The sequence below is a fragment of the Neovison vison genome, chromosome 6, assembly GCF_020171115.1.
Source record: "Neovison vison isolate M4711 chromosome 6, ASM_NN_V1, whole genome shotgun sequence".
NCBI classification, from domain to species: domain Eukaryota; kingdom Metazoa; phylum Chordata; class Mammalia; order Carnivora; family Mustelidae; genus Neogale; species Neogale vison.
In genome coordinates this window covers 72494699-72566787 of record NC_058096.1, presented here as the reverse complement: position 1 = coordinate 72566787, position 72089 = coordinate 72494699, and the positions used below count along the sequence as shown (strand labels likewise).

At 37.7% G+C, this 72089-nt stretch overlaps 1 protein-coding gene and 2 pseudogenes across 1 annotated transcript; 2 read left to right on the top strand and 1 right to left on the bottom strand.

The window, feature by feature from the left end:
* Nucleotides 1-23184: 23184 nt before the first annotated feature.
* On the top strand, nt 23185-69620 carry PLSCR4 (phospholipid scramblase 4). Its single transcript, XM_044251559.1, is given in 12 exon segments — nt 23185-23212; nt 23673-23721; nt 46879-47115; nt 47693-47720; nt 49014-49124; nt 58131-58366; nt 61630-61672; nt 62655-62881; nt 65297-65458; nt 66763-66921; nt 67779-67805; nt 67807-69620. Coding segments are annotated over 9 exon segments (1026 nt in total). The 5' UTR covers nt 23185-23212; nt 23673-23721; nt 46879-47115; nt 47693-47713; the 3' UTR covers nt 67861-69620.
* LOC122908580 lies at nt 54650-55136 on the top strand (annotated as a pseudogene).
* On the bottom strand, nt 59287-59871 carry LOC122908581 (annotated as a pseudogene).
* Nucleotides 69621-72089: the final 2469 nt, after the last annotated feature.

Sequence of the window (72089 nt, the reverse complement as noted above, 5' to 3'; positions counted from 1 at the left end):
TAGACCAATGATTTTAATGTACATAGTGTTTAGCAATTCTAAACATCCTCTTGCTTACCTTCTATCTGTCACTCCCGTATACAATAACAGTACTGGTTTCTGCCCGTGGACCTCTCTCTCTGGGTAGGATGGCAACTTCCTAGCACTGTCTCCAGGTACTAGAAAGCTAGATTTTCTGGTACATCATTAAAAAACTGGCTCTGAGGGGCGCCTGGTTGGCTCAGTGGGTTGGGCCGCTGCCTTCGGCTCGGGTCATGATCTCGGGGTCCTGGGATTGAGTCCCGCGTCGGGCTCTCTGCTCAGTGGGGAGCCTGCTTCCTCCTCTCTCTCTCTCTCTCTGCCTGCCTCTCTGCCTACTTGTGATCTCTCTCTGTCAAATGGATAAATAAAAAATCTTAAAAAAAAAAAAACTGGCTCTGAGGCTCAAAGTATCTACTTCCTGAGCAAGATCACTGTTATGTTATCTCCGTTAAATAGAGAGCCACAGAGGGCAGAGTACCTCTGCCTGTACCCAGGCTCACTGTTCAACCCACCTCTAGGAAATTGCAAAAACGAACACTCGTGCTGCTGCTGACACTGTGAATTCCCACATGCATTCTGTGATGCTTGCTACTGTGTGCCCCCAGTCTTTACAAGATAACCCTTAAGTCATTGTTGGATAAGAGGGGCAAGAATTATTCACCTCATTTTACCAATGAAAAACACAAAGCAATTGTTTCTATCAAGGTGACAATCATGAACTCTCCCTAAACACCCCCACCTATTTCCAATATGAACACTGAGATGTGGTTCATTCTGTATGTATCTATGCAAAGTCTTGAAGGATAATCTAGAATTAGGACCCACAGACAATTCATCTGTGCCTCACTTGGGTGTACCTCATATCTTTATGTGCTTGGTTTTGAAGCAATTCCCAGTTTCCAAAGTCATGCTCTAGATTTCTCCTAATCAAGATCCTTATTTTTTTCCCTCACCTCTTGATTCACAAGTCATGTAAGAGAGATCTGAGCTTATTCATGTTGCTATAGCTTCATCAAGGACTAAAGTCCACAAAAACAAAACTTGGAAGCAAAATGTTTCAGTGACCCTCTAATGGGAAACAGTTAACTGTCTGGAGTGGTTCGGGTGCGTTGTCTGCATGGATAGATTTTTAAGGAACAGCAAAGGCCGCAGAACTCCCAGGAGTAGGGCGCCTGGGTGGCTCAGTGGGTTAAGCCGCTGCCTTCGGCTCAGGTCATGATCTCAGGGTCCTGGGATCGAGGCCCACATCGGGCTCTCTGCTCAGCCGGGAGCCTGCTTCCTCCTCTCTCTCTGCCTGCCTCTCTGCCTGCTTGTGATCTCGCTCTGTCAAATAAATAAATAAAATCTTTAAAAAAAAAAAAAGAACTCCCAGTTGTAACTGGTGAGAGAGAGCTGGTAAGCAATTCTAAGTTGAAATCTTTAATGACTATCAGAAATCAGAGAGGAAATACAAATGCCAAGTCCCCAAGGCAGAAGCAAGTGTTAAATGAGAGAAAGGATCAAAGGTCAGGAAACAGATGGAGATGGAATTTAAGAGTTAGCAAACCAGGAACATAAGAATAGGGATGGTCTGAGATGACAACCAAAGTGTGTGTTTGGGGCTTCTTATTACCTCTCGGTGGTGATGGTTGCACAACTCTCTGAATATACCAAAAACTATTGAACAGGACGCTTTGGAAGAGTGATTTTTAAGGTATGTAGAATCTACCTAGATAAGTCTGTTTTTTAAAAGTGTATGTTGGGATACATTTAAAAAATCAAGGAGAAAGTATGTGACAGGAACCGGTATTCTTAGTAATCATAAGTTCCTTAGATGTTAACACAAAATTTTTGTGGATATAGAGAACTGAAAATGAAATTGCATATCCCAGCCATGGCTTCCAGCACAATCACAAATGATGATATTATTAAGACACTGTAGATCCAAGGGAGCACAAGGGAGCAGCGGAGGGATTATGTAGTTTTCTCCATCTGAAAAGCATGATGTTAGCACCAACTGGTATGAGAAAGTGAGTTTATTTTCTAGTTTGAGGAATTCAGAGTTATCGGGAATATCAAAGGCATATTCCAAAAAATTATATTTTTCTGAATTTAATGATAAGATTTACATGAAGTACTTTCTTTAAATCATCTAAAATGGTTTTGTTCTACAGCTATTTTTAAAGACATATGAGATATAGTTGACAATACATTCTGATTTTTTTTTCCTTACCAGTGTGAAGCTCAGTCATGAATCAATTTAAGCAAATCATTTAAGCAAATTATTAAGGACTTGGCTCAGGTCTAGCAGAGCACAGATATATATTAAAATGTAAAATAAACATATAATGGATATTACTAGACCATGTCCAGCTCATAGCTAATTTTGTGGTAGATTGTATCATAGTGTTATGACCAAGAACATTCTAAGTTTGTTGAAAATCTCTGCAAGGTAAGGGAACAGGAATGTGTAAACACGGTTAAATAAAACAATAGTTTTAACCTCTTTTTTGGATTTGTACCAAAGTAATGGAGGAAAAAATTACCACCAGCTGACATAAAAACATTTAACTTAACAAATATGTCTTCAGTGTATTGTTCATTTGTTTTCAATGTATTGTTTATCTGTTCTCAGAACATTTTCAAATGTTCTTGGATCTTAATATAATTGAAAGAGGTGAAAATCAGAAAAATGGAACAGTATGTCCTTGACCACAATGCCTATGCTACTTTCCATTCAAGAAATCTAGTAAAAGATACCAACATTTGTCCATTCAAGACATGCATTGAATCCAACCATGTGCCAGCCACTGTGCCGAGAACGAGGATTCTACGGGTGCCAACTTGGACACAGTCTGCCTGTGAGCCTACAAACCTAATTGTACATACTGTGTGGAGAATGATGATAAGGAGAGGCACTGGAGAATCCATAAAAAGTATTTAAACCAATGAGATGAAGGAAGACTAGCAAAGAGAAGGATTAGAAAGGCTTTTGGAATAAGGCCTGAACCAAGTCTTATATAGGAGTTGCCCAGGTAAACAAAAGAAATCGAAGATGGATGAGTAGAAGAAGATCCAGAAAAAGGAGATGATGTGAAAGGAGGAAGAGGAATGACAAGTAGCACAGTATATGAGGAGTTTGTTAGCAATGGGTTCTGATGAACATAGCAGTGAAAGTGATGGGAGAAGGGATGACAGAAAGTCCTTCTAAGAGGAGGTTGGCCATTATTCTGCATGTGTGAGTGAGGCACTGAAGGATTTAAACAGGGACTAATGTGGTTTGAAATGTATTTTGGTTACATAATTAGGACTATGTATACAGTGGAGATAGTTCGAATAGCTTTGTGGTATTAAAGAGGAAAAAGAAAAAAGTCACTTGAAAGGCAAGATCTACACACATAGAGCAACTGCATAGAAGTGAGTTAGTGGGGGTGCCCGGTGGCTCAGTCAGTTGAGTATTCAGCTCTGGATTTTGGCTCAGGTCATGATCTCAGGGTCGTGGGATTGAGCTCCACATCAGGCTCCATGCTGAGCATGGAGTCTGCTGGACATTCTCTATCCCTCTGCCCCTCCCCTCACTTGCTCTCTCGAAATAAATTTAAATAAATAAATAAAATCTAAAAAAAAAAATGAGTTCATGGGAGATAAAGATGTTTCAAGGAAAACTGGTTTCTTGCTAAGTGCATTATAGTACCACCAGTCAAGAAAGGGAATGTACAAAAAATGTGCCTGGAGTAATATCGATTTTATTTTGAATCTGTTGAGTTTGAGATACCATTTTTAGGCCCAGATGGATATGTTGAGGAAGCGACAGGATACGTAAATCTATAGCTGAGGACAGAATTCTCTGTGGGATCAAGAGGTTTGGGAATTTCAATATATGGGTAATCATCGAAAACTATTAAAAGGTGAGATTATCTAATAAGGATTTGTCCAGTAACATATCCTAGTAACATACCCAGTAACATGGACATTTAGGGGTTATGTGGGAAAAAAAGTTGTGAAAGAGGTAAAGAACTGCAGAAGTATGAGAACCAGGACGGTGTGATGTCAGGGAGCAGAGAGCCATGAAAGGTCAGTAAATAAAGACTTAATTGTTTCCATTGGATTTGGAAATACAGAGGTCATTGGTGAACTGTGCCAGAATCATTTCCATGGAGAATTAAGAAAGTAAGCCAGATTGCAAGCAGTTGAGAAATAAATGGAAAATAAGATAGAAATGCTTTTCCGTTGAGGAGAGAAGAGAAGAATCTCTGTGGTGTATGGGAGAAATGGAAAAAAGAGATTACCTTTTTTGGATCAGGGGGATAAGCCCAAACTGTGGCTAAGCAGAAGAAAAAATAAAGAAGTTAAAGATACCAGCATGGTCATTTCAAAAGAATGGGAGCAGACAGAAAAGAAAGGAGGTAAAAGGAAGATAGATGGCGTCTGGTGCATGTTCTCAATCCAAAAAGGAAATACATATAGGCCTGGGGTCCAGACGTTGACACAGTATATTGGCACAGGTTGGTTAATTTAAATGCAGTCAACCAGACCAGGCTGCCACATCTGAATTTCACATATTTCCAGCCTGGATTTGTTTGTTTTGTGTGTAGTAAATACACACTTGAAATTAAGAATGACTTGAATTGCTGAATTGAATTGAGGACTGAACAGCAGCAGAATAGAAAATAGATTAACAAACTTTTTTTTTTAAAAGATTTTATTTATTTATTTGACAGAGAGAGATCACAAGTAGGCAGAGAGGCAGGCAGAGAGAGAGAGGAGGAAGCAGGCTCCCTGCTGAGCAGAGAGCCCGATGCGGGACTCGATCCCAGGACCCTGAGATCATGACCTGAGCCGAAGGCAGCGGCTTAACCCACTGAGCCACCCAGGCACCCAGATTAACAAACTTTTAATAGTTGTCTTATCTTTATGAGTACATACAAGTGAGTTGCACAAAGAACTTTGATTCTGAAAGCTAAGAGATGTGGTCTACAAAATAATTTTTTATTGAGTCATGTAAGAAGATATTCAATAGCTTATAACTATAAACTATTAAATTACATATCCAACATGTTCCCTGGCTATTCTTGAGCAGTTAGTTTTTTCCTCATATAACTGAAGATCATTTTAGCCAGTTTTTTTTTTTAATTTAGGACTCTTGTATTTAATTAATGTCTGAATCTTGAATGTATTGATTTTTTAAATCTTGAGTGTTTCCACTCAAAAGCATTGTTTATTCATTTCCTTCATTTTATAACAACCACTGAAATTACAACTTCAGTGGCAAGTCACTGAAAAAGGTTCAGTCTTCTTCATGAAAGCTCCATCCATTTCTTTTTAAATTTATCCTTAAATTCCAAAGTTGTCTCTATTGTGCACAGAATTTCATTTTTTTAATTCTGTCCTTCCCTAGGACTTATAAAGATAATATGGCTTGGGAGAGGCAGAAAATAAATGTAATAAATGCGTTCATAAATACAATAATTTAAAATAAGTATATTGCGTAGTATTGGAGAAAGAGGGTATAATAATTGCAAAGATCCTGGAGCAGGAGTGTGACTCTGACATTTAAGGGTCAGAAAGAGGCTAGTGTGACTGGAGTGAAAGCAAGTGAGAGGAATGGGAGATGAGAACAGAGTCGCTGGATCATACGGGTCACGTGAGGTCTATGGCTTCTACTCTGAGAAAACTGCAGAATAAAAATAAGCAGGTTAACCTCTCTTTACTGAAGCACCTCAAGTAAACCTCTTGATGACCCATTCACTTCCTATTTTCCTCCGCACAAAGCAGGAGGGATCTGTGCATGATTCAGTTTCTTCTTGGCTTTACTAAATGAACCCCGGCTTCGGGGACTCATGCAGTGCAAGAGTTATGATTGTGCGTTGGCTGTCCACACCGTGGCCACCATGGAACACAGTGCCTCACTGGCACACAGACTCCCGCAGACATTAGCATCCGCTGGACTCAGGAGGAATAGACCCAGAGGATTTGGTGGTAGAGGGAAGAGAGCTCTTTGCCAGTCATCACCCTCCCAGAATCTCCTGCTTCAGAATCCAAAACTAGATTCATCTTGGTCCAATTCCACATTGCCTCTTCATTCTCATCTTCCCATATTTCACGGAAAATAATAAAATTTAAAAAGTCACAAGTTAACATGAAGTTATATCTATGTCCCAATACATACCATTTATTATAAGTATTTATTTGACTTCTTTGATTTCTTTCAATGACTTTTGTGTAACAGATGATATTGTTCACTAAACCATACTTTATTGTAAGCAACAGACAGAAAGTCTGAGCGGTACAACAGGACTGTAGTTGGACTCTTCACAGAACTATCTACGACTGTGGAATCATTCTTGCTTGAAACGAGTATGAATATAATTAAAACAACTAATATCTTTTCAGCTCTTATTATTTGTTATAGATTATGCTAAATCCTTTATGCATATGATTCCTCCAAACAAACCAGTGTGGGAAGCATTACTGATATGTCCCTATTTACGAAGCTAATCTAACTTAAAGGACACCCAGCATTTGCAAAGACCTAAAGCTATATTACAAAATCCTCAGTTCCACTTAACCTGTTGAGACAGGGAAGCAGAGCAGTTCAAGACTTGTTTCGGCGAGCATCACACAGCTTTCGACAGAGAGCAGTGTGCAGGCACAGCTGTCTGCTCTAATCTCTGCCAAGATGCTGCAGGCCAAGAATTACATGTTTAGCTCAAGGGCACTCTGTCTTGGAGATACAGTTCTAAATTGAGTGCAGTAGCTGAGCCTCTGCTTTTCAGTCTGTCTCCTGAACCTAGAAGGGTATTACTTTGGGGGAAAAAAAAGATAAAGAGCAAGAGAGTAAACGTGCTGTACTCAGCTTCTCAAATGTGAAAAAACATGATTGGTGTAATATACTACCATCTTTACCAACAGCAACAACATTATTATAATCATCATTATAAGTATTTGTAGACAAACACTTTCCATGGTCAAAGTGTTGGATATGCTCTCTTGCACTAAAAAGTGAACCTCTCTAGTCTTTCCTTCTTGGGTTAAACTGCTTGGGGCTGGGTAGGAGCCATGCAGTCTGGAATCTTCTGTACAATGTGCTGGCCAGGTTCCCTCTGTAAAGTGTTCAATCTTCTGGAGAGCTGTAATGACTAGAAAGTGATACATTAAATGAAAATCGTTTGTCCCCCTCTGAAAATTCTATTCCTTGTTTTTAGCTCTAACACATTGAGATGCAAAATTACTTCTACATCGTTCAAATACTTCAAAACAACCAGCCCACGCTTCCCTCTTCCTAAATCCTTATTTTTCTGGACTAAATATTTCCAGTTTTAGTTGCGTTTCAAATAAAGCTATAACCAGCTGATCTCTTGCTCTTCTTTAAGACACCTTCAGTTCTGCAACTCTATTTGACACGAGGCCCCAGGCACTGAATGATATTTCAGATGTATTCCTCGCATTGCAGAGGACGGTAAAACTGTGTGACCTTCCTTGCTTGGACACTGGACATCTGCTAATGTAGACTAAATTCCCATCCACCCACTTGAGATGACTGAATCATACTGAGCACAGAGTCTACCGAATCATTTAGATTTTTGCTTATTTTGCATAAATGTTGGTGGCTTACTAATTGGGTTTTGTTTGTTGGTTTCTAAATGGATGTCACATGATCTAGGAAAAAGGGCACTGGACTTGAAGTCAGAGTATTTGGACTGAATCCCTACAACAACATTCGTGAACTCATTCAATGACATACAATAAACTCATAAATTTACTTTTTTCCTCTCAATTTGTTTTCTCATATCTATATCGAGCTTGATAAATATTAAAAATCAAGTATACAAAAGGAGTTTGTAAAGACTGTGTGGGGGCACCTGGGTGGCTCAGTTGCTAAAGCATCTGCCTTTGGCTCAGGCTCTGATCCTGGAATCCTGGGATCGAGTCCTGCAAGGTTGGGCCCCCTGATCAGTGGGGAGCCTCCTTCTCTCTCTCCTTCTGCCACTCCCTCTGCTTGTGCGCTCTCTCTCTCTCTCCAGTAAATAAATAAAACCTTTTTTTAAAAAAAGGCCTTGTGATTATTATTGCTTCTTAAAAACTTAATATGAGAGGCTTTTCATTTACTTCTTTTCATTCCTTCATGTGATTTTTGCCCAATTGTTTTATTGCTGAAAGACTTTTGACAAGAGATGGGGTCAGCAATTATATTACAGATATATAAGACAAAATAGTAGTAACTGGTATTTTGCTTATAAAGAAGTAAAATTGTCTTCTTGTAAACTGTAATGATATTTATTTCAACCTCAGTTGAGGAAGAGAACAATTTTTCTGATTTGCGGGTAGGATGAGTGGCTGACTCTTTAAACAGAAATGCTTCAAAGTCAGTTGATGCTTCTTAAGCAAAGATGGGGAGAAGGAAGAAGGGGTGATGCTCTTAGTTTGTTACAGTTGCTTCAAGTCAGGATAATTAGACTCCCTTAAGGTCTCAGCACACTGTAGTTGTCTCCGAAGGGCTGCCGTTCTTCTTACCAGTGCATTTCGTTTATCACAGCAAAACCAAGTTGTTCCGGGAACAACTCCCAGCTAGGGACTTGTTGGGGGTGCTCACTCCCTGTGACATGAGGGCTACCACTATGATTGGCACGGGCCAAAATGAGTGCTTTTCTAATGTTCATGGAAGGCCGTGATTGTGTCAAGGACACTGCCGACCCCCCTCCCTGCATTGCCATAAGCCCATCAGCAGAGTAATGAAAGCAGATGTGTAGGCTAAAGTGCCCAAGGTAGTAAAGAAAGCCAGATTATGTTTTTATCTAACTGGACAAGTTGTAGTTTCAGGAATTTGAAAAACCAAACTTGAATGCTCTTCTGATGATGGATTATAAAGTAAGGAAGGACTAGTTTCAAGAACATAATGTGGGAAGAGATTGTATTGTAGTCAGAAAAGTATCAAATAATAAGATGAATTAACTCTTAAAGATTAGCAGATCTCCCCTTAGACTTTAGAAAAGCTTTGTGTTTACATCTACTAGGTAGTCAAAAAAAGAAAAATCATGTCCCTTCATTATCACCTAACATTTTCACATTCCTAATTCCCCATTCCTCCACCCTCTCACCACTCCCTGGGTAAAGCTAACAAGCAAACTGAAATCCAGGAACAGGATGGCTGCCACTGAGCGTAGTTTGTATCTGCACAGCATAAGAAACAAGTCTATTCATGAAGATTCATAAAGAGAATTTCACTGGGTCTCCTAGGTGGCTCTGTCAGTGAAGTCTTTGACTTTGGCTCAGGTCATGATCTCAGAGTCCTACAACTGAGCCCAGGCCTGGGGCTCTCTGCTCAAGGGGGAGTCTGCTTGTCCCTCTTCCTTTGCCCCTCCCCCCTGCTCATGTGCACAAGTGTACTCGCTCTCTCTCTCTCACACACACACAAATTAATAAATAAATCTTTTGAAAAAAAGAATTTCACTTAAAGGAAACATAATTACTTTATTAGTAAAAATTCAGCTTAGGCTTTTTTAAATAAAGTTGGTCATCCTACCATACTCTGCATCTTTATACTTAATGGAAAAGCACCCATACTTTCATAAAATGACCCCCTTTCGACCATTTTCTGTCATGTAAACTCAGAATCAGAGAAGGCCAGCCCTCAATTAAAAAAACAAACAAACAAAAACAATAAAAAATGTAACATAGAGAGGCAAGAGATGGAGAGTTTACTCGTTTCCCCCAAAATATTACAGCTAGAACTTGTTCTTAGTTTCTGTGCTGTACACCGTAACAATTCAATCAAAGTTTTTATGGGAAGAGAGCCCAAACACTGACTGGTATTTTTACTAATCTTGTCAGGTTAGTCTAAGGGGCAGCCAGGCTTGAGCACTATGGTTCTAGATGGTTTGGCTGAGACTGAAATGCATGTACGGTGTGGGGAGTGAAAGATACCCCAGTATCTGTTCAATAAATATTTCTTAGTTAAAATACTTTGCCAGAATTTTAAAATACATAACTGGTGTCATATTTCATTAAAATATATTCTAATGTTATGTTACATTTTGATCAGTTGGCTTACAGAGAAATTTACAGCATGTTTCTGAATTGTCATTCTTTTGACCAGCGGGTTAAAAAAAAAAAAAAAAAGGTAAAGGTCTGCAGTTTCAGTGTTAAAAACAAAATTATGTAATTGCATTGGTTTAGTAGGAGTCTCACCTTCATGCTTTTCAACACCAAGTGTAAGAACTGCAATATTTCCCAGATTCCTTCATCCAGAGATAAATGCCTACAATTTACTCCCTAAGTGTTAACAGCTTTTGCAGATGTTCATGAAAATGTTTCATCATCTCTACCTACCTTTTCAATAGGAAACATGTAAGTTTTTCTGTAGACCCAAAATTAATGAAATTTTTATCTTTTTTACATAAAAAGCAAAATCTTCAAAGTGTTGATTTGGTGAGATTTTCTTAAAAACTTCTTTTGGTCCCTTATTTTCCCCCTTTCAGAACTGAGGCCAAATTTTTATTGCTTTTTGATTCGTTTTTCACATATTTTTTCTGGTTTTTGTTCTAGATTTTTGATATGCACTTCATGTACCAGAAGATTCAATCTGATTGGGACATATTTTCTTTTTTAATTTCTATAAACCCTTCTCTTTAACTTGGTACCTAATTCTCTACATCCAAATTAAGAAGAAGAAGCAGTGTTTGCATCACTCAGTTTTTGTTTTTTTTTTAAAGATTTTATTTATTTATTTGTCAGGGATAGAGGGAGAGAGAGCGAGTGAGCACAGGCAGACAGAGAGGCAGGCAGAGGCAGAGGGAGAAGCAGGCTCCCTGCCGAGCAAGGAGCCCGATGTGGGACTCGATCCCAGAACGCTGGGATCATGACCTGAGTGGAAGGCAGCCGCTTAACCAACTGAGCCACCCAGGCGTCCCTGCATCACTCAGTTTTGTTACCTTAATGTGTCCTGATCTAGCCCTGAGGGAGATGAAGATTTATATTCATAAAGGATATCTTCACATAATTTAGATTCTGCCTATTAATGTCAAGCAATTTGTTCGTCATAAAGTAAACATAAGTATTGTGAATCCAAATATTTCCCTTAATGAAAACAATTTAAAAACCACCATGTACTCATTCTAGGATGATGGTGTTCATTTTTCTTGTGTTCACACGCAGGGGCCACTCACCTTACTTCCTTCAAGGCCCGCTGTGACTGTGTATCTGACCATCTTCGTGACTTACCAACATTTCCCTAGACATCAGAGTGGTTTAGTGGTTCTGTGTCCCTAGACATCAGAGTGGTTTAGATCACGGTTAGTGGTTCCCTGCCTGAAGCATTGCTTTTGTATGTCATATTTGTTTGGTTAGTTGTTTTTGTACAGGATATTCCAGTTCTCTGAATCTGTCCTAAAATAAAGCAATCAAAATTTGTTCACTAAGTTCTTAAGATTTTTTTTTAGAATTCAACAAGTGGGGTCATAACAAATTTTACTTCTTTTATCAAAATGTTCTTTTAGCATAACTGCCTTTTAGTTGTTCTATCATTGTGTTTAATTGACACATCCTAATTATTCATACCTCAGAATTAATCTCATTTTCTCTTACCTCTCTCTTCACTGTGTCCTACTGTTCCACTGGCTGAAATTTCTCTTGGTACTATTCAATGAGTCAAAAATTTATGGTTATTTGCAAACCTTTCATTTTTGTTTTTGTTTCCTAGGAGATAGAGAACTCTTTGATAAAAAGGTAGAGAATTCTTTCATTTTCTTATAGATGGACAGATACACTGTGTCCAAACAGCCTAAGAGAGGAACATATCCAAAGTATATAGCAAGGAATGTTTTAATGTACTGTCCCAATGGGAGGAAATATTGTTTTGCAAATTTGGCAAAATTTATCCTATCAGCTCAGAAATGATGGCCAGGTAATCTGAAAAAGTAAAACAAAGAATTAATCAAACCAGCAAGCTAGGAAGATCTAAAAGAGAAGTGTTCTCAGTGTTGCTAGAAATTTGTTGTAATTTTTAAAAATGTATTGTCAAGATAGTAAATGAAATTTAAAGCAGGAAAAAAACATTTTTAACTGATGCAATTCAGATTCTGTTCTTTTTAGCTTGAATAATTCACAGTTTGAATTAATATAACTTGGTTGCTTATTTCATAAACTCTTCTCCAAGCAAGAAACTCAGACATTTTAGCAATGGGTGACTCTCCGTACTTCCTTATTTGGATTCCTTCCTTTGTTCTGCAAATAATTTAGTGCTATTTATGTGTCAAGCACTACACTTGGCTCTGCTCAAACTTCTTCCAAATTAATGAAAGAATCAGCACAGATGTTCTGCAGCCCAGCTGCATATTCTTTCCACTAAAACTTCTGCACTTGTTTTCATCTTCTGGTACATCTGACAGGTACACTCTGTACGAATTAAACTGAAAGTCACGAAGTCTTTTGGCTCTACATTTATGAAGCTATAGTGTTCCTCCTTGTGTGGTGGTGTTCAACCTACTTCTCATGCATTAAAAAATCTTCATTCTTTGGCCTAACATGGATGTTTTATCTCCACTCCACTGTAATATAATAGACTACTCTTTCCAAAGTTTTTCATATGCAATCCAGTGAACACATCAATGTACTAACTTAATGAGACTTGCTTCTTCAAATTGTATTGTAGACTTTTATTTATATTGGAACATGGGCCGTATAGACACTATGCAACTATATACTCCTGGACAAATACTATTTAGGCTACCTTGAGTCACATTGCTTCTCAGTTCCTTGTCCTTCTTCTGCCCTTCTCTACCAGAAAGTGTAGTAGGATTGAGGTATTGTTAGAAAATGAAAGATAACAGTAATCTCAATTCTTTAATTTATTTTCTTTTACAGGTCAAGGATTTCTCTTTTATTTTTTTTATTTGTAGATATGGTATATTTACCTAATCCCTGAAGCTTTGTAGAGAGGTGGAAAAGTATTAATATGGAAGAGATGTGAAACTAGGAACTGATAAACTGATAAACTAGGAACTGATAAGGAACTGAGTGAATAGCATCCCATAATACAGAAGTGTGGGGGGAGCAAGTAGTGGCTAGCTAGGAAGCAGGCAGTAATGATTGCATTATTGGGATCACAAGGCAAATTTCTATCACCTGTACCCAAACCAGAATCTCTTTTGCCTGTGCTTTCCTAAGTGTAAGACAGAGATCACATTTCTGAATCGGTTTTGTTATTACTTTTTTTTTTAAACATTCAAAAAATGGGGGTGCCTGGGTGGTTCACAGGGTTAAGCCTCTGCCTTCAGCTCAGGTAATGATCTCGGGGCCCTGGGATCAAGCCTTGCATCAGGCTCTCTGCTCAGTGGGTAGCCTGCTTCCCCCTCTCTCTCTGCCTGCCTCTCTGCCTACTTATGATCTCTCTCTCTGCCAAATAAATATAAATAAAGTCCTTTAAACAATCAAAAAATGTTTCTTTTTTAAATTTAAGTATGATGCTTTCAAATGGAAGCATTATTCCACTATTTGTCCCTTACCTTGATTCCCAAGGAACCCATACAGATTGTTCAGGATAGATATCTGTTGAATGAAATGATAACACAGTAACAATTTGATGTCTGCTTCTTTTGTTTCATTAGAGTGCTAAAGGCTGAATTTATGAGCTTTCCAAATTATGTACAAATATGGGCTTATTTTCTTCACTGTATTATTCAACTTCAAAACTTATGCAACGTTTTTAGTTTTCTGGTTCTAGATTCTACCTTCTTGCAAAACACCCTGCAGAGTCAGTTGAAATTATGGCATCTTTTATAATTGCATCATGTGCATCGCTATGTATAACCATGATAACATTTCAGAATACAGCTGGTTGAAATATATATCAAATTTAAAACATCACATATTCACACCATAGACCATAATCACAAAAGAAATCTTCAGGATATAATATTACTGTGAGAATTTCAATGCTGATAATTTGTTTTCTCTTAAGCAGGAATCACAGACCTAAATGTAAATGGAAAAGAACATAAAACTCCTTGAATAAAACCTAGGGAGAAACCTAGATGACTTAGGGTATGGTGATGTCCTTCTAGATGCAAGATCGAAAACATTCCATGAAGAAATCATCGATAAGCCAAGTTTCCTTAAATTAAAAACTTCTGCTCTATTAAAGACATTGTTAAGAGAATGAGAAGGCAAGCAAAAGATGGGGAGAAAATACTTGAAAAAGACTTTTGATAAAAAATTGTTATGTAAAGTATACAAAGAACTCTTAAAACTCAACAATACAAAAAATAACCAAATTTTAAAATGGGCCAAAGACCTTAACAGATGCCTCCCCTAAAAAAGACAGATGGCAAATAAGCACATGAAAAGATGTTCCACATCATATGCCATCAGAGAAACGTAAATAAAACAATAAGATACCACCACATTCTGGAATGGCCAAAACCCAGGACACAAACAACAAATTTTTTTTTTAAAGATTTTATCTATTTATTTGATGGACAGAGATCACAAGTAGGCAGAACTACAAGCAGAGAGAGGGGGGGAAGCAGGCTCCCTGATGAGCAGAAAGCCTGATGCGGGGCTCAATCCCAGGACCCTGAGATCATGACCTGAGCTGAAGGCAGAGGCTTTAACCCACTGAGCCACCCAGGTGCCCCCCCCCTTTTTAAACAAACAAGAAATTCTTGGCAAAGATGAAGAGCAACAGGAACGGTCATACATTGTTGATGGGAATGGAAACAAGTACAGACACTTCGGAAGACAGTTTGTTGGTTTCTTATGAAACTAGACATAGTCTTAGAACCCAGTACATGGGCTCCTTGGTATTTGCACAAATGAGTCAAAAAATTATGTCCTTACAACAACCTGCACCTGGATGTTAATAGCAGTTTTATTCAGAATTGCCAAAACCTGGAAGCAACCAAGATGCCCTTCAGTAGGTAAATAAACAAACTGTGATGCATCGAGACAATGAAATTATTCGATGATGAAAAGAGTTGTCAAGCCATAAAAAGACATGGAGGAATCCTAAATGCCTACTAGTAAGTGAAAGAAGCCAATCTGAAAAAGCGACACACTGCTTGATTTTAACTCTTAACATTCTAGAAAAGGCAAAACTATGGGGGACAGTAAAAACAAGAGTAGTTGCCTGGGACAAGGTAGGGGGCAAAGGGGGATAAAAATAAGCATAGTAGAGAGGATTTTTAGGGCAGTAAAAATATATCATAATGATAGACACATGTCAATATACATTTATCCAAACTCAATAGTGTACACCAACAGTGACCCTAAAGTAAACCATGAATTTGGGATATTATAATGTGCAAGTGTAGGTTCATCCTTGGTTTAAAAAAAAAAAAAAAAAAAAAAAAAGTACCATTCCGGTGAATAATACTGAATGTGGGAAACCTAAGCATGTGTGGCCTCAGAGAAAATACAAGGAATATCTGTACCTCCCTCTCAATTTTGTTATAAACCTAAAACTGCTCTTAAAAAAAAAAGTCTTATTTTTCAAAAGAGGTATGAAGCTTACCCTAAGAATTCACATTTCTGAATATATTTATAAAATACCAGTAGCTCTGATTCAGCCAAAAACTTTTAAATCAGTAAGTAATTCATCTTGCATATAAATACTATACAAAAAGATGCTTTCTTAATAAGTTAATGAATTATCTGTCTACATTTAAGGACAAAGGCCAATTCTTCGGTCTTTAGTCACAACATAAACACTCATTTCATTGAGTCTGAAACCTTATGTCATAATAATTGTGAAATTGTGGCATTTGGGACTGCCATGTGTAAAAAACTGAATTTGAAATACCCTTGTCATCCACATATAGTTAAATATTTTTCTGAGTTTAAGAAGTATTTCCTTTTCTCCTTTTTGCTTTTGGGAGTGCTGATCTCTAAAGTTTCCTAGTTCTTTAAATTTTTATTGAAATGCTTTGGGCATTTTGGAATTTTGCAAACATGGATAAATACATGATGATCACATGATGTAGTTGATAGTGTCTAAGAAATATACTTTCATTAAAAAATATCTTTATACCTTTAGTAGACACACATATACATAAGAATCAGTCTGAAGTGGACCTAACATTTTAAAAAAGTGTTAGATTAAAAAAAAGAGCAAGTTTTAAATATACCTATATGAATGGACAGAAAAATTATTTAATATGTTCTATGAAAGGTAAAATAACAAAATACAATAAAATTAGATTTAAAGAACAGAACACACTTTTTTAAAAAAAGATTATTCCAATGTCCCTTTCTACATTGAAGTGACTGTCATAGCATTTAAAACAAAGCTTATGACAATAGTCTTAAGATTCAAGGTAGATTTTTTTAAAGATTTTATTTATTTACTTGAGAGAGAGCATGAGAGGAGAAAGGTCAGCAGAAGAAGCAGACTCCCTGCCAAGCAGGGAGCCCAATATGGGACTTGATCCTGGGACCCCAGGATCGTGACCTGAGCCAAAGGCAGTTGTTTAACCAACTGAGCCACCCAGGCTCCCTCAAGATAGGTTTTGATTCAGGTCTCAATCCCATTACCTGCTGGGCCGGTTACTATATCGTCTCTAAGCCACAGTTTTCTCATTCCTTCCATCTTTCCACCACTCCACATTCCCAGAGAGCCCAAGTTTATAACAGTGTGTTGTTCTTCTATTTTTTTCTCCATGCTCATAAATCATACATGAGCATATCTAGTATATGCATACATCTATGCATGGTGTATATACATATGTCCATATATACACATCTTTTTAGCAAAGATATCTTTTTAGCAAAGATATCTTTTTTAGCAAAGATATCTTTTTAGCAAAGAATCACCCCATGTTTTTTAGTATAATTTTACTTCAGAAAGAATTATGTTCTCTTTTTCTTCTTGATCAACCATACCTATTTGTGCCTCCTTGAGATGATATTGAAATCATTTTGATTAGGGTTCTATGTGTTCCCCAAACACTCAGTTACTCTTTTTTAATTTTTTATTGCTATATTCTTGAAGATACAACTCACTTTCTACTTCGTGTATCAAAGGCAATTTGATCCAAATGGTATAAATGAATTTAAGCTTTTAAAATCATATAAACTCCATCCATGGGCACCAAATAACATGAAAATGTACCTTTGAAACCACTGTCAATTATATTTTTAACATCATAGAATATGTGAAGACCCAGAAAACTAGTTAATGGCAAAGTCTTCCAATTCTGGAAATCCAATTTTCCAGGGGGAAAAAAAAAGAAAAAATATTGACTTGTAGAAGTCACACACGAATGTGCGCGCGCACGCACACACACGCACGCACGCACACATTCTATTTTAATTTTCTGTGGTTGCTTTAACAAATTACCACCAGCTAGATCACATTAGATAACAGAATTTTATTCTGTCACAGTTCTGGGGGCTAGAAATCTGAAGAAAAGACATGATTAAGGTTGATTCGTTCTTGCAGACTCAGGAAGAATCATTTCTATGCCCCTCTCCTAGCTTCTGGTAGTTGTTAGTAATCTTTGGTGCTCCTTGGCTTTATACATACCTCACTCAAATCTCTGCCTGCATTGTCACATGGTACTTCTCTTTGTCTGCCTCTGTGTTCCAATTTCCCTGTTCTTATAAGACACTAGTCATTGGATTAGGAACACCCCAATTTAATATGGTTTCATTCTAATTTTATTACATCTGTAAAGGCCCTGTGTCCAAATAAGACCAATCACATGCACAGGTGAGGGTAGTAGGTGATCTTTTAGGGTATTTAATTCAACCCACAATATACTGCAATGTCAATTTCAGGCAGATTTATAGTACTTTTTTTTCTTTAACAGTGGTATGCAAGCACTTAGCAAAAGGAGTGGTGAACCACATTAACCATTTTGTGTTCTCAAATGTCAAAACTCATAAAATGGACAAATTTCCCTTTCCTGCTCATTACTATAAAGAGATCATGAGAACACCATGATGAACATTGTTTTTAAATACATGTAGCAGAAATTTTCATCTTAATTGCTTTGGGCAAGGGGAAAAAAAAGTGCTTACATAACAGGACAATCGAAGTGGATTTTTAACTGATTGAACAATTACAGAATTAAGTAATCAATACTGAATTTCTGTCATCCTGAGATAGCTTCTAGTAATGACTACCAGATTCTTTATCTCAGCATTTGAATCAATGATATGAATGTAGACATAAAAAGAACAAACATAAAAAGTCAAATTTTAATGACAAAATCTAAGAAAAATATAACATGATAGGATAACAGAATACAAATTCAAATTAACCTTGATAGGCTACATCTAATCTTAGTCATAAGGCTGAGGAGCCAAATGGGTTTAATGAAGGAGATGAAATTATATAAGCAAAATATGACTTTGTTTCTAAAATAAAAAGTCAGTTGTCTATATAGACACCATATCTATAGCTTTAAAGAGTTGGTTTGATGATATCACCCATAAATGGCTAAGCAGATTGTGTTCTTTAATTGTCATTAAATGATGGGGCACCTGCGTGGCTCACTTGGTTAGGCTAGGGTCATGATCTCAGGGTCCTGGGATAGAGCCCTGCATAGGACTCCCTGTTCCCTGCTCAGTGAGGAGTCTGCTTCTCCCTCTCCACTTTTGTGCTTGCTCTCTTTTTCTCTCTCTCAAATAAGTAAATAATTTTTTTTTTAATGAGTTTCTGGGTGAGACCTCCCTAAATTAGCCCTAAGTGAGCCAGTAAAATTCCAAAAACTTCCTTACATGTGGTCTGGAGAGAAACAATTTCATTACAAGGATTTCTGTTTTTACTGACTTTTCCTGGTTAATGTGCCAGAGAAATCAGCTTGAAACACATTTATGTCAAGTCCATCCATAAGGAGAAAGCTGACAATGAGGAACTTGACCCTGAAACATAGCTGGCATCCTGTTTGTATCTAATGCTGCACGCAAATAGAAATACTTACCATTGTTGAAAATACACTGATTAGTTGGAAGGAAAGTTTATTTTCTGGGTCAATGTTATAATATATGAAGACTGTGAGAGCCATGGAATACTTCGACTCCAAAAATTTTGAGAGTAGCAAGGGTCATTGTTGAAAACTGGGCAGTTCACCTTGTATGCTGGCAAAACCATGAAGCTATTCCTGTAGTTGCTGGGAAGAGCCGCTCTCCCATACTCCTCTCCCTCCACCCCAGCTTCAGCTACTCTCATTTCTTGTTATCTTTGTTTACTTTTTTGTTAAAATTCTTTGGGCTCCATTTCCCTTATCCCTGTTATACAGACCTTACCAAAGAACTGAGGTTATCTACTAAATAGTAATAAATAAAATGTCTCTAGTATCAGTGAAAAGACAGACTAACTGCAGAGTAACTAATGTTGGGGTTTAATCACCACAAATATACTAGAAATCGTTAATATACTGATAAAGCTAATGTAACTGGGCTCATTAATAGAGCCCTATTGATAATTCACTGTGTTACCTAAGTATCAGACCAACTATTAGAAAGCAATTAATAACTCTAAGGTAGGTTATCTCAATGTAGGGAATCTGTAATCATGACAAACAGAAATAGCAGAAAGAAGGTGTTCAATCTCAGGAAGAAAATATTTAAGGAAAAGTGGATAGCAACTTATGAAAACTTAAAAGCTATTAAAGTTAGAAATATATATTCTCTTTTGGAATAAACTATAGACTCAAGAAAAAGCAAAGATGTCTTCTGGATATAGATTTTGTTTAATAAAAAGAGCTTTCTAACAGTTTGGTTTATCTAGTAATGAACGACTTAAAAAGGTTGAGTTTGTGAGAGTTCAAGTTTCAATAATGATAAGTTAGCTTGTACTGGGATTAACTCTTCCATTGATAAGAATAATAAACCTGGGGGGGGGGGAAGCCTCACAACTATTTGAATATATTGGAGAGCTATCAAAAGTTGACCAAAACTAGGGGATTTGACCAGCAAAAGAAGGGAATTATAATAATTTACTTAGTGAGACGCATGTTTATACAGCGTTTTCCCTGTGGACATTCCCCAGTCCTCAGGTGCAGGCCAGCTAGAACTCAAGTAGAATGCTTTAGCTTTACTGATTTGTGATGTTAGTGAAGAGCTGTCAGGCAGCATATTGAGGGTAAGAAGAGAGAGTAGGTGACACAGAGGGAAGAACACTAATATCTGCCTATAAAAAGCCCTAAAATCCTTGACTGACCATTGAACTACAGATGGCTGGAGAAACTCCAGTGATGCCAGCAGAAAGTAGCAGCTGAAAGAACTAGACAGAGATTTCAGGCATTTGACCGACAGGTCTTTTTTTTTTTTTTTTTTTTCCCAATTTATTTATTTTCAGAAAAACAGTATTCATTATTTTTTCACCACACCCAGTGCTCCATGCAAGCTGTGCCCTCTATAATACCCACCACCTGGTACCCCAACCTCCCACCCCCCCCGCCACTTCAAACCCCTCAGACTGTTTTTCAGAGTCCATAGTCTCTCATGGTTCACCTCCCCTTCCAATTGACCGACAGGTCTTAAAGTATAAACCAAAGACTCCAGGAGTTAAAGATGATTTGCCTTTAATTACATGTCAGAGAATGATTAATTCTTGTCAGAGGAAGAAGACAAAAATCAGAAACTCTGTAATATATTATCCTTAACATCTTATACACAATACAAAATTAATATATATCCTAAGAAACAGAAAATTGCGGGTGACTGTGCTCTGTCAAAACAAAACAAAACAACCTACAGAAACAGATCCCAACGTGAATCACATATTGGAATAGGGTAGTAAGCAGGTATTATAAATATGCTTAATAATATAAAGAAAATGATGGTTAACATGAATGAACAGGTATGCGATCTCAACAGGTAAACAGAACTGTGAAAAAGAACCAAACAGAAATACTAGAGTTAAAAGTGTAATATTGGTAATGGGCCTAACGGCAGATTGAAATAAGCCCAGTATATTATGAAGAGCGATCCACAGAAATTATTCAACCTAAAGAGAAAAAAATTAGAATAAAGTAAGCAAAGTCTTGGTGATCTATGAGGCAACATTAAGTAGTCTAACAAACATTTAATTGGATTCCTAGAATGAAAGGAAAGAGCAAGAATGGGCTAGGGAAGTAATTTAAAAATAGTGGTTGAAAGTTTACCTTGATCAACACACATATCTATGACACTTAGAGGACTCTAAGTAGGAGAAATACAAAGAAAACCACACATCATAAACTAACCACAGAAAACCAAAGCTAAAAAATTTTATCTCAAAATCAATAACATGAATCCCATCAGATAAAAATAGAAGTTAAAACTATAGAGAAAGAAAAAAAAAATCTGTGCACCCAAAATTCTATATCCAGTAAAGTTATCATTAAAATGCATATAAAATAAAAATATTTTTAGATTTAAAAAGCGAAGAGAATTTATCTGTAGCTGTTCTGAACCAAAAGAAATACTAAAGGAAATTCTCCAGACTGAAGTGAAGTGAGATAAGTATCTACAAGAAAAAATGAAGAGCAACAATTATGTATATGGGGATAAATATAACAGCTACCTTTTTTCTTCTCTTAATATCTGTAAAAGACAACCAACTGCTTTATCAAAACAACATTTTACTACGTAGTTTATAATTTGAATGCATGTAAAGCATGAGAGCAATGGCACATAGTAATGAGGAACCAAAAAATCCTGTTGCAAATCTTCTCATTTTATATGAAGAAATACAGTATTAACTCTAAGCAGACTGTGGTAATGTAAGCACACCCAGTAAAAACAAAATACAAAGAGATGTAGCTAAGAAGCAAAGCAACTAAAATAGGACTAGTACAAAGAAATAATGAATTTGTCATCCCTTGAATTATTCAAGTAGAAATGTCATCAGATCAGGAATCTCAGAAAGACATGGGTTTGAATCATTTTTATTCCCCTCAAAACTTCTGATTTGGGCATAAGAGGCACTGCCATTAATGTCTTTTCCTGTCCCCCTCAAAGCAGTATGTTTCACAAGACATGTTTTGCTTTTGAATTTTTTGCCATCTTTCATGTGGCCATTGTGAATGTTTGCATTCAAAAGCTCAATCTCCCGATCATTCATGAATTCAGAACAAAGCTAATAAAGAGTATTCTTATTTTGCTGCAGTTTTGGCACCAGTTTCTTTTTATGCTTTCCATATAACTTTCTTTCTTTCTGTATGCAATGCAATTGTTACTGAGAAATACAATATGAATTTTTAAAACCTATTCTTACATTCATATTAACAAATAGCATACATACAAAGAAAAACGGAAAATTCCAGAACTCCATTCCCATATGCCTTCCCATATCCAAACTATTCCCATAGTGGAGCACTGCCAAGTCCTCTTCAGAGCTTCATCTAATTTATTTCTGCCCAGCTCTGATTTTTTTTTTTTTTTATAACGTCAGGGACCTTTTTAGACTCCCCCAGCTCCAGTCAGTGGACTGTGCTTCTCCCCATGGACCACCCTAGCTGAACCCCAGGAGTATGAAGAAAAAAAAAAAAAGCATTTGTGCTCAACAATGGTATTAACGAATGACAGTTTTCTACCAAGGTCAAAAAACTAGGCAACACTTCTCCCTTTCTCTTTTTCCTGGACTCCCTCCCTCCGACATCAAATCGGCCTCCTCCAGCCCCGTGGAAAAGCAAACAGAATGCCTGGGCCCGCGCCCGAGTGTTTCCAGGCGCATTGCATTGCCAAGGCCAATTCTCCAAGCCAAGGGTCTGAGGGGTGGGAGCAGATGCAAATTAACCGGGCTCTTGCGAAACAGTGGTTTCTCCGCTTCCTTTCCGCGCACAGTAATCTCTCTCACAGGCTGTGGAACCTGCCTCCCTGATTAGAGGCAAACGGCGACAGGCCCTTACCTCTCTCTTCACCTCACACTAGAGCTCTGACAACTTTTCTCTCCGTGTCCCCCTCTCCGTCCTTTCTCATTTGGACGCCTACAGCCGTGGCGCTCCGCGCCTCCCGGACAACCGACCCGCGGCGGCCGAAGGCCAAGCGCGGGGGGCGGGGTCCGAGGTCCGCGCGGCCGCTCGCCCCGGGGGAGGGTCGGGACGAGCCGGGACCACGCCCCTGAGTCCCGCACCACCCCCTCCCCTCGGGGCTCTCGTTTGTTTTCCATTTGAAACGTCCTCCTCTTCCTTCTCTTCTCTCCTGTCCCTCCTCTCTACTCCGCTCCGCCGGGAAAGTTAGACCCCGGGCCTGGCGTCGCGGGTGCGGAGAGGACATCGGGCCCGAGGTGAGTGGAGCCGGGGGCGGGCGAGGAAAGGGGTCCAGGAGGCTGGAGGGCCACCTGGGTGGTGAGGGGAGGCCGGAGCTGGCTGACGCAGAGGCGCGCGGCGTCCTGGCCTGGCGCTCGGCTGCCCCCTGCGCCGCGCGGTGCATCCTCAGGTGGTGCGGGAGTTGCCGGGCTCCAGGCGCGCGTCTGCCGGGAGACGCGGCGGGACAGACAGAGCCTCTTTCCAGCCGTGGGTTGGGGGTCGGGGCCCCCTGGACGTGAGCGGCTGCGGCGCCGGAATGAAAGCTGTTGGAAAGATCGTTCTGCAAAAGCAAAAATGCGCTCTGGAAGAGTTGGCTGCGCTTCCCAGCCCTCCGGGTCTCCTTTCTAGGGCGTTGCTGGGGGCCGCCCTCGCCACCCGAGGGTCTCTGTCCCGCAGGCCGGGTCCTGCCTGATCCGACTCCCCTTGCGTTTCTCGCAGACATTCCCTCGGCGCTGCACTCAGGTACTCCCTCCAGGTGGATTCGCAGGTAAGAGCGTTTGCGGTTACTTTACGAATTTGGCGGGCGGGGGGGCGGGGGTTACAGGAGAAAACCCTGCTCTCATTTTAAAAATGCAGACAAACTGGGGAGGTGTAATTTATTCTGGGGTGTACTTATGATGTTTCTGTAAAAATTAAACGTTTGTGTTTCAAGACTTGGATTTTCCTTTCATTTATTTTCCGGTATTCTTATCTTAGGATCTACAGTTCAGTTGAGTTCTTTATTCTATACTTTATTCTATATAATTAAAATGTAGCTACCAAAACGAGTACAGGTGAAGCTATTAGGCATTAAGATTGATTTATACATATATAAAAGATTGATTTCCCACCTACTTAAGAGTATGAATTTGGGGCGCCTGGGTGGCTTAGTGGGTTAAGCTTCTGCCTTCAGCTCAGGTCATGATCTTAGGGTCTTGGGATTGAGCCCCGCATCGGGCTCTCAGCTCAGCGGGGAGCTTGCTTCCCTTTCTCTCTCTGCCTGCCTCTCTGCCTACTTGTGATCTCTCCCTCTCTTAAATAAATAAAAAAATTTTTAAATGTTTTTAAAAAGTATGAATTTAATATTTTACTCCATGGTCTTGGTTAATTTTGAAATACTGGCGTCATTTCCATTAGATTGGAAAAGCGAAGAATGACCCTCATGACATTCTGTGATGTTGTTGTTAATTGTATAGGGCAGTGATATCAGGCAAGGGACCATTAACATTCTGACTAGGAAAAAAAAAATAAAAAAACTAAGTTACCTCTTTTTACACATCATGTGTTTATGTATCTTGAATGTCTGTAGGAGGCAATTAAAAATATCCTAGAAAAAGAATTGAGTGAAGTGCCCAGTTGCATCTAACATATCAATAGATGTTACATTAAAAAAGTACAATTGAACAAAATAAAACATTCAATTTATCCTGAAACAACATGAAATTGAAAACTTATTTAAAAAAAGGTCAAACTTGGGGCGCCTGGGTGGCTCAGTGGGTTAAGCCGCTGCCTTCGGCTTAGGTCATGATCTCAGGGTCCTGGGATGGAGCCCCGCATCGAGCCCCGCATCGGGCTCTCTGCTCTGCGGGGAGCCTGCTTCCTCCTCTCTGCCTACTTGTGATCTCTGTCTATCAAATAAATAAATAAATAAAATCTTAAAAAAATAAAAATAAAAATAAAAAAAGGTCAAACTAGATGGTGAAAATACAATGAATGTGTAAGTAAAAATGCAATAAAATATATTTTTCTAAAGATATAATTATTTAAGAGAATATATAAATTGAATAGATTCCTAATTGAATTTTTTTTTGTTTCTAAGTCAACTGTTAAGCCCATGTGGAAAAACAGTAGTATGTTTTACTACATAATAAAGGGTATTATCAAGGTATAGTGATTAAAAGACAATGGAATAAGGAATAGAACAGACAAGACAATGAAACTGAAGAGATAGATTTAAGAATAAAGGAATGCTGTCATTTTATAAACATACATTTTTTTAAATTATTTTTATTAACATATAATGTGTTGTTTGCTCCAGGGGTACAGGTCTGTGAATCATCAGTCTTAACACATTTCACAGCACTCACCATAGCAGTCCCCTTCCCAGTGTTCATCACCCAACCACCCAATCCCTCTCCCCCACTTCCCAGCAACCCTCAGTTGGTTTTCTGAGATTAAGAGTCTCTTAGGGTTTGTCTCCCTCCCAATCCCATCTTGTATAAACATTTCAAATCATGTGGTGGGGAAGAAATGACATGTAATCGATCATGCTTAAATAATCAGGTATTTATTTGAGAAAACTAATACTAGAACTGGAACTTTCTTACTCTTAGCACACAAATGTAACCTAGATGACTTATTAATTTTAATCTAAAGATTTGAAACCTGAAAGTAAAAGGGGAAAACCTAAGTGAGTATTTGTGAATTTGGCATGTGGGTGATGAGGTTGATAAAAAACCTACAGCCTATTTAGGGACATGCTTACTAACAGTTCTTATTCAGAAAACATACAAATAGGGGAATTGTTAACAGAAAAAGAGCTAATTATATTAGTATGCCTAGAACTCTAATCAAGATTTTTAAAATCAACAGTCAATTTGAGGACGTAAAGAGTCAGTTCAAAGCAAGAGAAATGCAAATGGGAAGCATTAGTCAGATTAATTATCCGAAGTGCAATTAAAGTAAGAGTTTTTGTGTATGTTACTGATTTTGAAAGTCTGATAATATTCAGTATTGTTGATAATGTGATAAGACAAATACAGTCTAACAAACTCTCAGTGGAGATGTATTGATAAAGCTTTTTTATGGCGATAACTATTAAACTTTTCAAATACTCAGTTATTGGAATTTATCATTCTCTTAAGCATGCAAGTAAAAATCTGTGTCAAAGATGTTCGCAGTAGTATTGTTGGTAATACAGAGAACTTGGAAACAGTTTCATAACCGTTGGTTGGGATTTGGTTACATAATTTATGGTACATCCAAAGGTGGTTTAATGTATAGTTTAAAACATTTGATAGCTCTAAATGTTCTAAAGTGGAAATATGTCCAAATTTTAATATACATTGGAACACAAAAAACAAGCTGAAACAGTATATATAAAAATAGAATATATACAGTAACAACATTTTTGTAAATGATGTAGAACTAGACTAAATTATATTATGTGTTTTCATGTTCTTCTATAATATATATGTGTCTAAGAGAAAAGTGATGTTGTTATAATGGGAAAAATAATAAAGTAATAAATAATAAAGATCCTGGAAGTGTATAGTAATTTATATAGAATAATTCCTTTCTGGATATATTAGTTGTCATTCAATGTAGAAAAAATATATTTTCTTTCATAAAGCTTTTTATATTGTTCTCTTTATTTACTTTATTTTTGAATGTCCTCTTTCAGCTTCTGCCTTTGAAAAATCCCTTCCTTTATCTCCTTCTTTAATATTGAGTGCTATGGGGATGCCTGGGTGGCTCAGTCGGTTAAGCCACTGCCTTCGGCTCAGGTCTTGATCCCAGGGTCCTGAGATTGAGTCCCGCGTCCGGCTCCTTGCAGTGGGGAGCCTGCTTCTCTCTCTGCCTCTGCCTGCCACACTGCTTGCTTGTACTCTCTATCTCCCACTCTGACAAATAAATAAATAAAATCTTTAAAAAAATATATTGAGTGCTATGATGTTTCTTAGAGACACACAATTGAAAACTTTTGCCTGAGGGATTTCACAGCCTGTTAACTTTCTTACAAACAAAAAAATGCAGGAGTGTTCATGTTCGTTATGTATTTCAGCAGCAGTGTACTAAAATGAAAATTAACCTTTACGGTACTTCAGGATGAGAGACAGATGTTTAAAAGGAAAAATAAAATTGGACTACAAGAAGTAAATGCCTCTGTAGTAGCTTTTTGAGTAGGATAGTTTCTTAACTCTAGCTGTGTGACAGCAACTTACTAAGTTTCCACGGTGTGGAACAGAATGACTAAATTCTTCACAGTCATTGGACTTAAATTCATTCATATTGAGCCCACTCAACTATCCAGTTCCCTAGTAACCAAGAAACCCAAAAAGTTAATCAACACAATTATACATACTTACAAGAGCCAAGATTTTGGCTTAAAGTCTATAAAGACTTAGAAGTGTATGTAAAACATTTCAACTTCAGTGAACTAAATAGTTACAGATACATTACAAGAGAGTATGTTGTCAGTTTTATTTTTATTCTTTTTCAGTTCAGATTATAGAATCTATTAGATGATATTCCTTATACAAGAAGGAGAATGTATCACTTAAAAGTTTTACAGCGTATTTTGGATTTCTTTTGAACTTCAGAAGAGATTTACTTAGGTTTACTAATGAGGTTTGAGAAAAAATTTAGATAGGTATTGCATTAGTAAATTGAAGATTTAGTTTATTAAGATATGATTCCTTTCGAAGATGGATTTTTACTTGGGAAAGAGAGGGCATAGATCTGTAGTTATAGATGGGTGGAAGTGTGGTGAGGAGTATATCAATCACTTGGGAAGTGGTTTCAAGCCTCATACACTTAGAGAAAGAAGTCCCCTAGCTTTTTGGTTCTTAGAGTGTGATACTAAACTAGCAATGTCAGCATCACCTGGTCTGATATGCTATATGGCATATTTGGAATGGTTCCAAATTTCTTTTATACACCTCATTCCTCCTCTTTTTCTTTTTAAAGATTTTATTTATTTATTTGAGAGAAAGAGAGGGAGAGTACAGAGAGAGAAGCAGACTCCCCACTGAGCAGAGAGCCCAATGCAGGGTTCCTCCCCAGGACCCTGAGATCATGACTTGAGCCAAAGGCAGATGCTTAACCCTCTAAGCCACACAAGCACCACCCCCTCCTTCCTCCTTGAGAATATTGTACTTGATTGCTAAACTACAGAATTTTGTGTGGGAAGGAACTTTGGAAATCAGTTTGCTCAAACCTTCATGCTTATATACCTAGCACATTTTTATTTGTATGTGTTCTATGTGACTAAAGTTCTCTTTACAAAATATTTGCTTAGTTTTTTCAGTTTCAAAGTGATGAAAATTTTGTAGTATTTACATTCACGAGAACAAACTGGACCATATTATTTAATAACATTTAGCAAATTTGACCTTCTTAAATATTGTTAATATTGGATTAAGAAGGCAGAGAAACCCTGCATTTATTTTGGAAATGTTAACATCAAATGATGAGTTAGTATTTGGAAAATTTTTGTAGGAAAATTGCATATCCTATAATCTTTTAAAAATTTCTACTATGTCAACTAACTTTGAGTAGCATTTTAGCAAAAGTTAAAAAAACTTTATTTAATGTCATAATCAAAGAATATTTACTTTAAAAATACCCTTAGCAACTCAATCCAGCTAAAAAAATCTGCACAAAACACCACTATTGTATTCAGCTGTAGAAAGTCTTAATTTTATTTCAATTTTATTATCTTAGTTGTTTTTGTACCGTTTTAATATTGGAGGTTTATATGCTCATAAAAGTTTTGAAAAGTTTTCCCAGTAGAAAAGAAATAAAAGATCTGCAAATTTGATTATGTCCCAGATTTTTGGAATCATTTTCTTAGTTGTTTGTAATATGTGCATATGCATACTATGTTTCTATATTTGAATAATTAAATATTCCCAGTAGAAATGTATTTTATCCCTTTACTTAATTTTTTTTTTCTTTCTGATGGCAGTGTTAGACCTTTATCCAAGGAAGGCTAATAAGATATTTTTAAACAGGTGATGACTTTATTGAGGCACGATGAGGTGGATTTTGCTGGATTCAGGATACTGTTTGCATTGTGATACGTGTGGAAAGTCCTTAACCTATGTATGCAGTGTTTTTACAGAATATTTCATTATTGTGAGAAGAATTGACCCCACACAGAATCTAATATATGATCATTGCAATAGCTAAATCCCAGAAAGCTATTGACTTTGATAAATTTACCATGGGACAATCACATTTTTAAGGGGAGAAGGAAATTGTCTGTTAATATTGTGAAGTGGTTCTCCAAATGTAAATGTAAATCAGTCAGTTTGCAAGTAGATAATAAAATATGGTATCAGTAGTATTTCAGCTACCTGAGGAAATTGTATTAACTGTAATTGAAACCCACACATGAGGTTGTTCTTTGGGGAAATTGCTATATGAATAACTTTCAGTTTATAAAATCCTTGGAAAATATATATACTTCTGGGAGTTCACCACATTCATGACCTATTTTTATCATTCAGTTCGAAATATTTTCTTATTTCCCTTGAGATGTCTTTTTTTAGTATGGATTATTTAGAAGTATATTGTTTTTATTTCTAAGTGGTTGGAAATTTTGCCATTACTCTTCAGTTAGTGATTTCCGGCTACATTATAGTTTCGTCAGAAAACACACTTTGATTGATTTTAATCTTTTGTAATTTTTTTTAAAGATTTAACTTATTTGAGAGAAGGTGAGCGAGCACACGCTGCAGAGTGGGGGAAAGGGGCAGAGGATGAGGGAGAAGCAGACTCCCTGCTGAGCGCAGAGCCCACAATGGATCTTGATCCCAGGACCCTGAGATCATGACCTGAGCCGAAGGCAACCACTTAACCAAATGAGCCACCCAGGCGCCTTGTAATTTTTTTTTTTTTAAGATTTTATTTATTTATTTGACAGAAAGAGATCACAAGTAGGCAGAGAGGCAGGCAGAAGGAGAAGGAGAAACAGGTTCCCCGCTAAGCAGAGAGCCCGATGCGGGGCCAATCCCAGGACCCTGACATCATTACCTGAGCCAAAGGCAGAGGTTTAACCCACAGAGCCACCCAGGTGCTCCCACCTTGTAATTAAAAAAAAAAAAAATTCTTTGTAATTTTTAAAGGTTTGTTTTATGACCCAGAATATAGTCTGTCTGGGTGAAGTTTCCATGTGTTGAAGAGAACGGGTATTCTGATGTGGTTGAGTGGAGTATTCTATCAATATTGCTGTTGGTTGATATTTTAGTTGTTCAGTATCATTGCTGATTATCTCTCCACTGGTGCTCTAGATTACTGAAGAAGGAGCTAAGTGTTCAAGTCTCCTGCGATAACTGGAGACTTGTCTGTTTCTCCTTTCAGTGCTGTCAGTGTTAGCTTCATGGGTTTTGAAGCTGTATTATCAGGTGCAGTGATGTTTAGGATCACTGTATCTTGTTGGTTTGACTCCTACTTTTAAATGCTGGCCCTCTGATAATTTTATTTGCTCCGAAATCTACTTGTGGGATATTAATCAGCTATTTTTCTTTTATTAACCTTACTGAGATACAGTTTACTATCATATAGTTCACTTACCTGAAGTTTAGTGCTTTTTACTGTACTCAACGGAGTTTCGCAGTCCTCACTACAGTCTAATATTAGAAGATTTTCATAATTCCAGAAAGAAACTCATGCCCAATAGCAGTCACTCCGCATTCCTGTCACTATTCCTCCAGCCCCTAGGAACCACTAATCTCCTTTCTGTCTTTATAGACTTGCTATTCCGGACAGTTCATGTAAAAGGAATCAGACAGTATATGGTGTTTTGTGACAGACTTTTTAATGTTTTCAAAGTTCATTCAAGTTGTATGTATTAGACTTTATTACCATTTACGGCTGAACAATATCCCATTGTGAGGATATACCACTTTTCAAAGTTTATCCCTTCAACAGTTTATGGACATTTGGGTTGTTTCCATTTTGGGGCTGTTTCAAATAATGCTGCTATGTGCACATTGTGAAAATGTTTGTTTTTATTTCTCTTCAGTATGTATCTAAGAATAGAATTGCTATCATATGTTTAACTGTATTAACCATATTAAACTCTATGTTTAATCTTTCAAGGAACTGCCAGACTGTTTTCTGGAGCAACTGCACCATTTTGCATTTCCCCCATCAGTGAATGAGGGTTTTCCAGTATCTCCCCGTATTTGCTGACACTTGTTATTGTTTGTCTTTTTGATTATAGCTATCATAGTAGATGTGAAAAGTTGATGGTAGTTTTGATTTGCATGCCTTTGATGGCTAATGATGTTGAGGATCTTCTTATGTCCTTATTGGCATTCATGTATCTTCCTTGGAAAAGTGTCCAAATCCTATTTTTAGTTGGGTTATTTGTCTTTATTAATTGAGTTCTGAGTGTTCTCCCTATATTCTAGATAAAAGTCCCTTATCAGATATACAAATATTTTATCTCATTCCGTGGATTTTTTTTTTTAATTTTCCTGATGGTATTCTTTGAACCATAAGCTTTTAAAATTTTGTTGGAAGTCCAGTTTACTTATTTCTTTTTTGCTGTTGCCTGTGCTGTTGGTGTTATATCTGTGAAACCATTGCCTAACCCAAAGTGATGATGATGTGCTCCCATTTTTCTTCTAAAATCTCTTAGTTTTACCTTTTACACTTAGGTTTATGGTCCATTTTCACTTAATTATTTTGTATGGGATGTTGTAGGGGTCCAAATTCATTCTTTCTATATAGATAACACAGTTTTCCCAGCAGTTTGTTGAAAAGACTATTCCTTCCTCATTGACACCTTGGGTCTTGGCACCCAATTCTGTTTCACTGGTGTGTATGTCTAACATAGGCCAGTATTACACTATTTGGATTACTGTAGCTTTGTAGTAAGTTTTATTTATTTATTTATTTGTTTGTTTGTTTTTAATAATTTTTTTCAAATTTTTATTTAAATTCTATTTCGTTAATATACCGTGTAATATTGGTTTCAGGAGTAGAATTTAGTGATCCTTCACTTACATATAACACAGAGCACAAGTGCCCTCCTTAATACTCATCAACCATTTAGCCCATTCCCTGCCTACCTCCTGTCCATCAACCCTCAGTTTGTTCTCTGTAGTTAAGAGTCTCTTATGATTTGCTTCCCTCTCTTTTTTTTTTCCCCTTCCTCTATGTTCATCTGTTTTATTTCTTCAATTCTACATATGAGCGAAATCATACGATATTTGTCTTTCTCTAACTGACTTATTTTGCTTAGTGTGATACAGTCTAGTTCCATCCACATCATTATAAATGCAAGATTTCATTTTTTGATGGCTGAGTAATTATACACATACATACATACATACCACACCTTCTTTATCCATTCATCAGTCAGTGGATATTTGGACTCTTTCCATAATTCAGCCATTGTTAATAATGCTGCTGTAAACATCAGGGTGCATGTGGTGCCCCTTCAAATCAGTATTTTTGTATCCTTTGGGTAAATAGTAGTGCAATTGCTGGGTCATAGGGTAGCTTTATTTTTAACTTTTTGAGGATCCTCCACACTGTCCAGAGTGGCTGCACCAGTTCACATTTCCACCAATGGTGTAAGAGGGTTCCCCTTTCTCTACATCCTCATCAGCATCTGTTGCTTCCTGTGCTAATTTCAGCCATTCTGACAGGAGTGAGATGGTATCTGTTGTGGTTTCGATTTGTATTTCCTTGATCATGAGTGATGTTGAGCATCTTTTCATGTGACTTGACCATCTGGATGTCTCTTTGGAAAAACTGTAGTAAGTTTTAAAATCAAGAAGTGTGAATCCTCCATCTTTGTTCTTTGTTTTTAAGATTATTTTGGCTTGTTATAGTTGTCTTTTGTTTGTTTTGAATTTTATGTTTAGCTTGTCAATTCCATCTTTGTTCTTTGTGTTTAAGATTATTTAGGCTTGTTATAGTTGTCTTTTGTTTGTTATGAATTTTATGTTTAGCTTGTCAATTCCTTAAAAAAGGCAACTTTGATTTTGATAGAGATTATGTTAAATGTATAGTTGAAATTGTGGAGTATTGTCATCTCAACTGTGTACTTTTATTTAAATCTTATTTGATTTATTTCAACAATATTTTTTAGTTTTCAATACACAGATTTTATACTTTTTCATTGAATTTATTCCTGCATGTTATTTTTTAATACTTTTGTAAATGGAATTGGTTTATTTGTTTGACTCATTGCCAGTGTATAGAAGACATCTGATTTTTGCATATTGATTTTATGTCCTGCCACATTGTTCAACTTGCTTATTTGTTCTAATAATTTTTAGCAGTTCCTTGCGAATGTCTATTTGTAAGATCTTTCACTTTCTTCATTCCTAATCTCAATACCTTTTGTTATTATTTTTTTTCTAACCTAACTGGCTAGAAGTTCTAGTACAGGAGCACTTGGGTACCTCAGTCAGTTAAGTCAGTTAAGCATCTGCCTTGCACTCAGGTCATGATCCCGTGGCTTTGGGTTGGAGCCCTGTGTCCAGGCTCCCTGCTCAGTGAGAAGTCGACTTCTCCCTCTCTGTCTGCGCTCCCAACCCTACTTGTGCTCTCTCTCTCTCTCTCTTTTTCCCAAATAAATAAAATCTTAGTATATGTGCTGCCGAAGCGAGCACCCAAATAAATAAAATCTTAAAAAAAAAGAAAATAGAAGTTCTGATGCCATTGAATTAAAGAGATGATAGTGGACATTCTAGTCTTACTCTTTGGTCTTAGGGAGAGCACATTCAGTCTTTCTCCATGGAGTATAATCTTAATCATGACACATTTAGTAGATGCTTTTTTATCAGATTAAAGAAGGTTCATTCCATTTCTAGGTTGTCCACTGGTGGTATATGTTTGTTTGTTTGTTTGTTTGGTAAGGAAAAGGTACAGAATTCTGTCAAATACTTTTCTGCATCTATTGAGCTGATTGTGGTTTTTTTTTATTATTATTATTTAAACATTCCTTGATTTTTGTATGTTAAACCAGTGTCTTATTACTGTTATAACTCCCACTTGGTCATGGTATAGACATCTTTTTATATGTTGCTGTATTCAGTTTCCTAGTGTTGAGAATTTTTATATCTATAGTCATAAGGGATTTTAGTGTAGCTTTCTTTTCTTGTGAGGTCTTTGATTTTGATATCATGGTCATAGTGACTCGTAGAATGATCTGGGATATGTTCACTTTTGTTTTTTAAGAAGAGTTTATGAAGGATTAGTATTTTTTATTAAGCATTTGGTAGAATTCACCAAAGTGAATCTGTGTCTGAGATCTCTGTGGGAATTTGATTACTAATTCAATCTCTTGTTATGATTCTATTCAGGTTTTCTTTTTCTTCTTCAATTAGTTTTGGTAGATTATATCTCTAATAATTTGTCCATTTTATCTAGTGTATTTAAGTTTTTGATATGTGGTAGTTCATATTATTTCTTTTTTTTTTTAGAAGTTTTTTTTTTTTTTTTTAAGATTTTGTTTGTTTATTTGACAAAGAGAGAGAGATCACAAATAGGTAGAGAGGCAGGCAGAGAGAAAGAGGGAAGCAGGCTCCACGCTGAGCAGAGAGCCCAATGCGGGGCTTAATCCCAGCACCCTGAGATCATGACCTGATCTGAAGGCAGAGGCTTAACCCACTGAGCAGCCCAGGCACCCCACATTATTTCTTTATAATTCCTTTTTTCACTGTATAGTTGACAGCAATATGCCTCCTTTTGTTTATGATTTTAGTAATTTGAGTCTTCTCTCTTTTTTTATTCATTAGTTCAGCTAAAAGTTTGTCAGTGTTGTTGATCTTCTCAAAGCAAAAATGGTTTTTGTTCACTTTTTTTTCTATTTTCTGTTTTTTTTCTTTCTACTTGAATTTTTACTATTTCTTTTCCTTCTGCTTCTTTTGGTTTTAATCTGTTAATTGTTTTTTTATTTTCTTAAAGTGGAAGATTGGGTTATTGATTTGAGAGCCATTGTTTTAAAAACATGTGCATTAACTAGTATAAATTTAGGTCTAAGCATGGAGCTAGCTGCATTTTATAAGTTTTTGGCATTTTGTATTTTCATTTTCATTGATCTCAAGGCATTTTCTAATTTTCCTTGTGAATTTTTTTGCTAATTTGTTGCTTATTGAGAAGCATATTGTTTAATTTCCATGTATTATGAACTTGCCAAATTTCGTTCTGTTTTTGATTTCTAAATTTAATGTCATTGTTTTCAGAGAAGATTTTATATGATTTCAGTCTTTTAAGGTTTATTGATGTTTGTTTCATGGAATGATGCATGATCTATCTTGGAGAATGATCCATGTACACTTGAGAAGTATGTAGTCTGGTATTGTTGGATGCGGTGTTCTATCAATGAGTATTAGATTTAGTTCATAAAAATGGTCAGGTCTTCTGTTTCCTTATTGATTTTCTGCCCAGTTGCTCCATTCATTATTGAAAATGGGATATTGAAGTCTCAAACTATTGTCGTTGAATTGCCTGTTTCTTCCTTTACTTCTGCCCAGTTTTGCTTGTGTATTTTGTGGCCCTCTTGTTATGTACACATATATATATAATTGTTCCATTTTCCTGGTGAATTGATCTTTTTATTAGTGTGAGATATCTTCTTTGTCTCCTATAATAGTTTTTGTCTTAAAGTCGATAGCCACTGTACTTTTGGGTTAGTACTTGCTCACATGGTATTTACCTTTTGATTCATTTACTTTCAACCTGTGTTGTTTTTTTTTTTTTAATCTAAACTGTACCTCTTATATACTACATATAGTTGGGCCATTTTTTTTTCCTTTTATACCCATTCTGCCAATCTTTGCCTTTGATTGAATTGTTTAATCCATGCCTATTAGGGTAGGATTTATGTCAGACATATTCTTTAAATTTTTTAATTTGAGTATAATGAACACACAGTGTTACACTAGTTTTGGGTGTACAGCACAGTGATTCAACATCTCTATGAGTTATGTTATGCTCACCAAAAATGTAGCAACAGTGTCACCATACACCTCTATTGCAGTGTCACTGGCTATATATCCTTATGCTGTGCCTTTTATTCCTGTGACCTATGCATTCCATAACTGGAAGCATGTATTTCCCACTCCACCACACCCATTTCTGCCCATCCCCCAACCCCCTTCCCTCAGGCAGCCATCAGTTCTCTGTATTTATAGGTATGATTTTTGCTTTTCGTTAACTTGTTCTGTTTTTTAGATTTTACATGAGTGGAATCATATGGTTTTCATTTTTCTCAGTCTGACATATTTCACTTAGCATCATACCTTCCAAGTTCATCCATGTTGTTGCAAATGGCAAGAGCTCATCCTTTTTTATGGCTGCATAATATTCTGGTGCCGCACGTGTGTGTGCGCACATGCACGCATGCACGCACTTATCACATCTTCTCCATCCATTCATCTACTGATGGAGACTCAGCTGCTACTTGTTTTCAGTTTGTCTTAACATTCCAGCTTTCTTTTACATGTTTGCTTGGTATGTCTTTTCTTTTTCCTTTTAGTCTACTTTATCATTACATTTGAATAAATTTCTTTTAGAGAGCATGTTATTAGATCATTTTAAAAATCCATTTATCGATTTTGATAATATATGTCTCTTTTTCAATATATTTAGTACGTTATATTTAATGTAACTTGCTGTATTTGAATATACTTTATACTTGCTTGTTTTCTTTTTCATTCTTCTATGTCTCATTTCCTGTCTTTTTTTTTTTTAGCAATTCAGTCTTTTTATAGTATTTAATCTGTTATTTGTTCTGAATTATATCTTTTGAGTAGTGCTTTTAGTGGTGGCTCTCAACACGTGAGTTGAGACCTTTCTGGTCTTTTGTACATATGTACTGTATCCTGGATATTGTATTTTGAATATTATGTTTAAAGATTCAGAGTCTTATTTAGAAGCTATGCAGGAAATTGATTTTCTCATTGTTTTGTCAGACAGTTGACTCCTTTGGGTTCAGGTCCTAGGTTCTGCCAGACTTCTGTATGTTGTGATTTGAATGTCAGTTTTCATTTTTATGAAACATTGGTCATGCTATTTAGATCTCTTTTGCAGTCCAGCAGCCAATCTGACACCTGGACTGTGGTCTTCCTTCAGTTCTCAAAGTTTTTGTTAAGATCAGATCCATGCATGCATCACTTAGGGATGAACCCAGAAGTTTATAAATAACTTTACTAGGACACTTTCTGAAGCTTCTTCTTTACTCTAATCTTTTTATTAGCTTTCTGGGCCTCTCCTTTTCAATTTTTGGGCCAGAAAAAAAAAATGTTTTATTTACTTTTTTGTTGCTGTGTACTTCCCACAAATGAATTTGTATATGAGACCCAGTTATAGGAGGACAGAGACAAAAAAGAAACAAAGGGAAGAGTTTCTCCCCATCCTTTTGGGACCACAGCTCCTTATATCCAGAGGAAGATTCCCCCAGGCATCTCTGAGCCTCTTTGGATACAATCACTCCTTTCTCCACAGTGGAATTTCCAGGGATTTGGGACATGAGGAAGTGAGAAAAAGAAAAAATATTGAGAAACTCTCTCTTTCTGAACTTTAGGAATTCCTCTACCCCCTGCTTCCTCTGGAGTTTTCTCTGCCCCGGTGCCTACCATTCCTACCATGTTTTAAACTGCTTTAAAACCTATCAGGGCAGGGATACCAGATGAAGATTAGGAACCTGATTCAGGTTTGGCCTTCTCCCATGCTCTTGCATGGCATTTCTAGAGTCTTCAAATAGCTACCTAATCCTTCTGTCTGGGCTAATTCATGGCATTCATTGGGAGAGATAGGGTACAATAGGTTTACTAGATCTTACCCAGAACTGAAACAGGTGATCTGTTGCAAATTTTTTTTCTCTGGGCTCAGAATTTCTTTCTAAATGATACATATATTCCCCAAACCTTATAAAATGGGAGGTGAAAGGGAGCTCAGTAGAAGGGCCTGTTTTCATATTATAGAGTGTGGTAGCAGGAGAGTTGGGCGATTTGAAGGCAATGTGAGGGTGGTGAGATAGGAGAGACAGCGCAGCAAGAATACAGAAGGCAATTTTCAGTGGGATTTAGAAAAGTAGTCTGGCCTCTGATGAGGGTATTTGAAACCATAGTTTCCCCAGGTCATAAAACTGACCTTTAACAGGTTATTTAAACTCTGAGATTCTCTTTCCTTACCTGTGTAATGGAAGTCATAATATCCACTTCACTCAAAATATACAAAGTTCCTGACACCTCCTAGATAATTAGTAAATGATATCTAAAATTGTAACCTAGTGAAACTGTTTTAAATGTATTTTATTGGTTTATTTGGGGTCTTAATTAATCAGTGGTAACCTCACAGTTCTCTACAGCTAACTGCTTCTATAAATAGTACCCTAAATTTCCTCTAAAAAGTATAAAAATTTTTCAATTAAAAAGAATCATGTCTTCTATTTGGCCTCATTCCAGTTTGTTTTACATTGGAATGTAATGATGGCTTATCTGTTTGAGAATTTGGAAACATGACTGGTTTGCTTATTTCCAGCTCTGTGGTTTAGTATTATGATATATTTAAGTATATAAATAACATATAATAGATGTAAATATACGATATATATATACAGTGTAGGTAAGTAGTATGAAAACTTACCATTTTCAGTTGTTTCCATGTAGCAGGGTTGTAGAAGTAGTATGTGGCCAAGAGAATTACATTTTATAGTTTATGAGAACAATGTAATAATACAGACTAATGCAAAAGTGACAAAAATATGCATATTGGGGCGCCTGGGTGGCTCAGTGGGTTAAGCCGCTGCCTTCGGCTCAGGTCATGATTTCAGGATCCTGGGATCGAGTCCCGCATCGGGCTCTCTGCTCAGCGGGGAGCCTGCTTCCTCCTCTCTCTCTCTCTGCCTGTCTCTCTGCCTACTTGTGATCTCTCTCTGTCAAATAAATAAATAAAATCTTTAAAAAAAAATGTGCATATTAAGGGAACTATCTCCATGTGGATCAGCTAACATTCAAAAAGCCCTTACATAAAGAAATTTAACTTAATTCTAAATTTATTTAGAATACACAACAGCCTTTTCTTTTTAATCCAGAGGAACTGATGCATGTAAAGTATGTTACCCTGTGATCTGTCATGATCCAGAATATGTAGGGAATTAATATAAGCAAAAATTTCTTCCAGCAGTGATTTATAATCCATAAAACTTTAGCTGAGCCAAAATAGATGGATTAATATAAATGTATCACCATTACTGTAAGAACATTTCAAAGACCACACCCACCCATGTATGAAATGAATTTCATATTCAAAAAGAAGCATATTTGAACTAGTTGTTTCTATCTGTTAATTCTACTGTCTATCACCAGAAACAGGGAAAAGTAGCTCATTAGATTGTATTTATTTTTCTCTTGTTTCTACACTCCATCCACCCTACTGCAGAGGTGGGTTCACCAGAAGAGTTCTGGTGCGTCTGCAGTTATGGATAAGAGGAAGGCACGGGTGTAGCAGCAATGTGCTGTAGCCTGGGGGGCACTGGATTACTGGCCAGTTGCTGACAGTACTTCTTAATGGCTGTGCAACCCTGGGGAAAAGACTTCAAATAGCATTTCTGTACCTTAGTTTCCACCTCTGTTATAGTACCTCTCATAAAGCTTTTTATGAAATTACTATCTGTATACTGCCTGTAAAGAGATCTTTAAAGTGTTTTCATTAAATACAATTTAAAGAAAAAAGAGATCATCAATAATCAGATATTGATTTGGTATATTAGCCATAAAAATAATAATCAGTTCTTGGACATCCCAGCCTTTTTCATCCATTAATGGGAGCTTTATAAAAAAAAAAAAAAAAAAAAAAGCAAAGGAACACATAATAAGTTTAGTGAATTTACTACAAAAAATATAATTAAACTCTAAATGTGTAAGATTTAGGGAGACTTAGCAGCCTTATATTTGGATGGTCCAGTCAAATCTGGTTTGAATTAGTCTGTTCACCAGCAGTGATTTCCCAGAGGCAACCCCTGAACATGTGTGTTAATTTGGATTTTCTTTCAGAAGGGTAGAGCTATTTTAATATTCAATCCAAAATCCATAAGCAAGCGAAATAGAAACACAATGCACCTGTTGCCTCTAAACCTCCAATTTTGGGGGGCTCTTTCTCTTGGCATCCTTCAAATTTCCATTTGTCTTGGTCTTGCCTCATTCAAAGAAGTGAATAAAAGTTTTATGTTTTAAGTACCAAGAGATATTTAAAGGGTCACTTAAAAAAGGAAGAATCAACAATCCTTTTGAATGCGTAAATAAAAGTTCCTTCCATACAGGTGTGAGTACCTGCTATTTTGTAATATTTTCACATGAGTGATTCTCTAAGATCTGTAAGGCACCATATCAGTTAAAATTTCTCTTTGAGGAAACACAGTATTTTTAATATTTATTGAATTAAGAATTGTGTTTATGGCATGGTAATACAAAAGAAATTTTTCACTTAGCAAATTGGCCAAGTTTAAAGGGAAGTAATATGTATTAACACTGAGATGGTCACTCCCATAATTTGGGTTTAAACTGAAGGAGCCTTGCTAGAAAGAAAATAATTTGGCAGACTGTTCCCTAAGTTATAAAAACGTTCACCTATAGAACACAAATCCTTCTTAAATTATTTAATTATAAGGTGTGTGTACCAATCTTTATGTAAATGGAAATTTTATAATATTATTCACAGTACTAGAAAGGTGTGAACAATAAAAATGGAATAGTTTGAATAAGTGAAGATAGTCTTTGGTACCTTGCATTTAAACACATACATTTGTTAGTTCACAGTATTTCTAATATTTATTATAAAACCCCCCATGCATTCACACATATACAAGTCATGCACACATATACACTCACAGGACACCAATATTTTAAGAATAGTTGTTTTTGGAAGTTGGTTTAAGAGTTATGTTCATTTCTTTATACTCACCGATGTTTTACAAATGACGATGTTTTACTGTTGTGATGAGAAATATATATCTGTACCTCTATTTGTATTAGTTTAGCAACTCTTTCAAAAATCTAAGCACTAACCAGCCAAAATTAGCACAGACTCCACAAGTTTAAAGATTCAGTCCAGTAAGACTGCCACCACTGAAGATACCAGCCATAAGTTTCAGGGATCCCCAGGTCACCCACACTTCTGAGCAACTGGCTACAAATGTGGGGGTTCTCATCATGCTCTCAGATTTGATCATTCACTAGAATGACTCAAAGAATTCTAAGTACTGCATTTATAGTGCAGGTTTTATTATGTTAAAATCAGGACCAGTCAAGAAAAGAGACATGTTGGGTAAGATATGGTAGGGTTTCAGATTTGAAACTTTCATGCTTCTTTTCTGTGGAGTCAGAAAACTTCCCTTCCCAACATACTGATGTGTTGACCATCCAGAAGCTCACTCAAGCTTCATTGGCCAGAGTTTTTATTGGGGTTTCACTACATAGGCATGGTTACTTGACTTGATAACCAAGTCGTTGAACTAAGTCTCCAGCCCCTCTCATCTCCCCAGAGGTTATAAGTAAAATATAACATAGCTCAAAATATCACCCTCTTTTTTTTTTTTTTTAAGATTTTATTTATTTATTTGACAGACAGAGATCACAAGTAGGCAGAGAGGCAGGCAGAGAGGTGGGGGAAGCAGGCTCCTTGCTGAGCAGAGAGCCCAGTGTGGAGCTTGATCCCAGGACCGTGAGATCATGACCTGGGCGAAGGCAGAGGCCTAACCCCCTGAGCTACCCAGGTGCCCCAAAATATCACCTTCTTAGTTCACATGGTGATCTTTTGGCATGATCAGCCCCCAACCTGTGACATCTCCTTAGTATAAATTGAGGGGTGATCCAAGGGCCCACCATGATTAATAAAGACACTCCCATCACTTGGAAAATTCCAAGGTTTCAGAAGTTTCTCCCCAGAGCCTGGGACAAAGGCTAGACAAAATCTTCCATATACAGTAACACTGAGTTACATGTAACCACTGAAATTGAGTAGCCATTGCTTCCTATGGAAATGGAAGAAATGATTAATACATGAGAGATTAATAAAATCCTACCTAATAAATATTTTTTAAGCAAGGCATGTATACAATCCTAGGACTATTAGCACATTAACTTATATTTACCTAGCATGGATTATTGTGAAATAAGAGGTTTATAAAGTGTGCTTGAAAAATACCAACATTTACATTTATTAAGAGTTTCATCAAGGCTTTCAAATAAACCAAATGTAATATTACCTATATATTATCTCATTTGAAAATATGCCATGAAGTGCTACACTAATATAAATACTCAGTGTTTCATAATGCAGAATAATTTAAAAAATAACCTCAATATTTATATCTTGGAGAGGTAATGAATATTGCAATTTTTAGGAGGTATCTTTAATGTAGCTATAATTGTCTGCAATTTTTAAAGTCCATTACTAGATAAATCCATTCATCTGAATAACATAATTAATATCACTCCTACTAAAATCTAAAAGCAAATCCTGTAGACATGTAAGAAGTGCTCTAACTCATGTGTCTTTCATTTAGCTATGAATAGGAAAAAGCCCTCCAGCGATGCCTCCATTTTCTTTCTCCTGTTTCTTTCCAGTTTGAAACTCATTACCAACAGCGCTTCTAAAGTCATGTCTGCTAGAATGATACTCACTGCTAGTAGACAATGAGGAGTTATTGATGTCAGCTTGAAACCCAGGATGAAGTATTCACAGGGATGCTTAGTGATGCCTGTTAAATGGCTGAACGGCAAACAGCTCTTTTTTATGCGACACTTGAAGACAGACATTTATTCTTGGTCTCTTCACCAGCTGGTTTATTTTACCTAGTGATATTATAGTAATAGTGCGGGCTTGTTCAGGTTTTGCTGTGTGCCAGGCACTGTTTTAAAAGTACAGTGGGGGGTTGGGGACACCTGGGTGGCTCAGTCAGTTAAGCGTCTGCCTTTGGGCTCAGGTCATGATCCCAGAGTCTTGGAATCAAGCCCCACTTTGGGCTCTCTGCTCAAAAAGAAGCAGTGAGTCTGCTTCTCCCTCTGCCTCTGCCTGCCTCTCTGCCTGCTTGTGCTCTCTCTTTCTGTCAAATAAATAAAATAAATTCTTTAAAATAAAATTAAATTAATTTTAAAAAATGAAAGTGCTATCTGAATGTACCATGTCAATCTTTACAACAGTTCTGTGAAGTATGTAAAGTATGTTGTCCTGTGGTCTGTCATGATCCAGAATGTGTATTATGCTGCTCATGACACAGCAGATAACCCAGTAGCAGAACAGTCACTCCCAAGTCACACAGCCTTTAGGGGTACCTGGGATCCATGTATCTGAGCCACCGTTCATACTACCTGAAGTGTGCTGGCATACATCACCTGCCAGCCACCAAGTCTGCCCTCCTCCAAGTATTCCACCTTCTGTACAAAGGATATCATCTCCTAGCAGTTCCATGTTAAACCCAAATGGCCAGTTACAGGACCTAGCTGTTTTTCCTGCCCTTGGTCAGAAGCAGAAGAATTGTACAGTGACCTCCTGCTTTCTTTTCTGTCCTCTCACTGTTGGAAGGCACTGGAAACAGACAAAATCCAAGGTTTTAGTTTGCATATCCAGATCTCCAAGACTTCTGCCTAGAGAATTTCAAGATTATCACATGTCCAAAAGTCCCCTTGCCAAGAGGCCAGGACACATTCCAGGAAATACTCAAATGCAAAAAACTGGCCATTCTCAGTTTTGTGATTGAAGTTTCGAATATCCATGGTGTGGCTCTAGAGTCTGGTTTCACTGAACTTCGCTAGCGCGTCACTGTTTACAGGAGTGGAATTGAAGAGCAAGATACAGCACAGCTGCAGAGTTAGAAGCAGCCAGGGGCATCCCATGTAAATGCTCTCTTGCTGTGGAATGCAATTTACGGTGTCCGGGCTGCCTTGCAAAGCAGCAGACCACAGCTTCACCAACCTCATCCTCTCCAGCCCATGTCTCCTTTCCCTCTTTATTAGGTTCCAGTTGGCTTAGATTCCCCTGTATGCAGCTTAAGCCCTAAAAATGCAGAAGACTTTTGAAATTAAGAGCTCTTGGAACCATACCATGCTAACTTGTTGTGGAGAGACAGTTCAGTTTTCTAATCTGAATTCCATCTGTTGTAAAGCCAAACCCAGTTCCTTTTCAACCTGTGGCACTTTCTGTCCTTCCTGAGTGATTGGGAAATCTGAAAACAATCTACTGGATGTTAAGGGAGGATTAAGTTACAACATTCATGCTTGTACCAGCTGGAAATTATCCTGCCTTATGTAACGTTTTGGATAAAACTATATGGTAAATTTTATAACCAAGGGAAGAGAATTTGAGGTGGAAAAGGAAAAGAAACCATTACCTCAAAGGAGAGGGGGAGGGAAACAAATCCTGCAGACACCTGCAGCCTGTGCAGCAATGTGTAGGTATATTTTACATTGATGTTACTTGCTTTTTAAAACATTTTTATAATTTTTTTTAATTTAAAGTTTGGTATACTTTTTCAAGTTGTTACTCAATCACTTAAATCAGATTTGAAAAGCTTTGCCTGGCGTGGTTGAGGACTGTTATTTTTCTCTACATGAGATCAGCCTCAAACATGACTGAACAAAGGGGTTATATTGAAAGTACAGATTTCCAGGCCTGGACCCCAGCTGTACTACCTCACATTTAGGGTCCAGATATCTGTACTTCTTCAAGTGTTTACCTTGAACATAAAAATATTCAAACCTCTATCTTTCCCTAAATAAAACAGTTGTTCACATGTGCCACTTTTGCATTATACTCTACCATTTGCCAATGTAGATAGTTGAGTAGTGAAGGGCGCATGGGTGGAAAATTTCCTCTTCACGAAGGCACTGAATCATCTGTTCTAACTAGTTTCCATCATGGTTTCATGGTTTCTTCATTGGTTTCATTGGTTTCATGGTTTCATCATGGTTTCTTCATTGTTCCCAGGATTAATGTAGAGAAGAATAACAGATATTTATTAGTTAGAAAGTTACACATAACATGGAATTGTCAAACAGTTCTTTTGTATCGTGAAATCATGTCAGACACATAAATATGCATCTTTAACGTATATGTACCTTTTAAAGACTAGTGAGAACCCACCACCCTGTAAACTATACATTAGGAGAAACTTCAAGCTCTTGTGGGCCATGACAAAACACTTGCCCCACACCCTATCTCCACATGTACCCATTTTCCTGAATTTTGTGTTATTCCCTAATTTTTAAAAAAGTTTCCCCCATGTATATATCAGAAAAAAATGTTCTGTTCCATTTTCCTGCATTTGGACATTCTTAAAGGATAATATGTGTTCTCCAATGACTTGTTTTTACCTTTTTGTTTAGTGTTGTAATTTTGAGTTTCATCTCTCTTGATGTGCATGGCTATAATTTGTTTTCACTATGGTATTCACTTGCATCATAGGTATGTACCAGAATTTACTTGTTCAATGTACCATTGATGGACATTGGGAATATTTTTAGTTTCTTTTTTTAAAATTTTTTAAAATGTTTTTAATTATGTTCAGTTAGCCAGTATATAATACATCATAAGTTTTTTCTGTAGTGTTCAACGATTCATTAGTGGCGTGTAACACCCAGTACTCATCACAACATGAGCCCTTCTTAATACCCATCACCCATTTACCCCAACCCTTCCTCATCCCCCTCCCTTCTGTAACCCTCAGTTTGTTTCCTGGAGTCTTTTAATATGAACAGTGTGTCGGCGTATCTTCTCTATACATGTACAAGAGTCACTTGAGGGTGTATTCCTAAGAGTGTCTAAACACCAGAGATTACCATCATGGAAGGAGTAGGATCCATTCCTTGTACTCCTTTGACTTGCAGTTTGATCCGACTTTTTGATGTGCCCCAGAATACTTTTTTTGTTTTTCAAGATTTTATTTATTCATTTCAGAGAGAAAGAGACAGAGAGAGCATAAGCAAAGGGAGAGGGAGAAGCAGACTCCCCACTGAGCAGGGAGCCTGACATGGGGCTCCATCTCAAACCTGGAGATCATGACCTGAGCCCAAGGCAGAGGGTTAACCATCCGAGCCACCCAGGAGCACTCTCCACACCAGAATACTTTTTTAACCTTTAAGACACATAGGACTTGTACAACTAGCTCTAGTTCCAGAAATGAGTGGAAATGTTGCGGGACTGGTGGGGTACTGATCGGTGCTTGGCAAGACAGTCATTTTAGTTGGAAATCTACATACTGGCTTATGTCGTGGTGGTGGTCATTGAGTCAACTCAGTATCCATATTGACTACTATCTTATATGGTAATCTGAAGTTTCTTTGACACACCTCATCTATATTGGTGACTTTCTACTCAGCTCAGACTCCACAAGTGACCCTATTTTGTAATCTGATAAGCAGGATGACTCAGTGGAAAGAAAATCTGAAAGAAACTTTGAATTTAGAATTACTTGATTTTAGCAAGGTTGGCTATTTATATATGAGAGAGATAATGTAATTTAAGGTATGGAAAGTATTCAACCTGTTGCCTGACATTAGATAAGCATTTACTAAATTATAGCCTTTGTTGACGTTGCTCATTGTTATCATCCAGAACTCAGAAATCCTAAAATTCCTTTCTTGATAATAACTTTTTTTCAGTCTTGAATGAAATCATGAAATCTCTCCCCCACCCCTTGTTTCAAATCTCATCTCAACCTCTGGTTTACTTCTCTTGAGTTACACTCATAATGTTTACATATATATATACTGTGTATTTAAATAAAATAAAATATACTTCTTCTGGCCTCTTCTTAAATAAAACATGCCTATTTTGAGCTTTTGATTCCCACCCTCCCCCGTTCCTACCATTTCCCCACCATCTTCCTCTCCAGCACTATCATCAACTCCAGTACACTGGCCTGAAAACCCGACCCTCATCCTTGACTCCTCTCTTTCCCTTGGTCCATCAGCAGCTCCTGTAGCTTTTGCTCCTGACCACACCCGGACCTCTCCAGGGGGACCTCCCTGGTCTAAGCCAGCTTTGGTCTCACCAGGATTACGGCTGCCATCCCATCCTCACTGTGTACTTCCACTTGTGCCCCTTCAACAGAAAGTGTAAATCAGCTCTCATCTCCCCACTGATTCAAGTCCTCCGAAGACTGCCCAGCTGCAATTACAGCAAATCCCAAACATTTTACCTCGGTCTTTAGGTATGATCAACTTATCTCCATCTCTTCACTCTCTTCTCTTCGGTCCCTGGGTCCCAGTCACATCTGACCTCTTCCTCACACTTGAGCATCCCAAGCTCAGTGCCATCTCAGGGCCTTTGCACATGTTGCCTATTTTCCTAGAACTCCCTTCCTGCATCTGTAGTATAGTGCCTCCTCTCCTCGTTCAAACAACTCAAAGTTTACGACCCAGAGAGTCTTTCCCAGAGCCTCCCGGGACCCCATCCATGTCTTTCCTCAACTTTTCACTTTGTTTTCTTTATAACTGTAGAATGTAGATTTAATCTTAAATATTTGTTAATGTGTTTTTAATCTCATGCCTCTAAATTAAAATCTCCAGCTTGATGGGCACCTGTTTTTCTGGTTTATTACTGTATTTACAACATCTGTGTTGGTGCCTGATACCTAGTAAGTGCTCAGTAAGGATTTATTGACATAATGAAAAAATGAATGAAAGGCAATTAGCAGCTAAAAAGATTACAGAATCTTACATGTATCACTAAGTAATAATAGTAACCATATATATCTATCTAAGGTATTAAAATGTTTTATTTTTCAGGACTAGGTGGAATTCTCCAAAATGTCAGGTAAGATTTTATGAATAAATTTCAGTAGGCTTTAGTTATGAATTTTGTGATATTTTCTGTAAAAATTGGAGTTTTATTTCCTTTTGAAGTTATTTTTTATTGTTTAGCATTTGGAGAAACCATATATGTATTTATTTATATAAATGAACATTTCTATCTTTAATGGAAAAGGATTAAGAGGGAATTATGTTGGCACATATGTACTAAAAGATCTCTAAAGTATGTGAGGAGAATTAAGTAAAGGAAAAAGTAAGAAAGTAAGTCTGCAAAGAGGGACAGGATTAGTAAGAAGCCTGAGATGACAGCCTGCTCACTGAGAGAAGGGCTCAGAGTCAGGTCTTGCATTTTCAAGCAGTGCAAGAGATGATAGGAGAGAAACACCACATTTGTGGGATCTGTGTTTTTCAGAGATAAAAATCAGTTAAGAGAATCAGAATTTTTCCTTATAGTGAGTACATGGAGACATGTCTCTGATCTCAACAACGGACAAGATAGCATCATGGAAAGTGAGTTCAGTCCTTTTCTTGCAGCAATTACAGTGACCGAGATCACTTTCACTGGAGAGGTAGATTAAGCTGCCTCTAACTGAGTTCTGTGTGGCACCACTGTGTTTTTCTTTGTTTGTTTTAAATATTTTATTTATTTATTTGACAGAGACTCAGAGAGAGGGGGAACATAAGCAGGAGGAGTGGGAGAGGGAGAGGGAGAAGCAGGCTTCCCACTGAGCAGGGAGCTTGATGTGGGGCTTGATCCCAGGACTCTGGGATCATGACCTGAGCTGAAGGCAGATGCTTAATGACTGAGCCACCCAGGTGCCCTGGTACCCCTGTGTTTTATGCCATTACATATTTATCGTGTGATGTTTTGAATTTATTTAAAGACAGTCATTTTCCAAAAAGGATTAGGGAAAAAATAAGATTCACTCTACATATGACTGTGTTCTCCATATTATATAGTGGGGAAAATAATTTTTGAGAATGTGCCAGGAGTTTATGTAGGTAGGAATCAGCATGAAGTCTTCTGAACCACTAGCATGAAAGTGTATTGCTTTGATCATAGCACAATATAAATAATTGCTTAGTTTTTTTTTTAAACCTATATTCAGCCTGAAAATTCATCAATACATATTAATAGGTTAATATAATTAGCCTATATACATGATGAGTTATGTATCTTTTAAAAATATGTGTATTTCATATTATTTATATTCCTTGATAAGAAAAAAATGAATATATTCTCTTATCACATTATCACTTCCATTGTGAATTATGTCCCTTTACCTGTCCTCCCAAGGTGTTGTCCCCACAGCCCCGGAACAACCTACAGATGAAAGGGAGAATCAGATAAAATCTCCTGATCCAAGGCCTGATGCTCCTCCTGACTACAATTCCCATTTTATACCAGGTGGGTTGAATAATCAGAAAGATTATTTCTTCTCTCCAGAAAACCATGCTAATAGTTAAGATTGCTTTTAAAATTTAGTGTAATTGAATGATTTAGTAAATAAATATTGAATGCCTCCAGGATGCCAAGTAATTACTAGAAATCCATTAGAATATATTTGTAGGCTCCTGAGGAAGGAAGTTAAACAAACACTGATGGCATTCTCTTCACTATAATGAAAATATGAAGAGAATGTTGTAGGGCCAAGATGACAGTAACTGACTCCACCAGGGATTTGAGAGAAGATATAACTGAGGAAGTGAGATTTTTCTGGCTTGATAAGGAGTTTCTCGCTCAAAGAAAAGGAGGAAGGGACTTCTTTCTGGCAGAAGGAACTGTATTTTTTAAAATTATTTTTATTAACATATAATGTATTATTTGTTCCAGGGGTACAGGTCTGTGAATCATCAGGCTTACACACTTCACAGCACTCACCATAGCACATCCCCTCCCCGCTGTCCATCACCCAGCCACCCTATCCCTTTCCCCCACTTCCCAGCAACCCTCAGTTGGTTTCCTGAGATTAAGAGTCTCTTATGGTTTGTCTCCCTCCCAATCCCATCTTGTTTCATTTTTTTCCTTTTCTACCCCTCAAGCACCACCCCACCCCACCCCACCCCCTTCCCTCCAACAACCCCTCACCCCTGGCAGAAGGAGTTGTATACACAAAACCACAGGTTTAGTGGGGGAATGAGGGGTAACTCATTGATGGACATTGGGGAGGACACGTGATGTTTTGAGCAGTGGGTAATATATAAGACTGATGAATCACTGACCTCTACCTCTGAAACTAATAATACACTATCTGTTAATTAACTGAATTTAAACTAAAAAAAAAAAAAAGAAAAAAAAAAGCCCAAGGTCATGAAAACCTGGTAAGAGACAGTCAAGGGAGAAATGGAGGTGAATGGCCTTGAGTGCTGATTAAGGAGTTATACAAATATTTTTATAAGTCTGAATGCACTACTGGTGGTGATGCAGTGAAATGGATACTCATAAAGGTAGTGGAAATTTGAGTTATCGTCTTCTTAAAAAGTAGGCAATGTGTAAAATTTTTAAAATTAGAAATACTCTGACTTTTGAAGTAAGGAAGGAAATAACCAGGGTTGTATGCAAATACATTTTAGTGGCCTAGAAAATGATAGATAAGGTGTAGCAACACTTATCTATAATAGATAGTTAAGTATATATTTAGAGGTAGAAACCATTGAGTTAGTCTGTGAAAGAGGAGAAAAAGCCCCGGTACTCACAGGATAATGGTAAAAATGTTGTTTTGGCTCTACACATTAAGATCCGCAGAACTCAGTTAACCTCTACCTTTGCAGTGTTTTCTGAAAACAGCAGGGCTTCCTTTCTCCCTTTTCCCATACATATGCATTTCTGGTCCTCATTATTGGCTCAACTCCTGCTTAAATCCAAGGTCTTAACAGTCCTAAATTATAATCACACTGTATTTGACCATTTCTCTAAATTTACTTCAGTGACTGTCAACATGATCCACATAATCTACCTTATATTCATGGATCACTCTATATACAAGAATCTAGATTCCACTAGAACAAATTTTTTTTTAAAAGATTTTATTTATTTATTTGAGAGAGAGAGAGAGCGTGTGCACACACACAATTAAGCAGAGCAGCTGGCAGAGGTTGGGGGGAAGCAGGCTCTCCACTGAGCAGGGAGCCCAGTATGGGGCTCAATCCCAGGACTCGGGAATCATGACCTGAGCCAGAGGCAGCCGCTTAGCTTAACCAACTGAGCCACCCAGGTGCCCCTAGAACAGAGGTTTCTAAGTAACATTGGTTATAAGTCATATTCTGTTTGTCTGGGAAAGTGTATATTCCTCTCGTTTCAAAAAAATTAGCAAGAGCATAGGATGTATCATTCAAATCAAATGATTATATAAGTTGAAAAACATCATGGTGCAGAACATAGAACTGAATTTTCCGTTAGAAATACCTTTAACAAAAAATTCACTATGATCGCCACCTAGTGGCTGAACTATATATTTATTTATGATGATTGATGCCAGTTGTGGCCCTGTAATGCACAAGAGGGAAATTGAAATCCTTTGATTACATAAACATATATATAATTTTTCTTAGAAATATAATCTATACTGAATAGCCCCATAATATAAATTATAATTTTCTAATTTATAATCCCCAATTTTTATTACTTGAGGTACTTTTATGTTTAAAATCACGTGGCTAATATTTTAAGAATTAAGCAACTCACTGAAGTGATAAAACAGTGTTCTTAAGATTATTTATATGACTTTTAGTTGCATTGTTTTTAGTAGTTCAGAAAAAGGGGGCAGGGATATCTGATTTCCAGTCTAATTTGGGTGCTCTTAAACACAGTTCCTAAAGGAACTGAAGTATATTCTTCATGACGAACTGAAACATGGAATTTCTTCCATTTGTTCTAAAGACATTAGGGCTTTTTGTTTTTGTTTTTTCTCATGTAGCTCTAATTTGACATTGTTTCTAGTTACTATTATGTTTCCTTTAGTCTCTCCTGACTCTTAGTCTCTATCAAGACCTGTATGCCCTCTGTCCTCAGGAACTGGTATTCCCCACGGTTGGGTCACTCCCCTGCCCTGTCTTGTCTCCCTGTTCCACCTATTCACTTATCTAACCTTTCACACACTCTCCGGAGTGATTTTGTAAGATCACTTACTACTTTTAACCATTTAAGGATCTATCCGCACTCACCCATATCAACTTCCTGTGCTCTGAACTTGCATTTCCAACTGCCTATAGACCACTTCTCCCAGAAGGGCCCTGGACGTCAAATTCATTGGTCTGCAATTCAGCTTTGGCCTGTTGCACCAGAACACATACCCTCTACTCTTTCCTTCCTCTGGAGTTTCAGGGATCTATCTCAGAACTTGAGAATTTTTCCTCATATCCAGTCTGTTACTGAGACAGGACCATCTCTTCAATATTCCTTCTTACTGCTCCCCTTACTACTTCTTACATTACAGATTAACTTGCCTTCCATCTCTATTCCTGTAATTAACTTGCCTAATTGAACCTCATTCATAAAGGGTCTAAATGTAAGTCCAGTTGCTTCACTTTCTATTTTTACTGGCATACAGTTTACTCTTTGCACAGAGTATAGATCTTTCCTAACCTTCAGTCCCTCGCCATCTTCCTTTCTGGCCTGTCTGCTAAATCTCAGTACGTAGCCTTGCCCCTTGCAATACTGAGCACCTGCTCTCCCTGTAAAACCTTTGCCTGTTGTGGAGGCACTGGCTGGGTCTAACATGTTAGCACTAACATCCTCTTCTGCCTGGGTTGGGCACCCTTCCTCTCTAATCTCTTCACACACTATGAATCTACCTCTGATCCCACGAGTTACTTGCCGCATGATAACCATTCACTTAAAAAAAAAAAAAATCTGTGTATTTTCTGCAGAACTGAATGTCCTCAGACATGTCTTTCTACATCTTTCTGTGTCTAGCATCGAACACAGTAGCTGGTCCTTGAAATGGCATTGTGGAATGTTTTCCAAATAGACAAATGTTTGATTTATTTCATGTCCTTGTTCTCAGACAGTATTAGAAGAAAGGGTTCCACAATTTATATGCTCCTGAGTAAGATTTTGATAACCAAAATGTAACCAGTAACCAAAATGTCCCAGACTTCATGAGCATCAAAAGGCCACTCTTACCTTTAATGCCCAAATCACTGGAATCTGACCCTCCAATTTGCCTTGAAGGAAGTGCTGTCTGTCTTTATTTCTCATCCCAGACAACTTCTGGAAGTCTTGGGGAATATCCCTTCCTGGTAGTGGCTGGTTTCCTCAGCATTGGCTGACCCCAGACCACTGCTTTACCTGTATGCTGGTGACTGCTTTCTCTTTCCAAAGCCAACTTTCTACCTGCTGAGCCATTTTTTCTGTACCGTGACATCCTATAGGAGGTGTGTGTGTGTGTGCACGCAAAACTTAACACCTTACAAAAACAGCTGCCAGCTAGAGTTGCTCTTCTAGTCTATAGTTTCAAGATCATCCACAGAGTCCTATTTTGGATGCTCCTAGCCTCTGATCTAAAGGCAGTATTAGCATAATTTAATTAAAGGTGCCCCTGCAGTAAGAATGCTTGAGTTTTAATTCTGACTCTGTCACATATTGATACTATTGATTCTTTAGCAAGTTACTTATCCTCCTGTGCCTCTGTTTTTTCCACTGTAAGTTAAGGATAATAATGATAATAGTCCCTACCACATGAGGTTGATACTTAGTTAACAAGATTTAATACATGTGAAGTAGTTACAACAGTGCCTAAAACATATTAACAGCTCAGCAAGTATTAACTCTCACCTTTTTTGTCATACATAGTAAACCTTGCTTTCTTTAATAGGAGCTCCTTCCTGCTCTGCACGGTGTCCGGGATCCAGTTCTTTGCGTTTTCCAAGAGAGAGCATTGTCTCCACCTTACCCCCCTCTCAGGTCTTTTTCCATTCTGCAGGAGTGACATTTTCAAAAAACAGCCACTGGTGGACCGTTCACATTTGTCAGGAAGTGTCAGTCCCCACCCTACACAGCTGTGTGGCATTGCTTTTCGATTATAAAAAGAGACCAGATTCCCAGTCTGTAGAGCCGCAGGCCCAGAGCCTGGGTTGCTTCGGGAAATAGGACCCCTCTGTGGAGCTTCAGCATCACAGGCCATGCTACAGCCATCCCCGCTGCTCTCTTCCGTGCACTTACTTAGACAGGAGGTGAATCTCGGCTTCTGACACCCTTTGCTGTCTTCTGGACCAACATCCCAGTATAAGAAAACATAGATACATGCACATACACACATTATAAACAGTAATTTTATAAACAAATAACAATTTTCAGAAAGAAACTCAGTTTTACCTATATTTAGGTAAGATTTGTTTCCAACAAAACTGTTTCCAACCATGGTGAAAACAAACTCCTGTGTGATTATGCATCACAGTTTTGTGACTTTTCTCCATCTTTTCCATTTTAGAATAGGATCTTTTCTTTTTTACATTGGCTAAACAGAAGGCTCTTTAAATCCCTGACTTTCAAACTTATTTTCTTTATTTAATTTTTTTCTTTCTTTCTTTTTTTTTAAAGTAAACTCTACGCCCAGTGTAGGGCTCAAACTCATAACCCCAAGATCAAGATTCATGTGCTGTAGTGACTAAAGCAGCCAGGTGACCCCCCTAAACATTCTTGATGACAATCTACTATGACCCACAGTAAACTATATATATATGTATGTATATATTTATATAAAACAATTCATATATATTTACGATATATACACTAAATGTAATATTTCATCAAGTAATACTCAGCATAGTGAGTAAACAGCATATGGGCAATACAGTTTGATTTTTTTCTATTTTTTCTAGTGTAGTAAATTTTAATGGTGAATCATTAAATTGATTTCAGAGACCACTAATGTATATACAGATTGTAAAACACTATATTAGAATAATGTTTCTCAAACTTCGTTGTTGATAAGAATTAGTGAAATAGCTTTTACGAAGATGGCGCCGAAAGCTAAGAAGGAAGCCCCTGCCCCTCCCAAAGCCGAAGCCAAAGCAAAGGCTTTGAAAGCCAAGAAAGCGGTGCTGAAAGGCGTCCACAGTCACAAAAAAAAGAAGATCCGCACATCACCTACGTTCAGACGACCCAAGACTCTGCGTCTCTGAAGGCAGACCAAATACCCTCGAAAGAGCGCCCCCAGGAGAAACAAGCTTGACCACTATGCCATCATCAAGTTCCCCCTGACTACTGAGTCAGCCATGAAGGAAATAGAAGACAACAACACACTTGTGTTCATTGTGGATGTCAAGGCCAACAAGCACCAGATCAAACAGGCTTTATGACATTGATGTAGCCAAGGTCAACACCTTAATCAGACCTGATGGAGAGAAGAAGGCATATGTTCGGCTGGCCCCTGACTATGATGCTTTGGATATTGCCAACAAAATTGGGATCATCTAAACTGAGTCCAGCTGGCTAAATCTAAATACAGTTTTTTCATGATTAAAAAAAAAAGAATTAGTGTAAGCTAATTAGTGTAAGCTAGGCTTACATCAGACAAAATATACCTTAAGGCAAAAATTGTTATTAGAGATGAAGAACATTTTACAATAATAGAAGTGTCAATTCATCAAGAAGACATAACAATTATATATAATACCGAATTCAGTGGTTAAATAGACAATTCAGTAAATAAGAATTGGAAATTGCATTATTCCACTTACAGTAATGGATAGATAGAACAATAAGCAGAAGGTTGAAAGGGAAATAGAAGCCTAAGCAACACCATACTCCAAACACCAAACTAAACATAGACACATACAGATCACTCTACCCAACAACAGCAGAATACATCTTCTTCTCAAGTGCACATAGGACATTCTCCAAGATAGATTACTGATTAAGACATAAAACAAGTCTCATAAATTTAAAACAAATAAAATCAGATACATTTCACAATGGAATACAATTAGTAATCAATAAAAATAGAAGAAAAGTTGGGAAATCTGAGGAAATTAACCCACCTTAAATAATCAAAAGGGCAGAAAGAAATCACAACAGAAAAATTGGAAAATATTTTTGAGGTAAATAAAAATCTCAGTATGCCAAAGCTTATGGGATACAGCTAACACAGAGCATAGAGAGGGGCATCTGGGTAACTCAGTTGGCTGTGAGCTCCACTCAGGCTCTGCTCTCACCAGGGAGTCTGCTTAAGATTCTCTCCCCTCCCCCATGCGGCCTCTCCCCTTGCTTGCACAAATAAATAAATCTAAAAAGAAGCACAAAGAGAAATTTGTAACTCTCAACACCTACATTAAAAAAGAAGAAAGACTGCAAATCAGTAACCCAACTTTCCACCTTAGAAAGAAGTCAAATCTTAAGCAAGTAGGAGGAAATAACAGAATTTAAAGTAGAAGTAAATGAAATAGAGAAAAGAGAATAAGCCAAACTGACAAAACCAAAAGTTGGTTTTTGGAAATATCAACAAAATTGAGAAATCTTAAGCCAGACTGACCAAGAAAAAAATAGACTCAATGTATTAAAATCATGAGTGAAAATGGAGACATTACTAGCAAGCTTACAGAAATTAAAATGTATCACAAGAGAATACAATAAACAGTTGTATACCAATAAACTGGAAAACCTAGGTGAAATACACAAATTCCTAGAAAAACACAAACAGCTGAAACTGACTCCAAGAAGAAACTCTGAATAGAGCTATATAGCAAGCAAAGAGATTGAATTAGTCATTTAAAAATTTCTGACAAAGTAAAGCCCTGGTCTGGATGGCTTCATTAGTGAATTCTGCCAAGTGCTTAATGAAGATTTTAATACCAGCCCTTTATAAGAAATATAAGAACAGTGAACACTTAACTTCCCAACCCATTCTGTAAGGCCAGTATTACCCTACTAGTAAAATCAGACAAAGACATCACAAAAAATGAAAATTATAAAGCAATATTCCTTATAAATACAGAGACAGAAATGCTCACAAAATACTAGCAGTGTAGTAACCAAATCCAGCAACATGTAACAGGAATTATACACTATGACCAAGTGCAGTTTGTGACAAGTGTGAGAGGTCAGTTTATCATATGAAAATCAGTCAATGTATGTACCATATTAATGGGATTAGTACAAAAATCATATAATCATATTACTGGGTAGAGAAAAAGTATTTGACCAAGTGAAACATCCCACATGATTCAGAACACTTAACAAGCTATTAGGAGGGAACTTCCTCGACCTAATAAAAGGCATCCATGAAAAACATCATTCTCAATAGCAAAAGCCAAAAGCATTCCCCCTAAAGTCAAGAACAAGACAGGATATCTCTTCATGCCACTTCTATTCAACATTGTGCTAGAGGTTTTAGCCAGGAAAATTTGGCAAGGTAAAGTAATAAAAGTCATCCAGATTGGAAAGGAAGAAGCAAAGCTATCTCTGTTTGCAGATGACATCATCTTGTATGTAGAAAACCCTAAGGAATACACACACGTCCAAACAACTAGCCTTCATAAATGAGTTCAGCAGTAGGAGTGTAAAACAGTGAAGCCACTCTGGAAAACAATTTGGCATTCCCTTAAAACATTAAGGCTAATTCCATTCCTAAGTACGTACTCGAGAGTTGAAAACTTACGTTCACACCAAAATTGGTACACTAATTTCACAGCGGTGTTATTATAAATAATAGCAAAAAGTTAGAAACAACCCAAATGCCCATCAACTGAGAAATGGATACATAAAATGTGATATGATATGTCCATGCAATGAAATACTACTCAGCCATAGAAAGAAATGAGATACTAGTACTTGCTACACCACAGATGAACCTTGAAAATATTATGCTAAATCAAAGAAACCAGGTACAAAGGCTGTATGTTACATGATTTCATTTATAGGAAATGTCCAGGTTAGGGAACTCTGCAGTGACAGTGGTTTCCAGGGGCCAGGGAAGAAGATGGGAAATGACTGCTAATGGGTATGGGCTTTCTTTCTGGAGTGATAAAACTGTTCTGGAATTTCATAGCCATTACTAAAAACATCCCTTTGAAGTTACTGTGTTTGTGACCTTAAACAATAATAACAATAAACATAAATATGACGACATCAGTGTACAGTGCTAATTGTTTGCTGAGTCCTGTGCTGATCCCACTACAAGCTAGTGCAGTGGGTGCGTATACTATGAGCTCCAGGGGAGAAACCGAATGCAGAGAAGCCAACATGTTATTCGATGTTTCAGACTTTCAGAAATAAGGTTTCAGAGGATTAAACGAGTTAATATGTAAAGCCCCTTCCTTAGTACGTTGTTGGTGCATGGTACACATTCAGAAAATGGATCGTGTTGTAGTGGATGTTGTGTGACACATACATTTTTCATGTAAAAGGTCATTCTAATTTCCAATGTATTGTAGTGTCAATAGTGTCTAACGCTTTCTTTGTTCTTGGATACAGGACCCCCTGGACCAGCTATCCCTGTACCTGCAGGTTACCCAGGAGGCTTGCCTGTGGGATACTACAGCCCGCAGCAGCCCTGCGCCTTCCCCTCATACCAGCTACGAGCTGGTATCCATCCTATCCAGTACCAGCCTGGCAAATATCATATGCCAAATCAGCCTGTTCCAATCCCGTGGATGCCAGGCCCTGCTCTTCTGCCGAACTGTCCTCCTGGTCTGGAATATTTAACCCAGGTACTCCACACAAGTCCAAATAATTTTCTGATGAAGTATGACTAGGGATCTGACAGAAGAGATCCACAGCTGGACAGAGTGGGTGAAGGTGATGGGTCGGTGATGACAGGTCCTGTTTGTGAGACTGTAGGAGCAGTAGTCCTGATTTTAGAAATGTGAAGGGAAAGTGAGTGCAGGGATCGGTACGGCTGTCTAAAGGATATATGTTGAATTTTAAGATACGCGAGGTGTCCTGTGGAAGGCAGTTTAAAGAACAGGAACAGAGGAGAAACTATCAAAGATACTCTTTGAGGTGTCGTTTGCATAGAAGTAAAGAGTTAACACCAAGAACAGCAACACGAAGAACAGAACAGTAGACTGTGAGTCACTGAGTGCCTCTGCCCATCCCTTTTTCTCATTATGCACACTTTTCATTAACTACTCCTGCCACCCTCCAACATAAAATGTAAATAAAAAGAGGAGAACTACCAAGGGCTTTGCTTCAGGCAAATTTCCAGGAACCCCCTTCCCACAACACAGTGGATTCGTACTTTCCATTGATACAGACATTCTGAAGGCACCAGGAAATCTGGGTCAGAAACCGGGGCAGTATGTCAGAATCATGTACCATATGGTATCGCTAAAAACCACATGTCAGAGACTCCGAAAGGATTGCTTAATGAAAATAAGATGAAGCTAGTACTGGAAGTCCCTTAGAACCTATTGAATCATGTTCAGTTTTAGAAAAAGGAGATGTTGAAATACATTATAAGGAAGGGAACTTGTCAGTTTTCTTAATTTGCCTAGTTTTTGAATTTCTTCTCTTACTCTTGATGGGAGTTAAATGAAAGTATTTTATGAATTGTTTTCTCTTTCAGGAATGTTTTGAATTTAAAAAAAAAGTGAAAAAAGAAATAAAACCAATAGGCATTTTTTTGTGTGTGCCAATTTTAAATACAGTTTTATTTAAGACATTGCATTTTCCACTTAACAATACAGTGCTTATAAAGTGCAATGTTTATTTCCTTTCCCTGTGCACATATTCCATATTCAAGTATCAAGAATGCCCAGTTTTTTTACTATAGCAGCTCAACATTACAACTGCCATGGAATTTGCTACAAATTTGGGTCCTTTGAATATTGTGTGTGGAACAATGCTTAACCTATTTATTCTCAGATTGGTTTAGTCAACCTCTTCAGTGGTGGGCCCAGAGGAAGCACCACCAGAGGGAGGAGCTCCACCACCAGGGAAGCCTGCAGGCATTCCTCCTGGCATGCCCCCCTGCACTCTGGTACAGCTTGGTGATGATGGGGTTGCAGACTTTCTCCAACTCTTTTTGCTGGTGTTCAAATTCTTCCTTCTCTGCAGTCTGGTTCTTATCAAGCCAGTTGATGATTTCATTGCACTTGTCAAGAATCTTCTGTTTGTCTTCATCATTTATCTTGCCCTGAAGTTTTTCATCTTCAACAGTTGCTTTCATGTTGAATGTGTAAGACTCAAGTGAAGGCATGGAGGCAGACAAACTTGGTTTTAAATTCTAGCTGTACTGCCTCCTCACTCGGCAGCCTTCAGTAACTTTCATAACATGTTGGTGCTTCAGTTTCCTCATCAATAAAGTAGTACTAGCGATACATACCTTACTGGGTTGTTAGGAGAATTTTTCAAGAGCTAAGGTTTATAGTGTGCCTACTGTTTGGGGCACACAGGGTACATCCGATGGGTGGTAGCTTGTGGATGTTATTAGGTGAAACACGTATGCAAACAGAAGACCGAACCAGTCATTTGCTTTATCATTTTCCTTATCCTAGCCTTTTTACAATCTCCAGTGTAGATTCCGTGCATCATTATCAGGACTGTCAAGATGCTGGAGCATTCAAAGTAGCAGGATTCTATCATTTGTAGAGTATTGGCTTGGCCAGTGACTCTATCAGTTTGTTTGCCATAGTAGCCATAGTGTCTGATTAGATGACCTTCTTTGGCATTAACAGGTCATTTTTCGTTAGAGTATTTTGCTCAGCAGTGGATGTTTTTATCAGCATATTTTTTTGAATATTTTTGAATATTTTTGCTTTGAGTTCTAGACTTTAACATTCTGGATTTTTAAAGGAACTATAAACCACCTTAGTGGCCAGTTTTGGAATTTTATAAGACATGTTTAGACCGCCTCACCTGATTGTGTTTTCATGTAAGAAAATGTTTTTAATGAAGGATGGATTGTATTGTATTGTATTGTATCTTCCCCATACTCTCTTGTAGTCAGTTACACCACAAAATATTTATGTCTAGCTTTCTTTATTACCACATTCATGTACTTTTTTAGTTAATGTATTCAATGAATATTTGGTGAAATACAACATTTCAGGCAATATTCTGGGCTCAGGGATTATGAATGATCTATATCATCTAAAATTATATAGATATAATTACTCTATCCTCAAAGAGGCTTATTCTTGTCTGCTAGAATATTCTCAAGAATGTCAGGTAGTGGGCCCATCAAATTCTCTTTAGAGTGATTCCTAAGTGAAGGTAAGATAGAAGTGTATCTAGTGGTGTTCCCAACACCCTTTTTAAGAGATCCCATCCCAGAATGTTTCCTCTCCTTTATCCTAATCCTAATCACATGCTTCCAGCATTATGGACCCTCTCCTTATTAAAGTATGCACCTAGGGAAGACCCTGCCATTAGTAGCTCAAATGAATGGAAATCAGTGTGTGAACATCTTCCAGATGTACCTGTGAAAATAAAACTGGATACTCTTGTGTGAGGTTCCTGGCTGGCGAATTTGCTCTCTGTAAGCCACTGAGAAAAAGCTTCTTCTGTGGCTGGTCCATGTTAAACCGTCCTGAACTTCCTGAGCACCTCCAGGCTATGAGTGTGAGTGACACACATGTCCATGAGATCAGTGAGTAGGGACTGAGCTAGAAACAATCTGTGCCAACACAGCTTGTTCTAGATGCTGTTACTTTAGCAGGAAGATGATTTTCTTCCATACAGTTGGTGTACTAGGCAACCTTATCTTTTTTTTTTTTTTTTTTTTTGCAACTGTTTACCTTTTGAAATAGAACCGGAGAAAAGTGGTATTCCTATCTGGACAGCTCTGCTGACCAGGTATACAGATAGACTAATTTCACTCAATAACTTTTTTTATTCCATTCAATTTCAAAAAGATATCTTGGTATCAATTAATACATTTTTGTACCTCTCATCAGCTTCTTTTCTAACACTGATTTGATTTAATTCTGTTATTTCTATTTTTCCTAATTTCTTTGTTCTATCCCAACAGTTGGACAGCATACACGTCCTTCAGCATTTTGAGCCTCTGGAAAGTATGTATAATTTCATAATGTTCAGCAGTATTTGAATCAGGTGGAAATTTGCATCACCCCATATCTCGTTCCTTATTAATATAGATCATTTCTTAATCAAAGAGAAAAGACTATCTTCTTTTACTCTTTCTTCAAGAAAGTATAAAGGGAATTATTTTGTATAATTGTATCTATTTATGTATCATACCTAATAAGTTCTTAGGCTTGAAAAAGATGTTTTATCTGGTCACTCCCCCCCACCCCAACACTATTTTGCATATTCATCTTTCATGAAAAGGAAAAGAAGGAGCCGAGAGACTAAATGAGTTAGCCAGGGGCACAACAGTCAGCTAATCAGTGGTAGAGCTGGAAATAGAATCTAAATTTGCTAAGTTCTGGTCCACTGCCCTTGGTTTAGAAGTAAAAAGAAATCACAGTAAACATACTGCTTAATCTCAGTTCATCCTCACTGGATTCCTGACCTTCACTTTCCCACCAGATCTGCACATTCATTTGACCATCACACAGAGCCTCGGAGCTTCCTTGGTTCATTTTCTTATTTGCAATTAGAAATGACTTTCACCGTCTCAGTATATTTCTTGAGCTGACTACTTGATGGTAAAATGTATAATTTCATTTAAATGGTTTTATAATTAAAGTTTTCTAAATTCGGGTACTCCAGGAATATAGTTTTAGTCTTTGCATTTATGTGGAAAAGTTTAAAAATCCTTTTATACTACCTCCTTAAAAGAAATGTTTTAGATTACTAAAATTACTAAATACGTATTTAGATACGTACTAAATACGTAATCAAAATTACGAAGTATGTATTGGGTGTCTGAATTATTTTGGTGACCTAATCAGTTGTAATATTTCACTTTAAACTTTTAAAAAGCTGTTTTGCTTTAATCCCCTAAGAAATACTACTACTCAAGAAGGACTTCTTGAGGCCCATTTTAACTGCTTCTAATTTAAAGTGTCTTTCTCATTTTATTATTTTTAGTGATGACATCTTTTGAAACTAATAATAGATATGATATTAAAAACAATCTGGACCAAATGGTTTACATCGTAACTGAAGACACAGACGACTTTACCAGAAATGCTTATCGGACTCTAAGGCCCTTCGTCCTCCGGGTCACCGACTGTATGGGCCGAGAAATCATGACAATGCAGAGACCTTTCAGATGTACCTGCTGTTGCCTCTGTTGTCCCTCCGCCAGGCAAGAGGTCAGAGAATGCAGGTCTTATCCCTGGTTTCTTCCTGATCCAAGTCTTCCCAGCATCCTTGTGCTCCTTCCAGAATGACACAGGAGGGGATTGTCACTGGCTCTGATGTTCAGAATGAAAGAAGAGAGTGGGGGTGGGGGGAAGCCACATTGTCTCATGCAAGGAAAAACACAGAGGGCTTTTTCTTGTGAATTCTTGCCTTCCAGTGCTAGTTGGGGGGTCAAGCACAAATTAGGGTTATTTATTCAGTGACCATAATTCTGTCAGTTGTGTCTAGTGAATTGGAAATGTATTTATGACCTAAAACAGAAGTCACACACATTTGTCTACATGTAGCTACGTATCCCCAGATAAGATGTCGCTAGACATCATCGAATACTTTTAGAATTGGAAGAGACCTTGGATGACTTCACACTCCCCATCCCAGTCCACACTTGCCACAGATAAAGAAGGGGTGGCTCAGAAAGATGAAGCGCCTGGTGAGGTTACAGTCCCCTGAGGGCCGGACCTACAGAGCAGGCGTTCTGCGTTACAGTTGGGTTCCTTGTCTACAACCCATGTGGCTCTAGGAAGGCTGTTTGCTGCAGGGAAAGAAGCAGCTTTAGTGAGAGGTCCATCAGAATTTTGAATTCCAGATATGTCACCTACTTAAATTGTGCAATTTACTTAACTTCTTTGGGCCTCAGTGCTCTGGTACATAAATATGCACGACAATACCCCATAGGATTCCTGGGATATTTTAAAGACATAGTAAGTGCCAGCACATACTAAATGTTAATTTATTTACAACCTTTTCTGTGTTTTGATTTCCTATAAGATGGAGGTAATAATAGCACCTGTAAACAGGATTGCTTTGAGGATTAAGTAGTAAATAAAAGTTAACTGTTCATTACAGACTTGGCAGATAGTACAGTGCTCAGGGAACGTTGTTCCCAGGTGTCTTCCTCCTCTATCACTACTGATTGATGGCCTGATAGTTGAGATGAATCTTCACCTTTAATTCTTAGTCCTTTGGGATATACTAGGAATTCTTCATATTCATGAGTTGGATTTTCTTCACAAATGAATTTTTTTTAAAGATTTTATTTATTTATTTAACAAAGAGAGACATAGCGAGAGAGGGAATGCAAGCAGGGGGAGTGAGAGAGGGGGAAGCCGGCTTACCGCTGTGCCAGAGCCTGACGCAGGGCTGCATCCTGGGACCCTGGGATCATGACCTGAGTCGAAGGCAGATGCTTAATAGACTGAGTCACCCAAGCACCTTTCAAATAAATCTTTTAAGTAATTTACTTGTATATAGTTTTGTGGGTTTTTTTTTTTTTTTTTTTTTAGCTCTTAGGCCTATACTTGTATAAGATCTTAATGCTAGGCAGCTATCAAATGTGTATGCTTATGTATATGTGTGAATATATATATATGAACAGTTATATCTTTTTTAAAACATTATATCTTGACTTGGGAGTTCATGAAGCTATGTAGTCCTGTCCCATGCTGAGACCTAGTGGACTCAAAACTCTTAGAAAACTATATATGACACCAGAAAAGCTACCAGTAGAACTTTACCTCTGGGCTTTTACTAAATAATTTAATTTTGTGACTCTTGTTATTAATAAATATGAAGATCTTAGTTCTTCACAAAGGAATATTATAAAGATGTTTAGCTAAAACAGGGCCATGGACAATTTTGAAACTCTTTTTAAGATGGCTTTATAGGGGCTCCTGGGTGGCTCAGTAGGTTAGATGTCTGCGTTCGGCTCAGGTCATGATCCTGGGGTCCTGGGATCCAGTCCCATATCAGGCTCCCTGCTCAGCGAGGAGCCTGCTTCTCCCTCTTGCTCTGCTGTGCTCTCTGTCAGTTTGTCAAATAAACAGATAAAATGGCTTTATATATTCACTCACACATTCTGTTGTTTTCACAATATTCAGTTTTCAGAATGCCTCTTTTTCTGTTTTCTCTTATAATTGTCTTGTCTGAGATTCAAATCTAAGACGTTATAATTGTCTTGTCTGAGATTCAAATCTAAGACGTTACCTTGCTACTTTGTCATGAATTGTGCCAGAAGACATGAGACACCTAGAGCAGAGACAAAGAACGTTACTACAGCACAGTAAACAGCGTGAGTGCCATGAGCAGTATGTTGGGGTCAGTCCCCTTGCTCCCAAGGTCTATAGGGTTGAATCAGCGGAGCCCAAGCAGGTGCTGCATACAGCTGAGCAATACTGAGCTTTGAGAACTGTCCTTTATAGCAAGCAATGGAAGACTCTCTACCAGTAACATTGTTTCTAGTCCTTGAAAGACTTCAGAGCACATCTAGGTGGTGTGTCCACGTATATACATCGGTGCATAGCTTCCTCCCCTCTCTCACTTCCTCATTGTGCATAGCTTCCTCCCCTCTCTCACTTCCTCATTTGCAGCTGGAGGTACAGTGTCCTCCCGGTGTCACCATTGGCTTTGTGGCGGAACACTGGAACCTGTGCAGGGCAGTTTACAGCATCCAGAATGAGAAGAAAGACAATGTGATGAGAGTCCGCGGGCCATGTTCAACCTATGGCTGTGGTTCAGATTCAGTTTTTGAGGTAAACAAGTGTAAAAATGACATTTTTACTAGTTTTCTATATGTACTAACAGACCTTGGAATGAGTTGGTTTCAGATTATGTTTTCATGTGAATGAATAAAACAGAATGAGGAAAGGGTTATTGGTTGACATCAAATCATTTTCAAAGTATTGTTAGTGGATTGCTACAGTTTTCCAAAGTGTGAGCTATTTTTTTTATGATTTCAGTGTTTGATAAAGATAAGAAGAAACCATTTAAAACACTAAACCTGAAAGTAAATAGCCCAACTGAATCCATTTCTTTCTTCTTAGTCATATTTAATTAACCATTTTTACCAACGATTTACAGGATTGGGATGTAGGTCCTGAGTGATGAAAGTACCCCACATATCACAGGACATTTGGAGTACCCCGAGATTATACACATTGTTTATTTGCATGGTAGAAACTGTCTCTGTTCTTATGAGATAGGATAAAACTCATAATAGGTTATATTTTCTCAGAAAAATGAAAAATCCTCTTGTTTTGCCTCTATCTCAGTGACTCCAAAATAAGTGCTTATTATCTTACAAATCTGACAAAGGAGATTCCTAGAAATGTTTCCTGAGCTTCTTAGAGAATCCTTCTTGAATGCCTTGCAATTTCAGCAAGCTCCATTATCTAAATTTGCTCATTCATATATTTCCTATGGCACCCACTAAACTTTTTTTTTTAGTTCTTCAAGTATTGCTTATTTATTAAAAGACCATTGTAGAGAAATAGAAAAATATAGATAAGCCAAATTTTAGGGACAGGCGTATAGGGTCATTTTGATCCCCCAAAGTTAGTATTTGGGAATTGTCCCTCTGGCAAGTGCCAGAATCCCCCTTTTGGAAGCTGAAGCCCCTCAGAAATCTTACATGCTTTAAGAAGACAGGGTGGATTTGGCACACAGAAGCTTGAATGAGCATTTGAAGTTTGTGAAGTACATAGAACTGTGCTTCCTTACTTTTGCTTATGTGTTTCCCTAGACTGCAGAGACTCCTTCCCAATTCCCACCCTTTACTGTATGAAAAAGAACTTCAGAATCAGTTCAAATCATGCCTCATTTGAGGATGAAGAAAGAGCACCAGCCCCCAAACTGTCAGCTATACCCCCGCTCAGTTATTAACCAGTTGCAAAGCACTTAAGCCTTCTTGGCCATGATTCCTTATTACTTTACAGTACTTTATTACTTCCTGTCCTGTATTTATGCGATGGCAGTGCAAGCTGCTTCTAAGTAGAAGAATGAAATATGTATTATAATATTTTTCAATCATCCTAAAGTCACATTCTTATCTTTCTAGGTCAAATCCCTTGACGGCATGTCCAGCATCGGCAGCATTATTAGGAAGTGGAACGGTCTCTTATCAGCAATGGGGGACGCTGACCACTTTGAAATTCACTTCCCGTTAGATCTGGATGTGAAGATGAAAGCCATGATTTTTGGAGCTTGCTTCCTCATTGTAAGTCTTGCTTTTGAGTCTTGAGAGAATCACTCTTTGTGATGAGATGCAGTGTAGTGTAAGAGACAGGCAGTAAACTTTGAAACTAGGACAGTGTCTGTCTCTACCGCTGACTAGTTGTGTATTTTGCAAAGCGGTTAGCACTTCCAGGCCTCACTTGCCTTACCTATAAAATGGAGATAAAAATACTTACATTGTTCAGGGCACTGAACATGAGCTATCATAGGAGTAGAGGGCCAGAAGAGTACTTGGAGAATATGGGACATCCAATGGGTATACTTGTCCTCACTGCATGTCTTTTCCATTACTTAAAGATGCCTAGCCTATGACTTCTTAATGAAATAAATAACCCAAAGCTGATGTCCCATTTCCCCCACCCTGTACCTCTCTGTCAGTGGGCTCCTTGGTGTTGTATCTTCCTTTGATTTATTTAGGTACAGTTCCCTTGCTGTAACCCTGGCTGATCAGTGGTTATGTGGAAATAAAATGGATTTATTTACCTTCAAAATGTAGCTAACGTATTGCAGTTGGTATATTTAACATATTTAATATTGATTGTCCAGTTTTTCTTCCTTTTAACAATGAAGATTTCGTTAATCGGAATCCCCAAATGGAGATATTACTGGTTACCAACAGTTCCAAGTCTGTAATTGCTGGTCTTCATATTAGGTCGTTTTCATAAAGGTTTTATTAGATTTATTTATTCTAATTAGAATCAGGGTCACCTGATAAATTATGAGGATAATACTTCATGATTTGCATCTAATTATGTATGTATCTATATACATACAGTTATCTTTCTCTATATATAATATATATATAAATATATGTATCTATAATTATTTTTCTAATTTCAGGACTTCATGTATTTTGAAAGGTCCCCACCACAACATTCATCAAGATAGATGGACACCGAAAATCAGCAATTATGGCTCATAAAAAAAAGTAGAAAATTGGATCGGGCTTATAATTCCCTGAATTATTTGCGAATATATGTGTCTGCTTCTGCAGGTTTTTTTCACTGGGTATTAGCTCTAACAGGCTAAGAGTGTTAAGAGCAAGAATACAATCTAAACATGTTTCAATTGATTTTATCTGTCCTTTGTCCTCTTGGTGGACTAGGCGTTCACCTTGAAAAAGCTATGACTCAATAACCAGGTTAAACACATTACAGTAAGCTTGAAAACACTTTACCATGACATAAGGGAAAATGAATCCCAGAGTTCTCACATTAATAAGTCATGAAATGATGAGCTTTTTAGAGCAGTCTTTGAGATAGAGTAATATAACTTTTATCCCTAACCCTGTCCTCCCTCTCCTACCTCTTGTCCTGTTACTGAAGACAAATTTGATTCCAGGTGAAAAGAATGATACTCTTGATCTTTAAAAACAAAAAGGAAGACAGACCAAAACACTATGTATTTACTGTACAAGGAAACATTTACTTGTGCATATGTATCAAAACCCTGTTTTGCGAGTTTCTAAGTTCCCTTGGAAATTTTCATTTTTTTACCAGATAAATTTCTTTTTTTTTTTTTTTTAATCATAAGGTTTGTATTTTCCATGCGTATTCCCTCATTCATCAGCATGGTCAGTCAGGACCTGCCTCTATATGGAGTCAGGGTCAGACTCTCAAGAAAAGAGGTGACAAGGGCTACAGCCATTCTAGATCTCTGAGCATCTTAGAGATACCAGTGCCCTTATAAGGAGGTTGCATTTAATCTGTTTCATCTCTCTTGGTCACAAATGCCTTATATATAAAATATGTTTGGCCAAATCTCTAAGATTGCCTTTTGAATCTTTGTTTCTCATTTGATGTGACACAGAGAAGATAATTGGGTTTTGGTTTTTTTTTTTAACTTCCAAGAATATCCCTGATAACCACTGTGCTTTTTTAATAGCAAGAGTTAGGGTTTTGTTACTAAATTTTGAAATGTGACATTCTGTGTAGCACTTTGTAAAAGCAAAACCTCTAAATCTTGACGTTGTTTAATATTTCTTAGCTGCTTTTTATTTAGATGATAAATCTGTTATCTATGCAAAGAAAAGAATAAAACACAGCAAACATGCTGCTTCTCTGTGAACTGTAGCTGACCAGTAAAATTATGTAGGATCACCATAGTTAAAGTATGTACTTGTTTTTATTATCTAGTTAAAAGCATAGAGTATTAGTGAATAAACTCTAATGAGTCAACCTGCCTCTTTTGCATTCTACCTTCCTATCTGGACATGGACTGTGTTCTTTCAACACAGCCAGTATATTGAATGAAATGTATACTTACTGTTAAGTAAAACAAGCCTGAGTGTTCTCCAATGGGATTATTCAGAGATGAGGGCCTTTGCCCATAGTTCCTCTTGAAGTCAAAGAAAGGTGCTTCATTTTTAAATTATATTTATCTTTTCATAGTGAAGTTGTTTTACTCAGTTTCTGGTAATTTTTATTTTTAGGTGCTACTACTAGCTTTTTTTTTTTTTTTAAAAAGTAAAACTGCTGCTTTCTAAAAAAATAATTATATTTGAAAGTATAATTGCAGTCTTAGACATATATATTATTTCTTATAATAATGTTTGACATTTTATATATGAAATCAGACAAATAGTACTGAGAAAGTTTATCTCTATAAACCTTCTTTTTACTTGCCCATATTCCTACATCCCAAGACCTACTGTGTAATACTAAAAAAAAAAAAAAATTAACATATGACATTTTAAATTTCTGCTTAAAGTTTTTGTGGTATTAAGTTGTCTCTTACAGTTATAATCCCACTTTCTTTAAAAGTAGTATTATGCATCTTGGGGTGCCCAGGTGGCTTAGCTGGTTAAGCATCTGCCTTCGGCTCAGGTCATGATTCTGAGGGTCCTAGGATCGAGCCCTGCATGGGGCTCCCTACTCACCAGGGAGCCTCTTCCCCCTTTCCCTCTGCTGCTCCCCCTGCTTGTGGTCACTCACTCTCCCAAATAAATAGATAAAATCTTTAAAAAAAAAAAAAGTAATACAATGTGTCTTCTATTTTTATACTCTGGTTTCTATATATGTCTTAATGGTATTTCATTGTGTAAAATTGATCAGATTGACTAAAAACAAAAACTGTCCTGAAATTTGTGTGTTTTCATGCTTCATCATATCGTTTTTGCTTTTAAATAAATATAATTTGGTTTATAGTAAAATACTGTTCTATTTTTTGACTTGGGATTAAGCCTTTGCTGTAGACTGAATGCTTGTATCCCTCCCCACACCCCAAACTTGAGAATTTACCCCAGTGTGTGATGTTGGGGCAGTGTTGGGTCATGCAAGAGGATGAGTGTCCTTATAACCTGCCAGCCCCTTGATCTTTGATTTCCCAGCTTCCAGAACAGTGAGAGAGAAATACTTGTTTAAGCCACCCCGTCCGCAGTATTTCTGTAGTTACCCAAATGTATTCAGACAGAGATTGGAGGTGCTGCAGTCACAAATACCTAAAAATGTGGAAGCAGCACTGAACTAGGTCATGGGGAGAAGCTGGAAGCATTTTGAGTTTCATTCTTAAAAAAAAGCCTAGATGTTTTAACAGAACTTTAAAGGTGATTCTGGTGACAGCTCCGATAGAAAAGAGAGCTGTAGAGGAAGCCTCAGTGTTCTTACAGCTAAGTAATCCTGAGCAGGATGTTGGTAGAAACGTGAGTGCTTAAGGCCATTCTGATGAGGCTTCAGGTGGAAATGAGGAACTTGTTCCTGAAGAGAGGCCCTCTTTACTCTAAAGTGGCAAAGAGCTTGGCTGAATTATGTTCATGTTCTCATGTTTTGTGGAACACAGAACTGGCAAGTGATGAAACTGGATGCTTAGCTGAAGCGAGTTCTAAGCAGGGTGTTGAAGGTGCAGTGAGTTCCTCTGACTTACAGTAAAATGCAAGCAGTGAGAAATGACTTAACAGGCAGAATTGTTAAGCAAAAGGAAGCAGAATGTAAAGACTTGGAAAATTTTCAGCCTATCCATATAGCAAAAAATGAGAACACTGAGGGTATGGCCCAAGCACTGATAAGATCAGTGTGAGTGAGCCTTCTGAACAGAAGCCAGGAAACTCTTCTCCAGGACAGTGGAAGAATGACCCTGACGGCACATCAGTGGTCAAAAGAGCCACCTCTCCCATGACAGGCATGTAATGCAAGGGCCTAGGGGGCTGAGTGGTTCAAAGGAAGGGCCTTCAGTACCAATGGGAACTTTGTGCACAGTACCTGGCATTACTTCACATGGGGGGGGGGCTTGCTCTCTGCACTCTCTTGCCATGCCCTTCTGCCACCCCAGCTGTGGCTCTTGTGTGCCCTGGTATGGCATGGACTTCATTGGCCACCTGTCCAGAGGGTACAGGTCCATGCGGCCTTATCTCATAGTGCATAGGTCAAGGGGGTATGGCTGCCTTCACCTTGATTTCAAAAGGGGCCATCTGGGCAAAACTCGGGCTTTGAACCCCAGTCCTGGAGATCCACAGGGCCCAGGTAGAGAGTCTCTGCAGGGAAGGCCATTCTGAGCCCTGTGGGTACAAGGCCATCCCAATGGGCCCAAAAGACAGAGCATTGAGTCAAAGATTATTCTTAAGCCCTAAGATTTAATGTTGTTTGTGCTGTGTGGTCTTGGGCTTACCTGAGACCTGTCACTCCTTTCTTCTTTCCTATTTCTCCTTTTAGGACTGGGAATATCTGTCCTGTGCCTGTCCCACCATTTTATCTTGGAAACACATAATTTGTTTGGTTTTGCAGGTTCCTAGATAGAGAGGACTTTGCCTCAGGATGACTCATACCTTGATTCTTATCCCTATCTGATTTAGATGCAACTTTGGACTTTCAGACTTTTGAGTTTGGAACAAGTTAAGACTTTTTGGCTGTTAGGATGAAATGAATGAATTTTGTCCTGACCAGGGGTGGAATGCCATCGACTGAATGTCTGTGTCCCCTAAAATTAGTATGTTGGAATCTAACCCCCTAATGTGATATATTTAGAGGTGAGACTTGAGGGATGATCAGAATGTGAGGGTGGAGCCCTTATGAATGCATTAGTATCTTTACGAAGGAGAAGGCAAGGAGCTCCCTTGCCCTTCTGCCACATGAGGACGCAGTGAGAAGACAGCCGTCTGTGAACCAGGAAGTTGGCTCTTACCAGACACAGTATCTACTGGGGCCTTGATCTTGGACT